Source organism: Mixophyes fleayi, chromosome 4 (genome assembly GCF_038048845.1).
Source record: "Mixophyes fleayi isolate aMixFle1 chromosome 4, aMixFle1.hap1, whole genome shotgun sequence".
Classification (NCBI taxonomy): Eukaryota; Metazoa; Chordata; class Amphibia; order Anura; family Limnodynastidae; genus Mixophyes; species Mixophyes fleayi.
Genome location: NC_134405.1, coordinates 79,800,493 through 79,872,581, shown reverse-complemented (window position 1 = coordinate 79,872,581; position 72,089 = coordinate 79,800,493). Strand labels below are relative to the sequence as shown.

Genomic DNA, 72,089 nt, shown 5'->3' with positions numbered 1-72,089 from the left:
ACTCTGAGTCCCACTAGCTCCTATTGTCTCAGCTTCTCCCTGTAAGCTCTTATAAGCAATGCCCTCATTACCCTTTGTCTGCCATATATAGTATGCTATGTTGGAATAATTAAAAATGGCCTGGTATACAGTTTAGAATAGAGCTGGCAAACTTAATTCCATCTGTGTCTTATTGGGTCCTGACTGTGTCAGCTAGGGGTTCTATAACTAGTGCAAAGATAAGTGGGGATAGCAGATACTCCTGTCAGGCTGCATTCATGATATGAGAGGGCTTTAAGACAAAACCAGATTTTGCTATAGTAGCATATGGGTAAGGTACAGCAATAATGTAGAACTAAAGAAGAAACCACAAAAGTCAACTCTATAGAGGTCCATCTTCATATATTTCCAGTGAATTCTATCAAATACCGTTTAAGCATCTAATGATAGTATAATGGTAGGATAACCTGTAGTGTTGACTTGTGAAGTTAAAATCAATGCTCTCTTGGTTTTATCGGATGCTTGGTGGCCAGGTATAAAACCAGTTTGGTCTGGTGATATTAGAGTAGGTAGTATACAGAGGTTGGAAATTATCATATGGGAGTATAGTTTTAGATCATTATAATTATGGCCTACGGTTAGTATAAGATAATTTTTCTTTAGCTAGCTTACATCCTTTTTCAATGGGTTCTTGTGATTTTTTAAGTTTAAGTCTTCAAATGGCCCTATGGGAAATTCAGGGCTTCTCCATCTGATTCTGAAAGCATCTTAAGATTAATGGGGTCTGGGGTAGATTGTACAATGTAGTTAAATAGTTCCTGCCTTAGAGTCTCATGTCACTTAGTATAAGCTTTTTTAATTTTAATTATATTAAATGCTGCCAACTCATGTATTTGACCCCTCTGGTGCGTAATGTATTGGGAGTCTTTGCTTTTTAACCTGAATCACAAAGGGCAGCTTTATACCCATACCATAGTAACCAGAACTAATATCCTCAGATATGTTCATTAAGAAGTATTCTTGTATCACTTCTATTTGTAGTTTCAGGGTAGGGAAGTTCAATATATATTCTTGTAGTCTCCACAGAACTGGAGCTTTGGCTACATGGGAAGACCAGGAGATCCAAGTCTGACCATGAAATATCAATGTAATGTACCTGTTTGTAGGAATAATTTGTTCATGAGATGCATATATTCTAGAGTAAACTTAATGACCTGCAGAGGAAAAAAAACATGGCGTATATTTGGTAAGTAAATGTTAACCAATGTGTAGGCAAATTCTTGAACAGTACAGTATCAGTATGTGATCTTTTCACTTGGGTTGCACATATTCAATAGCCATAAGCTATATACATTAGTGGATATTTTTTTGCATTTATGGGGGGGGGGAGGGGGTGGTTAGGTGCAGAGAAATTGTATCTCTTGTACTGTTACTATACTTATGTTCAGATTATAATATTACTGAAGGGCCATAGATCTTTTAATCTGTTAAGTCCCCTTAGTACTGACAAATATTAATTTAAGTGACATGTCTTAACAAGTTAGATACATTTTTATAGATCTTCTCGTAGGTAAACCTCATAACAACCTGCAACTAAGCCTGGAAGAGACAAAATAAGAGGCGTGTAGCAAGAAGAGAAGATAGAAGAGATGCAAGATAAAAGAGAGCTCTACTTTAGGTGACCATTGCCTCAATAGAAACCATAGGCGATGACCTAACCATAGCGGGGGAAGGGAACGTTCTTAATAGTGCATGCTCAGAAAGTGAAAGTATGCAGCTGCGGCTACTCAGACCTGAGACATTTTAGCACTTACAACTCCTTATGCTTGAGGAGGCATAACAGGGAAGTACGGGTTTTTTTAAACCTAGGCAATGTACAGTAAAGTTGTTTTTTGAGCAAATGAAGTGTGGAATTCCCCCTGGTTACTACCTTTTGCTGCAGTTGTTGGTATGCCATGGGTGAAGTTACTGATGAACTGATGATTTGTCTTAAAAAAAACAAAAACACCTAACATTCCATGCACCACCCTCAGTGGCAAGAAATAACTCAGACCATGGCCGCTTTTTTTAAGTAGTGGTCCTCCTGCTGCTCTTACACATACTAGATTGCCCATTGTAAGCAAGTGCTGAACACAGTCATGTAACTTCCTATGCACCACCTTCTCGCTCTAAGTGTAGATCTGTCATCTCAAAAAAACCCCAGCAAAATCAGAGCATGACAACTGACATTTCAGATTCCGACACTGTAATTATTAGAGATGCTCGGACTCAGTTTCCCGAAAACTGAGCCCACCCGAACATCGGAGATTCGAGTATAGAGCCGGCACGGCTCGGCACTTTCGCGCGCTCTCGGAACTGAAAACGAGGCAAAACATCATTCCTGCGAGGTCAGATCTCGTGAGTTTTGGAATCTATAAGTACCACCCTCCACGGAGATCCGGCGACATTCCACAGAGAGACACAGAAGGGGTAGCAGGGTTCTTGGAAGTCTCCAGTGCTCTTGGGCAGCGTCATTAATGAAAGTTAAAGAGAAGGGTTGGCAGTGTTCTTTAAAGCCTCCAGTGACATTCTACAGAGTTATAGCTCACACAGAAACAGGAGAGGTGGCAGTTATCAGTTCTGAAACAGAAATAATAGGGCTGGCAGTGTTCTTAAAAGTCTCCAGTCACATTTTACTGTGCTATAACTCGCCCAGAAACAGGAGAGATAGATAGTGTTCAGTGCTGAAAGATAAATAATAGGTCTGGCAGTGCCATAGCTAGCGCAGAAACAGTAGAGGTGCCAGTGTTCTTGCCAGTCTACAGTCTACGTGCCATTGCTCATTATCAGTGCTGAAAGAGAAATAATAGAGCTGGCAGTGTTCTAAAAAATCTCCACTCACATTGTACTGTGGTATTATAGCTCACAGAAACAGGGGAGGTGCCAGTGTTCTTGCCAGTCTACATTCATCGTGCCATTGCTCATTGTCAGTGCTGAAACAGAAAAAAAGAGGGCTGGCAGTGTTCTTAAAAATCTACAGTCACATTGTACTGTGTCATCAAAATGGATTCACAGCAGTACACAGAAGACCAGGAGCACCAAGCAGCTGCTAGCACCAGTCATGATGATAGTAATCATCTGTTAAAGCCTATGTTGAAGTGCATAGTGTTTTTAAGTCAGGGAAACAAAGATGTAAAAAAACACCTTTTACCTTGGTAAAGAAAAAAAACCACCTGTAATCAAGGAAAAGTTAACTGCATAAATAAATAAAATTGCCAACGTGCCATTCTACACATGCAGTGGCAAGGAAAGAATCAGGCCTTCGCCTTTCTCTATGAGTGCTATTTCTGCAACTGTCAGTGAGGCATCTTCTTGTAAGGTCAGTCGTGACGATGCAAGACCTTGTCATTCTGACTCAAAAAGTGGTGCCCAAATACTTTTACGCGTAAAGGCCGAGCTGTAAGAAAACAGTAAGGCATTAGAAGAAGCTGTATGTTCAGATTCAGAAATGACAAAAATTCCTGAGAAGAGTCTATCCACAAGTGCTATGTGCAAACCTGACTTTTCTGATACTGTAATCATAAAGAGGCCTTGTTTCAACATTTCTGCAGATGTGTGCAAGAGCAGCCCATGTGTAGTGATACACAAATTGAGGATGCCACTTTGGTATTGCAACAGAATATTTGTGTAGCTGACGAGGGCGCTAATAAGCATGTTGATGACGATGATGCTGTTTGTGTAAGTCCTGCACCAGTGGAAGCAGTTCTCGCATGTGATAAGAAGAAGGCCATTGTCATGCCTGGACATAAGATCAAAAAATCCACCTCTTATGTGTGGAATCATTTTTACCCAAATCCTGACAACAGTTGTCTAGCCATTTGTAGCATTTGTAAAGCCACAGTCAGTAGAGGTAGGGACCTTAACCATCTAGGAACCTCATCCATGTTATGCCATTTGAAGCGAGTTCATGGCAAGCTGTTGAGAAAATCTTAAAATGATGCTAAAAATATAACAACATGCAGTTCAGCATCAGCTAGGTCCCTTATCTCACTTAGATCCCGGCGCCTGCACTCTACACCCACAACACCTTCCTCATTAATGTCCTCAGTAGCAGTTGGAGATAGTCCTGCATCCATGTCGCTAAGGCTAGATGACTCCTCCACTATCCAGGATTCCTCACAAGAATTCTTGAGCGTTAGGCCCACTGCTGCTGCTGCTGGGGGTGGATCTTCATCCCAGAGGCAGACCAAGAAGAAGACTACTAGTAGTTTACAACAATTGACTGTTAAACAATCCTTTGCAAAAGGAAGCAAGTATGAAAGCGGTCATCCAGTCGCAAAGCGGATCACAGACACCATGGCGACTATGCTAGTATTAGATCTACGTCCAATATCCACTATTAATGCAGCTGGTTTTAGACAGTTAATTAAGGTCTTGTGCACCTGTTATCAAATTCCATCACAACACCATTTTACTATAAAAGCTATTCCTCACCTGTACAAGAAGGTTCGTAAAAATGTAATTATTGGGCTACAAAATGCCATTCTACCCACTGTACACTTAACCACAGATATGTGGACAAGCGGAATTGGGGAAACTAAAGATTTTATGACTGTGACAGCCCATTGGGTTGGTGATTCGCCTGCAAGAGCAGCAGCATCATGTACCCAAGTACGAAACATTTTTCAGGCTATTCTGTGTATCACCGGCTTCACTAAGAGACATACAGCTGACAATCTACAAAAACTAAGGGATGTCATTGCAACATGGCTTATTCCATTTGGACTCAGGATATGTCCTTTCTGATAGCGCCACCAATATTGTGAGAGCATTACAGCTGGGTGAATTCCATCACTAAACTCAGTGGTGCAGAGCTTTTTAAAAAATGACAGGGACATGCAGGAGATGTGGCCCGTAAAATATCTGGACATTTCCAGCATTCTGCAACAGCATGTATGAGATTGCAGCAGCTACAAGAAAAATGTAATTTGCCCTGCCACCAACTGAAGCAAGAGGTGGAAACAAGGTGGAATTCCACCCACCCTGTATATGCTTCTGAGGATGGAGGAACAGCAAAAAGCCATCTACGCTTACTCCACAAGCCATGACATTAGGAAAGGAGGGGGAATGTATTTTACTCAAGTGCAGTGGAGAATACTTTCCGTGTTGTGCAAGAAGCTGAAACCATTCGAAGTAGTCACCTGTGAAGTGAGTTCAGACACTGCTAGCTTGAGCCAAGTGATTCCCTTAAGCAGACTTTTGGAAAAGCAGCTGGAAAAACTGAAGGAGGAGATGAAACAAAGCAATTACGCTAAGTATATCGGACTTGTAGATCAAGTACTTTATTCGCTTCACCAGGATTCAAGAGATGCAAGGAGCTCCTGGTGAGCAAGATGACAGCTCAAGTGTTACTGGACAGGACGGTGTCTCCTCCTTCAGTTTCTCAGTCAACTGCTGCTAGGAAAAAACTTAGCTTTCCCAAGAGACCCAGGGATGATGCAGATGACTCAGCACAACATTTTGACATCTAGTCTGGTCTAAAAGACCCTGAAACCTCTGCCGTAAGTGCACCTGATCCTGCTATCAACTCTCAAATGATGGTGGAGGATTATTATAATGGCAGCTTAGAAATAGACGTCAGACAGTCCCTTTACATACTGGGAGGAAAAAAAAGGCATTTTGGAGACCCATGTACCAACTCAAAATATCGAAAAGATGATGTTTATCAAAATGAACTACAATTTCCAAGAGTTAGCCTTTTACCGCCAATTACATCAAAGTACAGAGACTTCTGTAATGGTGGATTCCAGCAGTGATGAATCGATGTGTGAGGATGATGTACACACTGATGAGGGTGATGCTGATGACAACAATATCTTGCCACAGTAGAGTTCATTAACAGCACTGTTAGCTTAGGTGCCTTAAGCCCATTGTTAGCTTGCTTTGTGGCGGCCCAAACTAACAAAGCACTTCAGCCACAAAAGTGGCACTCCTTGTCGCTGAAGTGCTTGGCTTGTTAAAGTCTGCAGGTGTCCTTTTTAAGTTCCAACATAAGGGTGGGTGGGAGGACCCAAGGACAATTTCATCTTGCACTACTTATTCTTTCAGCTACCACTGTATGCCAATGTTACCTACATGTGCTATATACTGCTGTGTGCTTTGCAAAACTTAGCTTTCGCCAAGACACCCATTGATGATGCAGATGACTCAGGACAACATTTTGACATCTGGTCTGGTCTACTGTAAAAAGATTTACCTCTGCCGTAACTCCACCTGATCCTACTATCAACATCCAAAGAATGGTGGAGAATTATTATTTCCTTTTTTTTTTAACGGTATAAAGACAACAGTTCTATTAACAAAGAACAACATTGCTTGCAGAAGTAATGTAAGCATGGATATCTAAATAGACGTGTATATCTATTACTCACACCTTCCACTTTGCTGCTGTTTCATCAGTATTGCACAAAGTGTAATCTGCACTTTACGTCAAAGGTACCTAGCTATATTTTATTTTTTGGGGGATTGGGGCCGATTCGATGACCTTGCTTTTTGCTGTGAATGTCAATGGCTTTTTTGAGTGCATTATCTGGAACATGATCTGATATACTCATGTCAGAGTAATCACAGCCAATTTTTGGACACCTAACAGATTTACCCTTCTAAAGTTTGTTTTCAATCATCCTTTCAATTGCCTCTCTCTTGTACGTGTGACCACATACTTTGTTTTTCACTGGGTTCACCATCTCTATCTGTGTTACAGGAGTGCTCTGGGTGATGGCAATCTCATCGTCTTAATCTTCCAAAGCTTCATCTGCAGGGGCCGATGACACACCCATTTGTTTTCTCAGGTCTCTTAGCTGTTCTTTAAACTGGACATATTTATCATCCTGCCTCAGGGCCTCCTCTGTATTATTCTTCTGAAGCGTAGTGTATCTCTCATGTACTAGCTCTCCTAAATCCGGGATTTCAACCGGTGGGTAACGTTTTAGCTTAAGTACGGTCTCCTCAACTGCATCTATATATCTATTTAAATCTGTTTAATGCAGCGTATTCCAACATGACAGATTCCATGCTGCCCACATGTTCCGTGTCACAGTCTGTCTGAAGCAGATCTAATGCCACTCCAGTTGTAATATCCATTCCTGTGTCTACATAAGTTTGGTAGATCTTCAGCGATGAGAGGGAGGTATCCACAGTGGAGATTAAAAATGCAGCACGAGCAGACATGGTTTAATAATATAGAGTTCATTGACAGCACTGTTGAGCTGAAGGCAGCTAAGCTATTGGTAGCTTATTTTGTGGGGGCCCAAACAAACCAACCACTTCAGCCACAAAAATGGCACTCCTTGTTGCTGGAGTGCTTGGTTTATTAAACTGTACATGTCCTTTTCAATATCTTACATAAAAGTGGGTGGGAGGGCTTAAGGACAATTCCATCTTGTACAACTTTTCTTTTCTGCCACTGCTGTGTGGAAATGTTTGCTAGATGTGCTATGAACTGCCGTGTGTTTGTGGCGTTGCTCTATCGCTTAGCACCCAGCCAGCCCGCTGCAGTCTTTGTCCGAAAGTGTATGAAAATAATATTGAGACCTGTGAAGTGGTCAAAACTGACTGGAAATTAGTGTCATTGAGGTTGATAATAATGTAGGAATGAATAAAGAAAAAATGATGTGATTTTAGTATATTTTAGCAATTGTTCTAAAAAATACAGATCCAAAACCAAAACCCGCGAGGGCGGTTTTCCAAAACTAAAACACAAACTTAATCCAGATCCAAAACCAAAACACAGGGGTCAGTACACATCTCTAGTATAGAGCAGTCTCTTTCTAAAATGTCTTAACCATTTGAAAATGTGAGGATGAGTAGTAATGATGATGATTTAGGCAGACCGTGTTTTTTATCCACAAAATCATTCAGATGTCAGTGATACTGGTAATTTACATAAAATCTGTATAAGCAGACTTATTCAATTCAGGTGGATATTGAGAGTAATTTCGTTATTAAAAAGGGGTTGTCCACATTTTGACAATTAATGAATTATGCAGAACCCCCCACCAAATGCATCTTTTTGGTGGGAGTTTGCAATACCCTTAGCATTACACAGTTCTAAATAGCTGCTCTGCACCATCGACATTGATACAGGATAGATAACAATCCAGACAGCTTTTTTTCCAGTGAAAAGCCACATATATTATAAAAATCATGAATGGAAGATCGAATGTCACAATCAGTATTCAGTTCCAGCTGTGCCATTTCTCTTCACTGTCAGTGCTGAAGAACAAGTAAATATTGATGCAGAATAGGCAGCTCTTGCAAAGCATGTGTATAGCTTTTTTTCACTGCTTACATTTCTACTGTCAGTAACATGTCACTTTGCTTTTACCTTCAGAGGAGCACACAAGAGGGGTATCCTCTGTTTTCAGTGCTGTTTACCCCCATGCTACAGCCCTTGGTGCTTATCATATGTTCCTTAGAATTCTTAGGGGCATATTCAATTGACGGCGGATTCGCCGAAAATCCCGCGCTCGAAAGATATTACCGTTAATACGGTAATATCTCCCTGGATTTCAGCTCGCGGCTCGCTGAGCTGCGAACTGAAATCCAGCGAGTAAATTACCGTATTAACGGTATTTACGCGCAGGATTACCGTATTAATGGTAATATTTTTCGAGTGCGGTATTTTCGGCGATCCTGCCCTCAATTGAATACCCCCCTTAGTGTCTGCGTCAAGACTGGAAGAGAGGGCACCACTTCAAGCTCATGATATGCTACTCTATTTAGATAATGCAGACCCATCCCATTTTGGAATTAATCAAAAAATTTAGCCAATTTAAATGCCTCCACATAAACTAGGACAAATCTATCCTTAAACCCCTAGGATGCAAATTCTAGAGGCTTGACCAAATTTCAGTGTGGGTGGAAGTGTTTTGCTACTTGGGAATGATGGTTCACAAAAATCTACAGCAACTCCTGTGCAATATGGTGTTCACTTCTGCTAACTACAAAGGGAACATGTAAAACCCCTAAAAATGAAAATTCTGTGTAAATTTAATAGTGTATTCTAGCAGTCACCTCACAGCATAAATGCTTAAATAAAACAATACTACATTTCCTATGGACAGAAGGCGTAGTTAGCTTACCCCTGCCTACTGAATGTGATGTATTGACCCTCACAATCTTCTTTGTTTACTATTTAGCTACAATTTTGGTGTATACAAAGTGCCAAGGGTGGCCTCCTGTAAGACCCTATGAGTTTAGCTTCTCCCACGTGACATTATCAAGAAGTGGACAGATCACCTGCACCCAGATTTTGCATATCTCTTCTGGCCGACACTATGTGAAAAATGTGAATTATCTTACCCTTGTTTCCTTTAAAATGGGTGTATTTCAGTTGTATTTAACTAGAGACAGAGAAACAAAGACGTCCTCTCGGAGAGTATATAATCCGGGTCCTTCCCTTCCTCCATGTCTTTGAGTAATTCACAAGCATATAAAAACATATAAAACAACCTGGATGGGAATATTGAGTTGCCAGGTAGTGCTTTGAGGAACAGGTGTAAACTGCAAGATAATTCACATTTTTCCCCTCTTCACTCCTCCATGCCAGCCTTTACAGCAGGATGACCAAAGCAATACACAAGGGCAACATTTAAAAGAACCAAATATCCAGATATGTTACATAAAGATGAATTTACTGGCTGACTGAAGAACATGTCTGCCAAATTGAGAATTAGCCAATGATAGAATAATCCAAGTGATAATGACTACAGAAGGTATGGAAGGATGTCCACCCTACTGCTTTGCACTACTCTATCACAGAGGCCTTAGTCTTCTTTGCCCAAGATGTAGATACCACTCGCGTTGAATGGGCTTTAGGAACTTCTGCCCACTCCTCTGGCCTGTACGATCTCTTCTCTGATCTATTTAAACATAACTTGTTTAGAGGGACCATATGGCCTGGAGGTATCAAACAGTTGTTCTGTTTTTCTGAACCCTTGTATCCTAGACAACAGTATAGAAATGGCTCTGACCAGACTATCTTCTCTCTCTTTAGGTTCTGGGAAGAAAGCTGGAAGCACTACTTCTTCATTGATGTGGAATGTAGATACTACTTTTAGCAGAAAAGCAGGATTGGTTCTCAACACCACTCTCTGAATAAATATTCAACAAAGTTCCTTTTTAGAATTCCAAGTGTACGTGCAATTCCCCAACTCTCCTGGCTGAAAGTGACTGACACTAGTAATACAACTTCTAAAGGCATCCAATTCACCGACACTTCTTGCAGCGATTCAAAAGTGTCATTCATCAGTGGATTGATGACTTCATTGAGGTCCCACAGAGCCACAAAAGATCTGAGGGAAGGATTTTTACTGCTTGGAAAGACGATTCTATTGATTGTTTACCGTCTCACCTCCTTTCTCACTTCTTAAACTATTCCAATCCGGTTTTCGCCTCCTCTACTCCACCAAAACTGCCCTCACTAAGGTCACTAATGACCTTCTCTTCACTAAATCCAAAGGACACTTCTCCCTTCTTGACCTCACTGCTGCCTTCAATACTGTTGACAATCCTTTTGCAAACTCTCAATTCTATAGGCCTCTGTGACACTGTCCTCTCCTGGTTTTCTTTTTACCTCATCAACAGCTCCTTTTCAGTGTCTACACGTGACTCCGCATCCCCCCTCTTCCCTTATCTGTTGGAGTTCCCCAAGATTCCGATTGTTGGCCCCCTGCTCTTCTCCCTCTATACCTCCTCCCTTGGTGTCCTCATCCGCTCCTTTGGCTTCCAGTACCACCTCTATAATGATGATATCCAAATCTATCATTCATCCCCTCCCCTTATGTCTCGTCTCCTGCTGTCTCTCAGTCATTTCATCTTGAATGTCCCAGCACTTTCTTAAATTTAATATTTCCAAGACTGAACTAATCATGTTCTTCCCTTTCAGGGCTCTCCCACCTCCCTATTTCTGTTAATAACACTACCCTCCCCTCCTTTCTGTCCCTCAAGTCTGTTGCCTTGGGGTCATCCTCCACACCTCACATTCTGTACCCTTCAAAATTCTGCTACTTCCAACCCCAGAATATATCCAAGATATGGTCCTTTCTCACCACGAAAGCCACCAAAACTCTTATTTAATCTCTCACCTTGACTAATGTAAGCTCCTTTCTTCTGGCCCCTCTTAAGTCTATCATCAATGCTGCTGCCTGCCTCATTTTTCTCTCCCGCGCTCTATCTCTGCTGTCCCCTTCCATCAGCCCCTACATTGGCTCCCCATGGTTTCACGTGCAGGGCCCTCTTTCCTTGTGTTCTCCTTCTAATATTCCATCACCCTTGTGTACCTCTTGGCCTGTTTCCCTAGCCCTGTTTTCTAGAGCTTAGGCCTACTTCTCACTGGTTACTACCATTACTCTGACTCATTGTCCCACAAATAATTTGATCTACATTACCATGTTACCTGTATTGTTATTCATTCAGTATGCCTGGTCTTTGTATTTTGTTCTTCATGAATCATGTTATGGATTCCTGATTTCTGTATGTGTCTTGCACAGCACTGCGGACCCTTTGTGGTGCCTTATAAAAAAAAGATAATAATAATAATTTGAAGTTTGTTATCCTCTTCTATAAAATAATATACGCTGGTAGGAATCGCCTCAAGTTTATTGAAGGTCTAAGGCCATTGGATAAATTCATATAGCACCACTAATTCTGCAGCACTGTACAGAGAACACACTCACATCATTATGTTCAAAGATAATGTTTGAACATAACGGGCCTCATTCATCAAGGCATGCATCTGTCGATTTTGAACGCATCATCCACAAAACCACTCTGTGTATGCCCAGAACCTGACGATACGCCTGTGAACGCAGCCCTGTCTGCTACGTGTTCATACGCAAAGGACACTTACTACAGCCTATGATTTCTGGGAGTGAATGGGACAGGAATGGGGTGTTTTGCCATAGTCAATGTACAGTAGGAGCGTTCCAAACTTAAGTGCTTGTACCCACGTCCAAATCCAGCTTTGAGCGTCTCAGAGTTACTTGTTTTTCTGCAGTATCTCTTGCTCCAGCTAAGGCGCTAGTCTAAGTCCTGATCAGTAGTGAGGACAGTCTCGTATGCATGCTATAACATGTATTTGCAATCACGAGCATCTGTAAAAATTTAATTTATGTTCAGTAGACATTAACAACATTCTAATAAATGTATTTCATGATGGGAAAAAAAAACACTTTTTTTTAAAATTGTTTTTATCATTAATGCCTTTATATTACAACAGGTGACATTAATTTAATATTTTTCTTCATTTCCTGTGCGTTCTTTTGCGAATTTCTAATTCACATAGGTATTGGACGCATCCTGCTGCGTCCTGTGTAGCAGAGCACAGCAGACCTGCCCCCTTCAGACTGTTAAGAATTGTGAGGAATTGTTTGTATTGTTAATAATCAAAGAGCGTTATTTTCTAAAAAGTGGTAGTTCCAGAAGGTGAGGAACATCACAAAGGGGTAAATGTCTGAGGGTATCCTTAAATAGTAGGAGCTGTTCAAAAGGTGACAATCCCTTTAGCTTTTTATTTTTTAACAAAAATGTGATCTATCACAACCGTGCACATGCTAACATTGTCAATACTATATTTGTAGATTTAATTGTGCCGTGGCACAAGGAATAATACTGAGCTGCTGCTGGAGAGATTCCCTCTGGCTCTCCAGGTCACAGAATCCCAGCTGTGAGTGGGCAGTAATGGACAGATGCAATGCACAGAGACCAGTTACCATAGCAACCCAGCATCGGGGTCATGTGTAGCGTTCTGCACACAGGGTGGGAGAACTGGATAATAAATAGCATGCACTGAATCTGTTACTACATAGCACACCCCGGCGTGGGCCAGTCTTTCTCTCTATACAACAGTACATTTTTGGAGGTCATTATATATATATTTTAATATGCTTACAATATAAGTACCTTTTATCCGCAAATACCTTTACATCTACATGTCCAGTGGTAGACTGTCTGGGCTATATATACTAAATGACCATATTGAAAAGCACTTAAAATATTCAAATGATGCAGCCTTAGTTCACAAATTGAAAAGGATAGGTAGTATCTTGTATTTACTAAGAAATCTTCTGCCTGCAAATTTAATAGTATAATCCTTTAAATGTTTAGCCATGACAATGGTGGCTTATGGAGCACACGCCTCTTCTATGGAATGTCTTGTACTTTGCTAACCTCCCATTTATACTGTGCTGCACCTACACTTATTATTCACCACTTTATGTCATAAGGAGGGATAAATGATCCCAAGTGAGCAAGCAGGACAATTGTGCACTGAATCACTCTTTAGGATGGTTGTAACATTTTACAATTGTGCAGCCGCCCACTATTAGTTACAGTTCAATCATGTCACATCTATGCTCTGCACAAATCTCTCAATGGCACAAATATTCCTGGAGATACAAATAGCAGTTTGAAACATGTGAAAGATAGTAAAATCTTCATTTATATGTGTTTTAATTTAATTGATGCAACAGATATGTACAAAAATGAAAGAGTATGTAAAATATGAAATTAGGAGCAAACTATCATGACCATATTCAAAGAGGACCCTGTCCTGATGCTCTTACAATATAAGTCATAGTTCAGAAAAGAAAAAAGTATAACAGCTATGACTCTTGCAGGTGTTGTGATGTATTAGCATTTTATGCTGGTGCGCCTCTTCCTATTCGTCACTGGGTATGTAATACCACTGCACTGGCTTCCTATTACACTTTGGTCATCAACCCAAGTCCCAGACACCGTATCGTAATAACTGCAGCTAGCCACATTGATCGTACCTGCACATGTGAACAGTTGTTACTGAAGAACCCTCAACACCTGATCTGAGTAAGATGGGCTGTCCTTGGAAATTGGACCTGGACTCCCCTCTGATGTCTTCTAATATAGCCATCATAACTTTCGCTTTTGAGGAGGACATGTGTTCATCATTACTCCACACTTGGTGAAGATGCTTAAGTCATTCATAAATACATTTTGTATAGTCCTTGCTAGCATATATCTCTATAGCTCCAAAACCAGAGAAAGGTGTGCTTCATGAGTCTCAAGTCCTTGCAACTAGGGGGTAAATGTATCAAGCTAAGAGTTTTCCGGCGGGTTTGAAAAACCAATCAGATTCTAATTATCATTTAGTACATTCTACAAAATGACAGCTAGAATCTGATTTGTTGCTATAGGCAACATCTCCACATTTCAAACCCGCTGGAACACTCTCAGCTTGATACATTTACCCCTAGGGCTAACAAAGTTCTAGAGACCCTTATAAATTAAAAATAGATGTGGTTTGCTCCTCTATGCCAGGCATGGGACATTGTCCATAGTTGTCATCTAAGCAACCTTTGTAGTGTCATAGACATGACCACAGGAGGCTATATTCAGTGCCACTGACTGGAGACTCTTTCTAGCAGGTCAAGTGATCACAAGGGCAAATAAAACATTGTATGCTAGTACATACTTGCCTACATTTTCGATTTGGCTTCCGGGAGCTGCTGTGGGGAGGTGGGCGTGCAGGGGACTGGGCTCCAAAAATCGCGTCATTTTGGCCCCGCCCCCGTGACCTAATGACGTAAACCACAGCATTTTACAGCGGGTGAATCGCTGCGTTTGAACAGATTTCTGCCCACTTGAAGTGGGCAGATCAGGGAGATTGCCACACTCTCCCAGGAGTCCGGGAGACTCACACGAAATGCGTGGCAAATGTTGGCAAGTATGTGCTAGTAGCTTTAGCATTACAGGATGTTCTCTGATCACACTGTTCAGATCATATTGTTTATATAGGTCTGGTTACAAAGATAGAGTCTAATATATGATGACTGGACAGAAAATAATGGCATTGTGGAGTTAGAAAATATAAATCACACAAGATTAAAGAAAGCTTGAAACTGTGAAAATATACTCATCAGTCACACACTGACTTCCACTTACAAGGAATCAGTTAAGAGGTGTAACCACAAGTATAAAAAAAATAATTCACAACTAGAATCACTTCATATTCTGTCAGGGTCTCATTCTTCTTAACCATTTATGTCCCAGGAACCCCTCCTTGGATGACAAACATGTAAAATTCTTAAAGTTATGACAACCTTGGCTCATCTGTGTCCTGCGTCCTGCTTCTCTCCATACACAACTTACCTTACTCCTGAAATATGGTTTTCTTGGTAAGGGCCACTGCCCAACCCTTTTTCTGTTTTTATTCAAGATTGCCAGAGAATCCTAAAACAACCCGTAGAGGGTGCAGCCTTTGTCCTTTATCCCTTAATTACATTTCTGCTGTTTATTTTATTCATACATGTTCCTTAAATTCTTTGTGATTTAAAGCATACGGTAGCCTTCTTTATGTAACAGAAAAGAAAGTAATGTTTGAAAGCAATGCAATATTTTACATTCATATAAATAAAAATTGTTTAATTTAGCTATGTGTTAAAATTATTGTATATTCTGCTTGCAGCCTTTTGGTCATATTAACTAAATGCCACCTATTGTGCATTTTGAACATCAGGTTTTATCTGCAGAGTAAATAGGTACTAAATAATTATCTTGTTTTCTGTAACTTTTGCCCATGAATGTGAAAACACTGGAGGTCACACATCCAATGCACACCACAAACCACCTTTTATTTGATGTTGCTAGATGATCCACCAAAGGCACATCTAGAGGCACAATGTAAAAAAACATCACATCAAAGTCCAAACACCTACCAATTTAGGACTTCCCCTTTCAAAAAATAAAACTTCAGTATTTAAAATATATAAATTTATGGTTTAAATTACTCATGAAAGAGGATGCCTCAACTAATTATTTTTGTGTTTAATAAAGGCAAATCTTTCCTTTAAACACATTGCTGTTTTAAATTTAGCTAAGTCACCAAATATTGGTGATTTGCAAAAATCGCTCCTTAATACATTTACACCCAGATCTAACATGCTGCAAAATTGAAGCCCTTTGTAGAGTAGAAATGGATGTGCTCCACTCCACACAGCAAGTACTTGCCGTACGTAGACAAAAAACAAGACTGCAGTATATGTAAGTTGTTCCATTTGAACTTATTACAGGACATTATAGGGGTGTAATTTATCAGACTTGGTACCCTGACTGGGACAGCTAGACGATTCTTGGTAGGATGTCAACTTTTAGTATAATAATTTTGCCTATCCAGAATATGCATTTTTTTACAGTGCTCAAAGTTCTGACCAACTTTGTCAAGTGGTGCAGAGTAGTTAGCCACAGCATTTAATAATCTTGACTAGAAGGGGAGGGCTTACGATTTATGATTGCTCAAATTATATCCAGAAATGGGACCAGTCAGAGAATTATTTAAATAGCACAGGCAAGGAGGTGAAGGGCTTGGTTAGGCTTAACAGGACATCATCTGCAAAAAGAGCCATTACCGATCCTTATGCATCGTTATGTCAGAAATTTCTGCAATCGACCGAATTCTTTAGGGTGATGGTTCGATGGCCAGGGCAAATATAAGGGATGGGGGTGCTAAGAGGGGCATCTCACCCAGTTTAGATAATCCTGATGTAATGCCATTTGTGAGATCTGTGGTGAAGGAGTTATGGGATAAATCTTTGATCGCCTGGAGAAAATAATCTTTAAAGCATTTGTTAGGGCTTGGTTCATACATTGCCAGGCAACCCTAGCCAGACGAAGTGTCAGGAATGGGGTTTTATTTTTATTGAAATACATCTGCTGTCTTTCTGTATTACCTAGTGCTTGACAGGAAAAAGCTCACCTGGTCAGGGTGTATCAAGCTGGGTACTAACGGATTAAATCTATGTGTCAGGAAAATGTGGACATCAGTATTTAATAAGGCAACTGGGCAATAGTTACTACAATCGGAGATGTCTTTGCCTGGCTTCGGGATAACTGTGAATATTTTTACTGTAGTTATGTCAGGGTAAAAGTATTCACCCTCCATGATACTGCTGAATGTCTTCTTCATATGAGGTATAAAACATGGTGCAAACGTTTTACAATAAGATATGGTCTATCCACAGTTTTGGATTTTTTAGATTTTGTCTCTTATCTACTTTGTACTAAAGTCCTTACTGAGATTTTGGTCAGTTCACTAGATGAAATATACTCATGAATTTTATGTGAGGATTTATCATTTGCAGCATATGTGTACAGTATGTTATATTATGTTTCACATTACCATTTAAAGATCTCATTTATTTTGCTTGGGGAATATTGTGGACTGCTGCTTGTGTCTTTTAACTGTATTGCATAGGAAGCTATTTGGGATTTAGGTCTGTTTGTTGCCTTTCTTTGTGCTTTAATTTTTTTTTATATAAAGTACTAATTTCCAGAGGATAGATTTTTCACTATTTTTATATAGTATATTATTAAGTTCTCCTCAGGCTGAGGGGTTTTGTTTGTGAGATTGCTCAAAAGATTGTACTTCAGTTGCGAGGTCAACACGTTTTGTGTTATGGAGAGTTGAGTATCCTCCCTCTAACCACCACCTTATGTGCTTCCCACACTGATGAAATGTGGGTATCGCCTTGTAGGTTCCCATGACGCTTTTTATGCGCTATGCTCTATACCGGATAGGCTCCTCCAGACCAGGGCCGGATTAGCCCAAGGGGCTTTCTGGGCTACAGCCCAGGGGCCTTGGGTAGCTGAGGGGCCCTAATGAGGATTTTTATGATTTCCTTTATTTTTATTATGCCAGCTTCTTCATCAGGTTGGAGGTGGCCCCCGACTGTCACTGTATGCGGCTTCTGTTAGGTAGGCAGCGCTTCTGTTAGGTAGGCAGCCATCAGCAAATCTGATGCTGTTAGCTGCCCTGCTGTCAATAGTGCGGGCGCAGTTCGCAACTTACTCTCATGAGAATTCCTCAATGAGACTATGATACCTCTATGTCAGTCTCACGAGAGCTGCTCACCCAGTAGCACACTTGTGCCCGCACTAGTGACAGCAGGGCAAGAAGAATAGAGGCGCCACCTAGAGAGGAGAGTGGACCAGAAGAAATAATCAGTAGGTAAGTGCTCATGGGGGTGCTCTGCTGCATGTCCATGTTAATCAACACAAACTTGACATTATCAGTTGATGTTACCCCTAAATGTATTACAGGTTTTTCACTGACTTCCCATTATAGGTTTAGCCATTTTTATAGATGGTATTATATTGATTTTCAAATGATTTCTTCTGGTACAAATAAAGCTAGCTTGTCTCGGACGGTAAAAGAATGGTGTCAAGATTAAGTATCTTTCTTCTTTTATTTTTTGTTAAGATACATAATATTCTTCTATGACCCTGATCATATTCAGATACAAAATTTTATTTTACAATATGTTCACTAATATCTGGAATATGGGCAGACTGGTTATTTTATTATATGCTGTCCACCAATGTTATCCACCACTAACTTGATAGACTTAAGAAAACTGACTATCCATTTGCTAAAAAAAACCTAAAAAAACAAAACAAAACGTGCTTGTTTATTGTAATTGTCTGAACTAGTACATGTGAGCAGAGCTCTCCTATCAATGTGGCTTGAGTCAACATAAACAACAACAACAAAAAAAAAACGACCACACACCAAAAACACAAGCTGGATACATATGTTGTGTGTCATATAAAAGTACATTTGACTTTCCAATATTCCCTCACCATATCCCCAGGTGAATCTTACTTCTATTTTGGTAAACAATTCAGTGTTTTGTTTGAAACTACCAGTAAATATAAAAAAAAAGAATATTATTAATAAAAACAATTGGACACAGATCTACTCCCAGCAGGTCAAAATGAACAACATCTGGTGATAAGGCAAATATGCAATACATAGGAGCAGATACAATTTGGTGCAAGGCAACGCGATGTGTCCACGGAGACAAATCACAACATATTTTCCACCACGTCCCATAGTAATGCAAGGGAAAATGAGTAGGGATTACTGTGCCGTACTATCTGATAAGGTGCGCAGCCGCAGCACCGTGCAACTAATTGAATCTTGCCAGTTATTAGATTACCTTTAAGAGCTTTCTTGGCAGGTTAATTTCTGCCATTTTGTAGTTTATGCAAATTTCTACCTAACCTAGAATGTGAATAATCTTCACATATTCCAGTGGGCCAGAGCCATACATTCCTGTTTATTAACATTTATATTGGGCCAAGATACTCTGCAGCACTTTACAAGTGGAAACAAACTCACTTATAAAACAAGACTGGGTATTAATAAATTGACACAGAGGGATGAGGCCCATGCTTGAAAGTTTAACATACTGTTTAATGATCTTTTTTTTAATGCAAAAATGCCAAAATAAGCAAAAATATTTAATAATGTGCATGAAAAGAATAAACCAGACAGCACAATACTGCTTTTACTGACAGGCAAGTCCCCATAAGCAGTCCTCACAGTGCAGCCTATGACTAGTGGGACATGTCACCATAAGGACAGACCATCCAGAGATTTCAGCAATGTATTACGATTTCCAAACACACATAAAAGTAATCAACAGCACCAGATATCAGAGGGAGGCTTAGGGCATGTAGCAAATTATCCCATACCTAGTACTATAAACTTTATTTCTACCCCTGCCTAAGTGTAACACACTGCCACAGCATCCTACCTGACATCTTACACACTGTACAGCATGCTCAGCACCTCCACTTCCCAATTCAGCTACAATTGCACTTACTTGGACTGAATTAACAGACATAGAAACAGCCTTTGCAGAAAATGATTTCAGCCCAGGTAACTACAATAGTTTGTGAAGTGGAAAGTTCCAGGGAAAAGAGCATTTCGTACCTTCAGTGAAGTGGTCGCATTGGAGTAGAAGCACTGCCGTCGTCTCAGACCTACACGTACGGCATGGATACTAAGGAGACATAAAGCACATGAATACATATAAGAGATTAGAAGACAACTGTACTGTGCAGGCACCTAGTAGGAGAATGTCACGTGACACCACAGACCTGGATCAAGCTAACAAGGGAATGGATGATTCTGGCGCTTTCTATGCACGACATGACAGTCTAATACAGCAGAAGGGGAAGAGGGTGCGGACGGGGAGCAGGCGAGCTGTTCGCCACACCGACCAGCGATCCCCTGTTACCGGGACCAACACACGCCTCCCCCTCCACCACGTGACCAGCCCTCACATTGGCGCCTTTATTCAAACACGACGTGCTTACATCACAGACGTGTCGGAGCCACGTCGCGGCGGGTTCATTACGCCTGCGCGCAGAGCGGCAAGATGGCGGACAGTGCGGAACTGAAGGTAAAGCGCAGCTGGAATTGCGGGACCGGGATCCCGCCCTGCCTTCGGTGCGGGGGAGTCTTCGATACCGGTCGGGGTGGGCAGATGGATCGGTGTGCTGGGAAAGGCCGGGTGTAGAGGCGCGGAGGAGCCGGGCGGTCTGTGTGTGCAGGAGCGGGGTCGCCGCTGTTATTGTTACCCAGGGGGAGGGGGCTGGGGTGGGTGACCGCAGGGAGAGGAGTGGGCAGTGCTATCTCCGAGCAGCACGGGCGGTGTGGTGGGAGGATGGGTGAGGGAGATAGAGCGGTGCTGATGCCCGGCGCTGTGTGGTTACATGAGAGGTGAGCATCCTCTGTCTGTCACCGGGGGGGTACTGCCCATGTGCCCCCTGCCTGCCCATCTGCCCCCAGCTCCTGCCCCCTCACCTGCCGTACCCTGTGTGTACCGCCGGTCACACATACACCGCTCTGCAGCAGTGTACACGGCTTACACTTGTCTAGGTCCCCGGTGGTGTTTCTGTATTGGGAAGATCGTTGTTGATATTACTTAATTGGGAAGATACTGAGGTTTAGTATTAGTTGCATTAGATAATGATGTGATGTGCAGGGCTGTTCTTATCCCATGTTTTGTTTTTTAATAAGTATTTACTGTTTCTATACTGGTATATAACCCTTCGATGTTCTCCTGTAAAACGTGTTTAATGCCTAATATCGTGTTGTGATTAGAACATATAATCTTGCTTAGCTGTGCCCTCTTGTTAAATAGATGTTTAAAGTAGACTAGGGCTTGACATGGTACAGTAAATTATGTGCACTTGGATACTTATAGACAGAATGACAAATGGGGAAATAAATGGTCATCACATTTATCTTTCACAAATTGCATTTTCATTCTTGATATTACTTGGTATGTTAGTCTACTGTCCTACATGTCTCAAGTAAATAACTGTTATATAAATAGTCCAGTTTCTTTAAATGCTGGTTTTGCTATAATGTGCCTTTAGATTATTGGCAATTTGCCAAATGCTATTATCTCTGTAAGTGGTAAGAACATGGCTGATTATAATATTGGAAGTGTACAGATTATTTGTGGTGCAAATGTCCTGTTTTGTAGCCAGTTGTCAAGTATCAATGTGTTTTGGAAAGAGGTTCTAATGTGGTTGAATGTGTTTGCATTGATTTGACAGATGTATCTTATAGCAGAGCCAGTCCAAAACTTTGCACACACAACTTACACAAAAAATAGGTGAACATTTTTGCATGTAAAGAGTTTTTTTGTTCTCCCCCATTATTAAAGTTTGTAACAAAACAGGGCAGCATGTGGCACTCCAGCTGCTGTTGTAAATACCAGCATGCCGGAGACTTGCTTAGCCTTGTAGTTGTATAACAGCTTGTTGGCCATAATTTGCCAAAGCCTTGTGTGGGATGTTGTTGCACTAAGAAATTGTTTATTTTATTAATATGTGCATGATACATTTTGTCAATACATTTGCACTTATTGTGCAATTGTAGTTGTATATGTCTTGTTTTAATACATGCCATTTGAATAGTGCCATCTAGTGGTCAAATTATCGTGACTAAATAAGACTTATGGGAATTGTGAAACAATATTTGAACAAAATGTTATAGGCAGTTTTACAGGTAAATTGTGTAGATTTTCTTTTTAAAATTAGAAGCCTAGACTGTTCCATTGCAAACTGACACAATGGCCTGATATTAATTTAGTGTTAAGTGCATTTTCTACAGTTTGATTTGAAATGGCAGAATCGTCATTGCCTGTTTTGTTCCACCAGCCCGTTACTTTGTGTTAAGGATGTTTATTAGTAATTGTGACTGCTCACAAATCTTCACCTATTTATTTTAATGCTGGTTAGACATGTAGGTTCATTGGCCAATTTTCATTCAGAATGGCCTATTATATCTCTCTGACAGTCCTGGTCAGTGAACTCAGACAAACGGTCATTCGGGTTGTTAGATAATGTCTTCAACCAATCGCAATATATGGGACCATTGCAGTTTGGTTCAAATTACCAGCGATGTTTATACTCTGCTGCTGTGCTCTAAGAAAATACATTGTTACCTGTTTTGCACAGGAAAAAAAAATGGCACAACGTTCTGTCCATTTTTTACTATTGATGGAGCCTACAGCTCCTGTCATTTTCTAGACTACAGACCATTGGTTTCTGTGGCATGTTACTTTTGTGCAAACAATAGATAACTACATGACTGCTCATTAGCTGATGGTGTGGTTTATTCCCTAGGTAGTCGGGCTGATTGAATGTATCAAGCCTTTGTAAGAACTGACTGCTCTGCAAGGCTCTTGTAGGTGGACTCCCACAATGTAGCCTAAATCTGACTCATTATGTAATTGGCTGAAGTTTCTGTTCAATTTGGACCCCTGTTTACTGTATACATGCAGATCATGAGTTAAAACGTTCAGCCTATTGTTCATTGACCATTCTCTTCTTTCCTTATGGTCAGTGCAGATTTTCCAAGGCTGAAGTCTGTAACTGTGGGATCCTAGGGAGACAGGGGAGCTCCAGCCAAAGGACTCCATGGAGGAGTGAACCTAAATATATGGGGTTCTCAAATGATAAATAAGCTTAAAATTGATATTTTAGTTTTAGAATATTGTCTACAGGACACAATCTTTTTAAAACTATGAAACATTTTTCATTTTAATTTTGGTGGGGAAAAGAAAAGCCCCAAAATGGCCTCCAAACACTCACATCACGCATCCCAAAATGACCATACATGTACTTTAGACTTCCCTTTGCCATAAAATGCCCCTGCATGCCCTCAATCCACAACAAGCCCTCAGATCCTACATGTAGTCCAAAATTCCCCTCATGCTCCTCATTTGGTGCTTAAATCTACTTGCATGCCCCACTCACTGGCTAGTCTAGTAACTTTTTGTAAAATGACTTGGAGGGAGTCCACATTGTGCAGAATACAGTTTCCCTTCCTCCTGAATGCAGGGCGTATGTACATCCATTAACATCAGCAAAAAATGACTTACAAATGTTAGGTGGTTGCAGTTACTTTTTAGTCGGCTCCTGTAAACTTCCAGCAATGGTTTACTTGCTTTGAGAGATCTGTCATTGCATGTTTTATTAAGGGAACACTTGACTTTATGCTGCAAATGATAGCCATGAAAACATTTTCATGTTTTTCGCTCTTAAAAGCCCGTTCTCTTCCCGATATAGCAGCCCCAACTACCTGTACACAATGGGGCAGATTAAAATGGGCTCGAGGTAACGCGATGTGTCTCCGGTACAGTCAGCAGAGACACTTCGCATTGGAGTGTTTACTCGTTTTGCCTCACATTGCATAGCGGTACGAAGGAAAACGAACAGAGATTTTTGCACTGTATTAGCCAGCACAGTGCACAGCTGGACATCGAGGCGATGTTGGGCGGCACTTCACAAGTAATTAAATCTTCCCCCAATATGTATGAGTGATAGCTTGTAGAGTTGGTTTATGTGCACACAGCATAGACTTTTCTTTGATTTGGAGAGGTTATTTAACTTATGTTAAGTAAAACTATACGCCATCAGCTACAAGAAGATTGTTTGAGCTCTGTTATCCATCTGTGCAGTTGGTTAGAAAACATTTAAGCAGTGTCCAAAATGGATTATTGGCTTACTGACATGAAGGAAAATTAAACTTGCATTGTAATAACTGCTATAGCAAGCAGATTTGTAATTAGGTGTAATTATTAGACTCCCTTTTTATTCTGTTCAAGCCTACTCTCTGCTACAAAGGTATTGGAACTTGTATGGCCAGCAATGCATAATCTTCATATTTTGTGTAGTTAGACTAGTGATGCTTGCGTGGGAAAAAGTTTTCCCTATGCACACCAGACTTTCTGCTTTTAAAGGCATACTAACCTGTTTTTTGCTTCCTTTTGTAGTAATTTAAGAAATTAATGTATTCTATTACTGTTCTATTCTACACTGTACTTTTCATTGCAAGTCATAGAAGTGGCCAAGAGTTGCAGTTTCGGATGGGAGAGGGCCACATGAAGTCTCCAAAACACCAGTTTGACACCCCGCTTTTAAGCCAATTGAATGACAAAATGTGGAGCCTGAACTGGTTCAGAACTGAGAACATGGCTGTTTTAGAGTAAGGGCTTTGTATATATTCTGACTACTACAAAATGTTTGTTTGTGTTGGATTAACTTGTATTTTATGTTTATTAACTTTGTAATATGTGTGGCTAGCACATAAATTGTATATCAATTATCAAACGCTCGCTCATTGAAATATTGGTGGTATAGTTGGAAGCAGTGGTCGAAGTGGTGGTATGGTAAATGTAACTGAATGGCTGCGGTCGTCTAGCCGCTGAACCTTTAGGAAATTTGATAGGTTTAAATTAACTTGAGTCCTAATATTAGATGGGGTTTTTTAACACTATTTATAAAAACAAAAACATATTCCTGCCCGGGTCTTGAGCAACATGTTGAGAATGGCGTTGAATAATAAACTGCTGGTTCGTTCTTTCTGCTGAGGGGAAGTTCCTAGATAAAGTTTTGCCAGAACATCAGGTGAATTAACTTCTCTTTTACTGTCCCTCTCCATGACTGACTAATATACAAGCGGTAGCCATTTTTGTGGAGACCAAAATACACTGAAGCCTAAGTAAATGGCTCAACCACTGTCTTCTGCATTGGAGACAAATTTGTGGCAATTGATCACCAAGAGTTAGCCTGAGAAGTGCCGCTGTATACCTGCACAGTTTGATTTCTAATTGATGGTTGGTTTAGAATTCTGTATCCAAAAAGTATACTACTTTACTCAGTAGAGAATTTGTGTTTTTATATAGCTGAAATAATCCATCAGACATTTAGCACCTTCTCTGAATGCAACACAGAGCTCTCTTGTTATTGGCTAGCTGTAGCCCCAGTCCAATGAGCTATGGCTAGCACTGTGGTTAGCCACTGGTACGTTGCATTCATTTTGTGGTGTGCCTCTCCAGTTTGAAATTCTATCTCTCCCATAGCTGTGGAGCTGTTCATGAGTTGGCAGGGTTGTCATTTTGTGTGTCAAGTGGGAAGACCTATTTGTTAACTTTGCATGTGCCAAATCGCACCATTTAGCATTAATTGCAGTCATTGGGCTTGTTATCCAGAAATGATTAAAACTATGAAGAGAACAGGTAATGAGGTGGTGGACGCAACTCCACGTTTGACTATAACCTGTCTTCACAGAGCAATGGCCTAAAACTATTTATAGTGTATATATTCCCTGTGCTATATCTAATTAAGCAACCAAAAGAAAATGCCTTTGCAGTTTCAGTTCCTTGAACTAAAATATAAGCTGCAAGAAGTTTGGCAATAGGGGCTTTTTGTTTTCTTTTTTTTTTTTCCTGTTTTGTTTTTTTGTTTTGTTTTTCTGTTTGTCTTGATTGACATTTGATCAATCCCATCCCTGGATTTGCAGTTGAATAAAACCATCCAATTGGACATCAATACATCTCCGTATATGGAGATATTGTCATTCAGTTGTTGAAGGAATTATGTAAACTTAGATAAATGAAAGAGCTGAAGACACCTATAGGAATATGCATTACTGAATCCCTGAGTTTTGTTCCATTTGCATGAAGTTTGCATATGGTTCCTCCTATAGTCAGGAGACATACTTGTACATTAATTGGTTTCTGACTAATTTGGCACTCCTATGTTTAGTTGTGGCATGGAAATTAGATTGTAAAATCAACTGAATAATCTGGTTGTATAGTGACTCGTAATATGTAAGGAGTATGACTTTGTAAGTAAAAGGTGAATGAATAAGAACAACTTACAAAACCCTGTTTGGAGGTTCCTCACACTTTATCACTGGTTTGTGGGGAAAAATAAACCAGTATTCTTCTTTTTTTTTTTTTTTTTTTTTTTTTTCCCCCTGCAATTTTGGTTAATTGGGCTCTATGGTACCCTTTTCTCACTTAGTCTAATTATTCAGATGCATATGGTTTTATACCTAGAATAACTTGGGTTTATATTTATTGAAGATTTTTTGACAAAGTAAACCATTTATGTAATAATATAAACCACAAAGGCTTTGGTTTATTTTTATTTGGAGCTGCTATGTTAATAGGTGTGCTTAAAAACCTGTAATAACCTGTAAAACAATTAGTATTTTCTGGTACTTACTACTGTACATCATAAATTACCTGACTATCTTGATGGACAAGTGTTTGCCCCTAGTATACGTATTGTATACATGCATTGTGCATTTCTATATTTTAAGCTGTCTCTTTAGCAACAGTGCCCTTCCAGGTTTATGCCCCATGTTTTTAATTAACGTATTAACTGTAGTTGTCCCCTTCTGCATTATTCCACTGACCTTCTATTGCAGTAATCTATTGGCTGTGTTGGAAGTTTGAAGCATTTGATGTTGGGATACTAATGGAAAAATGCCAGACAAACACCAAGGGCTAGATTTACTAAGCTGCGGGTTTGAAAAAGTGGGGATGTTGCCTATAGCAACCAATCAGATTCTAGCTTTCATTTATATAGTACTTGCTACAAAATGACAGCTAGAATCTGATTGGTTGCTATAGGCAACATCCCCACTTTTTAAAACACGCAGCTTAGTAAATATAGCCCCAAGTCTCCAATAATTTTGCTAGTTACCAGGAGAACCCCATAAAAAATAATTGCCTAAATAGTGTCCCCAAGGGATATATCTTTATGCAAAGGCCACGTAAATACCCCGTCCTACTTGAAAATGTTTGTGGGACTCGGGGTTTTGAATTTTCACTTACTGTGAAATTGATGTGCACTTTAAGTCTATTGAATATCACATCTCCCAGCCTCTGAGAGTGTTAAATGGCTGATAACCAAGAGCAAAAGCATAAACTCAAATACACATATATTATATAATGCACCTCAACTTGATTTATTTATTATTATTTGTATAATACATCAGGAATTGCTGCTTCTGGTCACATGACTTACTGTGTAGCTGCATTTGGGTCTGCACAGGTCAGTGAGGTGCTGAAATGAGATAATGAGCATCTTATTTGCTACCTGTTCTGTACGGAGCAAGTCCCGGTTCCAGTAGCAACAGCTATCGATGTATAGTAAGTGAAACTGTGGATGTCAATAAAAAGAAATAAACAATGTATGCCTCTGTGCCTGTTTCAGTGATACGCCTATATCTGTGTAATATGTGTGTTGCTTCTGTGAAAGCACTGGGGCCGTGTGCCTTTTATATGGAGCTATTGTTACAACTAATGGTGTGTGTGTGTGTGTGTGTATAGATATATATATATTCTGATAGTTGTTTGTAGATCTTTTCTATACAGTGATTTACTTTTGTTTTAGTGATGGTTCTTAAACACAACGAACCAAATTGACTATAAATTGCAAGCTTCGCAGCTTGACTTTTGATATAGATATATACACAATATATTTAGACATGTCGTGCTTAAGACGATGGCTAACTAGTTCCTATCCATGCTACTGTTCCTGTCAGCCTAAAAGCCTGGTCGTCAGACCAGGAGCTACTGCTTTTGTCGTCTTTTCTACTAATCATACAATGAACAAATGTTCAGTTTTGAACGTCACTTGCAATAAGTGCCAGCATTTGTAAAGGGAAGTCCCTGATTCATAACCATGTGATTAGGTATTCCCGCTCAGAAGGACTGACTATTCTAGTTGCAGTGGACCTAAATCAGAGCTCTCATGTGAGGCATTACTATCAGATAAAATTCAGTCTGGATCTATTTGCTAATTTTGTAATGATATAAAAAACATATTTAAATAAATTACAATCCTCTAGTCCTAACTTGTGATAAAGTAAAATTTGTTATGGGTTATTCTTCACAGGATGATATTGATCTAATTTATTTAACAAATGTAAGCCAACGTGAGAAGCAGCCATGTGTGAAAAGGTACACCCCATGATTGAATACCTTGCAGAACCACCTTTAGCAGCAATAACTTGAAGTAATCCTTCTTTATCAGTCTCTAACTTTGGACTTGAGTAATTGTGTCCCGTTCATTACAACAAGTCTTCAGTTCATTAAAGTTTTGAGGGAATATGCTCATGTACAGGCATCTTAAGGTCTCACCACAGCATCTAAATGGGGGTTTTAGCTCTGGCTCTTCAATTGGCCGTTCTAAAACATTGAGTTGTAGATTTGGTAATATGTTTAGGATGATTGTCCTGTTGCATGATCCATTTTCAGTCAAACTTCAGTTGTTGGATGGAGGCTCCACATATTTATGTCAAATAGTCTGGAAGAATAACGAGTTCAGTTTACCCGATGAGTGCGAGACATCCAGGTGTTTTTACACAAAGCGACCCAAAATAATCTGCATCAGTTTTTGATAATTTGTATGACTTTCTTGACTTAATGCACTGTTTGTTTTTGGTTTTATTTGTTTAAAAATAGCCTTATGCATGAAGACTAAACAACTCACTATTTGTCTTGTATGCCCAGGTGACATTATTCTAGCAGTCTTGTGTTTCGTTTTCTTTCCAGTGATGGAGTTAGTTTTGTTTTTATTATACTGTATTTTATTTATTAACTTTCGGATAGTTGACTTGTGAGAATTTACCATGTTGATAGAAGCCTGTAGATCTTTGGATGCAGACTTGAATTGCGATCTCTTGAAGCATCATATGGTCTTACCTTTGGGTTAATCTGCTGAGACACCCACTCCTGGAGAGATTGTGTACTGTCTTCAGTGTTCTCTATTTGTAAATAAGCTTTCACACTGTAGAATGATGGACTTCAAATGGTTTGGAAATGGGCCTTAAAATTTGTTCCAGATTGTTGATCAGAAACCATTGCTTCTCTGAGATCATTGCAGATGTCTCTTCTCATTAGCATTGTGTTAACCTAAACCTGAAAGCTACAGATTGGACTACTGCTTCATTTATATATATATATATATATATATATAATCTTCTTTATGGAAGCAGTACACATGGCTTATTTTAATTGAATAAAATGTAAAGTCTGTTTATCAACATTTAGGACTTTGTGAAGGCTAGATGTTTTTAAGTGATGTATTTTTATGTAAAACGGATACAAGAGCTGGTGGCACTATTTAACATGACTGTGTGTGTTAAATTGCAGATTCCCGACCAGTCTATTGGTAACTATAGCTAAGCTTTTGCTACACAAATAAAATAGTAGGTATACACAAGTGCTTATACCAGGGGTAGGCAACCTGCGGCTCTCCATGTGTTGTGAAACTACAAATCCCAGAATGCTTTGCCAGTAGATAACCAGCTGATTGGTGGCAAGGCATGCTGGGATTTGTAGTTTCACAACACCTGGAGAGCCACAGGTTGCCTACCCCTGGCTTATACCTTGTGCAAAATCATGACCCCCCCCCATATGAGTGATTTTATTATAAAATGTATCATTTACATTGGGCACCATAGAGACATTGTAATGACTGTTTCCACTGTGTGAGTTCTAGAAAATTTAAGCCAGAAACTGGCTAATTATAGATGTTTTTTGTTTTCGTGTTTCGTGCTTTGTTTTTTTTTGTTTGTTTTCTTTTAAATCTTTGGCTCTAGTCCACAATCTCTTTTTCAGTCCACAGAGATGCGGTTAGTGCCAATTGTCCTGTTGCTTCCCCCGGAAGAGCACTGACAAAAGTCTGTCCAAGTGAATGGGACCGGTTTCATTGGTATATCTTCCATAGAATGATAAGGTCTTGAGCACATATCCAACAGTTTTGTTTAAGGTTTTGGCATGTTGGTTCAGGTTAGTTGGATAGGAATTAAAAGTTGTTGATGATTATGAACTTTATACCCCCAGAAAGCAATTTCAGTATAATGACAGATCTTCTAGACTTGTACTGTAAGTGTAGATCCTTTTCAAGCTTCAAATGCCATAATGACTTTGGCAAAGGTCCAATGGGGACTTTGTGTGCTCTGGGAAATATACAGCCTACTTCTTAAAAAATACAGAAGGATGACATTTTCTTTTTTTTTTTTTACCAATATGCCTTAAGAGAAAGGGTTCCAAACACTAGAACGGACAGGTTAAACCTTGGGTTAGTGTCGACTTGTGCAAGAACAGGATTCTTGCATGGGTACAGTGCAGTTTTCTTGCACTCCAATGCATGGAACCAAGTATTGGTGACCCAAACCTTAGTGCTTTTGGTTATGTTTCAGGGGGGGGGGGTCTCATGGCTAGGGCATAACCACCAGTTAATAAAATAAAATCCGAATGCTTGCCGCCAAGGTAAAAACTGTGAACTATTGTGCACACAAGGAGTTAATTCACATTTATTTGTCTGGCTTCATCTAATTTGGTTTTATTTGAAGGTGTCGGTCCTGTCACTTAGCAGGGAAGTGTCGGCTGTAATTTGGTGGGTGCAATATGAGATAGCTGCATGTTTTGGGATGAAGTCAGCCTAGTCCTTTCTTTGCTCTTCCTCAAACTTTTTTTTTTTAAAACATATTCTATTAAGGAGATTTTTCAATTTTCAAAACAGTGTAAAGGTTAAGTTACATTGATCAAACAACAAGTACCTTGCAAATGAGAAGAACGATGTGAACTTTGTCAATCAAAGTAAAAACATAGAAAGGTAAAGAAAAGAGAGAAAGCAGGGAACAGGGGGGGGGGGGGGGGGTGGAAGGAAGAAATGTTAGTGTGGTAAGAGGGGGAAGGAAAAGGGGCACCTGACCTGGCATCTAGATGTATTACATGTATATACCATATATTGAACGTCTTCTAACGCTATATAATCAATAGTTTCCATTATAATCAGGCCTTTGTTGTTCTGAACCATAGGAGGCGAGCCAAGGATCCCAAATCGCACGAAATTTATTGGGACGATCATTGAGAATGCTTGTAATGTGTTCACAGCTATATGTCTGCCATGTTCTATTGATGATTTCAGCTAGCGATGGGGATTCTGGATGTTTCCAATTTGCTGCTATTGCGCATTTAGCCACATTAAGTATATGGCCTATGAGCACCATTGTATATTTGTTAACATCCGGTATAGGCCTATGTAATAGTGAGTATGAGGGGCAGGGGGGGAGTTTTACTGCGGTGACTCTATCAATTAAATTGTGAATTTTCCGCCAGAATTCCACAAGTCTCGGACAGGACCACCAAACATGTTGGAATGAGCCTTCCTGCCCACATAGTCTCCAGCATTGACTAGAGGAGTCAGGATATATGGCTTTCAAGCAGGTTGGGACCAAATACCATCTATATAAGAGCTTATACGAGTTCTCCTCGGTACGGACACAGAGCTCTTAGAGACTCGTGACCTGATCTTAGCCCATTCCTCTATCTCTAGCTCGACGCCAAGGTCTTCTTCCCACTTCAGCTCATAACGATCATCTTTGGCAGGTTGACGAAATGCCACCATAATACTGTAAAAAGTAGAGATTAACCCAGCAGGAAGGGATTTACGTCTGCAAAAAGTTTCTAACGGTGTATGTTGGTATATAAGCTTAAGCGTTGGGAACGATTGATATAAGTGTCTCAACTGAAGGTATTGATAGAAACGGTAATGGGGAATGCCATATCGTCGTTGTAAGTCAGCAAATTCGGGGAATATCCGCATGGGCGCTATGTCAGTAATAAATCTTAGACCTTGTCGGGACCAGAGGGGAAAAGAGGAGTGTTGTTGCCCTGGTGGAAAAGCTGGATTGTGCCACAGTGGGGTGGGAACATAGCATCCGAATTTTTTATTAGCTGAAACGTGCGGCTACTGTAGTCCCACATCTGGAGGGAAAAACGGGTGGTGGATAAGAGTAACGGGAGTGGTGGTCTATGTTTGATTGATATCCAAAGTAGTGTATAGGGCCAGAGTAATTGCAAAAAGGTAGCCTCAATGTCTACCCAGAGCCTAGTGGAAGATGGAGAGTGAAATAAGACTAGCTGGGTCAAGTGTGCAGCATTATAGTATTTGGAGATGTTTGGGAGGCCGACTCCTTCTTCTGAATTTCGTCGGAAGAGCGTGCAGGCCCTTACTCGGGGTCGCTTGCCTGCCCAAACAAATCTAGTAATTTGCTTCTGGAGGGTCTGTAGTGCAAGAGAGGGTAGTCAAACAGGTAGTGTTTGAAACAAATAAAGAATTTGTGGCAAGAGGTTCATTTTTACCGCCGCCATGCGGCCGAGCCAAGAGTTATATAGTTTATCCCATTTTTCAAGATCACGCTTAAGTGAGCCTAAAAGCCTAGGGAAGTTAGCTGCATATATCTGATTATAATGGGTCGTTAAGTAAATTCCCAAGTATTTAAGTTTATCTCGCTGCCATCGGAAATTTGTTTGGTTCTTCAGGGTATCTAATAGGTGGGGAGGTAGATTAAGAGGGAGAATTTCTGATTTGTCCATGTTGATCTTGAAGTTAGACACTGCGCCATACTCATTGAGTTCTTTTTGAAGAGAGGGGATTGGTAACTGTAAGAAGAATATCATCTGCGTACATGGATATCTTATAATCAGTCGTCCCCATTTGAATCCCAGAAATTGTCGGGTTCCTGCGTATACGCGACGCCAGTGGTTCCATTGTGAGAGCGAACAGCAAGGGGGAGAGTGGGCAGCCCTGTCGAGTACCATTTGTAATGTGAAACGGAGACGATGCGGCGCCATTGGCTATAACCGTAGCTGAGGGATTGTGATAGAGGGACGCTAGTCCGCATAGGAAATGTCCCCTGAACTCCATTGCGCCCAAGGTGGCTCTCATGAAGGGCCATGAGACCCTGTCGAACGCCTTTTCTGCATCAAGAGACACCACCAGAGCAGGGACCCGGGCCCGGTTTGCTATTTCAATTAGATCAATAGCCCTTCTAGTATTGTCAGCTCCTTGTCGACTAGGGATAAAACCGACCTGATCTGGGTGGACCAGGGCGGGAATCACTCTGGCTAGTCTGTTTGCTTGTAGTTTGGCGAATAGCTTTAGGTCCACATTTAATAGCGAAATTGGGCGATAACTTTCACAGCGACTAGGGTCGCGTCCCTCTTTAGCTATAACAATAACGCCTGCTCTGGTGGTGTCCCTTTCAAAGTACCCACCATTCAAAATTGTTTCAAAAAGCGATAGAAGCATAGGTGCCAGATCAGAGGCAAATTTTTTTATAATAGATTGCCGTGAAGCCATCTGGGCCTGGAGCTGCCGAGTTTCTAAGGGTCTTAATGGTTGTTTTGATCTCTTTTATCGTGATGTCAGCGTTTAGAATTAAGAGCTCTGCTGCAGTGAGGCGGGGGAGGGAGCAAGTCTGAAGAAAGTCTCATATCTGGGTATGAAGAATATCTGGGGAGTCTGTTGTCAAGGGGAGATTATATAGTAAAGTGTAGTAGGTGCTGAATCTATCAGCTATAGATTGTGGGTCGTATAGCGATTACTGTGCTTGATCCTTAATGGATATTATGTGGTTACAGGTCCGTTCTTCCTCAAACTTATAGAGTGAAGGGTCCTCTCGGGCAGATCCTTAACCAGAGTCCTTAGGTTGACAGGAGTCCAGGTGGCATGCACAATTTGTGTCTATCTGATACCTTTGTTTGACCACAAGCTTGTAAGTGACTTTGCCAATAGGACTCTCATTTACAGAATTCCGAATACTCTTCTGTGTGGAGATCTAATATATGTTCAGTGTATAGAGTGTCTCTGTGCGTGGTGTAGTTAACAATAGTATACTATTGTGAAGAGGTGAGAGACTTTGTCTAGATCACTTCCTTTCTTTTCTTCAATTACTTCTTAAATTGTGATTGAGAGAAGTCTAACGGGCTGATTGAATTCTAAGTGATGTGCCTTCTGAATGGTCGCAAAGGCACTCCATGGCGATGCAACATCGCAGTTTTTACCTTGCACTCGTTAGGGGTGGCAGGAGAATACGTGATGGGGTACTAGAGTACCTGGAAGAATTCAATCTGCCCATAAACAATTCATTTTCACTGTTTGGGTTTTTATGTAGCTTTATGGTAACAATAGTTTTCTGCTGTATAACTATTATTGTTTAATGTGAAGCTGTGTATTAACTGCTGTTACAAATAAAGAGATTAATAAAACTTCCATTGAGCATATGATCATTGAGTATTTATTTTTAATTTGCCCAAATCATAGTACCTTTCAGAGGAAACTGTAAAATGTGTCCCCTCTTGTTTAACTAGTTCCAGTGTTCTAAATACTTGTAGATATCTGAACCATGCAGGTTACAAATGTGAGTATGGTGTCTGATGGCAGACGTTTAGTATTACTTGTTGCCATCTTATAACTTCTTCGTTCACACAAAATTTTAAAAATATTTTTAATAAAAATACATACAAAAAAAGAAATTGCTGCAGTTCTCACTGAAGAGACAAAGGATATATCGATTCCACTTTTATGGTAACCAATAGGAAAGTGTAATGAAAAAAAAAATACAGAAGACCTTGGACGAGTGCCATGGGCATTGCAGAACTCATGGTCTTTGGCCCAGGGGACTATGTATATTTTTGTGATCAGTTTGTTTTCAGCGTCTGGGCCTTACCCACCAGCTTTGTATAATTTCAAGTATACTCAAATCACTCAGGTTATTGAAATAGGAAAAACATTTTTCAAGAAGGGTGAATGTACTTCTCACTCCTGAGTTTTCTTAGAAGTGGGAAGTTTCACTTAGAACATTCCGTAACTTTTCTCAGTTAATACAATCTTTCAATTCCAACTACCTCTTCTGTTTTTCATAGTAACCCTATCCTGTATAACAACAATATTCAATGTTCTATTAGGTCGACATCTAATTGTAAAATGTCAAATAGGATTTTTAAGCTGTCCCTTCACTCTGGTGGCAGCAGAACTGTGTGCAGAAATGGTCCACACTCCTTATCCCACTTTTAACAACACATATTTATGAAAGCAGTCAAGATCTGTGGGCATCTATAAAGTGAGAATGGCCAGAGTGTAGTTTATGTAGACATCCGTTATGTACCTGGAGAGTATTAAGCTATCAAGTGTTCACCATGTTCGTTACAGAACACTCTGTTCAGATAGGGATACACTGGTATTTATAGCATTGAACTAAAAAGAAAAAAATTAAACTGTGTAGATGCGCAATACACTAATGTTTTACTGAGAGAATGTAGACTTCTCTGTATTCCTTTATTTTTGCTTACTACACAAGTCTCTTCTGAGGAGTTGGAACTTTGCCATTTTAATATTGATTCCCATCTACACATAAGATCACAAAAGTGTGCACAATATCTGATACTTTGTTTCTATAATAAATCATGTTATTACCTTTATCACACTTGCACGTTCCTTTTCTTTACCTCCAGTTTTTTCTTCTTCTAGGACACTTCTGTCATATTCATTAATTCCTTTAACTTGTAATGGTCTGATTATTAAGTCCTACTTACTCTATTATATACACGTTGTGTGCATATTATATGCTCATGTGTACACAGAAGGACATGAAAATATATTCAATGTGTTTTGCAGTCACTTAGCTCTTTCTCAATATAATGTAAAGACGCGACTGCATAAGGTATTTAAAACAGTCTTGACATTATTGTTCAAGAACTTTGTCTAGGTTTGCAATGCTAAATATATCTGTTGCTTGATCTAGGCATCCAGCACACGGCCTCTCATAATATGCATGATGTATAGCTGAAATGGTACAGTCCAAATGATTGCATGTGTTACAAGTGGTTTCTGTAAAGTGGATGTATGCAATGTAAACTTGAATAATGTCCAAGTGAATGACCTAACTACGGTTCACCAAATTACCAGGGGGATGGAGAAATTATAAACGCTCATAAGGAAAGAATATATGCTGCCAACTCAATAATTTAGTTATAGCAATAAATAAGAGCAGTTTGTGCACATAGTAATAACAATCCGATGATCCATCCATGGATTTATATATACAAATTATTCATGACCTACAGGGTGGTTTAATGTGATGAACTATATCGGTAGCAACCTTATCGGTAAAGTCCAACAGGAATTTTTTCTCCCACAAAAATCAAGAACAGTTTAATTAACCTGTCTGCTTATAATTAGGACATGCATGTTTGCTAAGGACATTGTTGGGGCACATATTAGTGTCCCAGACTGCTCAACTTTCTAATGTTTCAGGAGCAGCAGTATCTAAGATGTAACAGCAGCAGCAGAGAGACAGTGTTTGGAAGTGTATACTCCAAGATTGCAATATCCATGCATTACTTGGAAGACAAGGCAAAACAGGCTAGCAGCTGCAGATCAGTTGACTGTAAGTTTCAACCCATGGCAGCCAGTTTCATAAAATGATCTGACGAGAACCCCACAAAGCAGTATATTAGTTGGTTTGCAGTGCCCCTACCAAGGCACATTCCAGTCAGTGGTGCAGTGAACACAAGTAATAGACTACTGAGCAGTGGAGGAAAGTGATATGGTCAGATGCTTACAGCCCTAAGTTCTTGTTTCCAACTTTGGATGGTTCTGGTGGTTCCATATTGTTGTGGGACATGTTTTTCTGGCATAGTTTTGGTGCAATCACCCCCTTAGAAAGCAAGGTCAATGCTATTCACTTGTTGCAGCATTTCTTTCCTGACGGCAGTTGTGTGCCCATGATTACCCACAAAGCATATGTGGTAGCCCAATGGTTTGTTAATCATGATACTTATGTTAACCTTATGTCATGGCCTTCTCAGTCATCGGGTCTGAACCCAAGCAGTTATTTATGGGATGTTAGGAATGAGGTCTAAAGTGGTCTCTTTCACCAGCATCAATGAGTTGTGTCCAACCTGCATGTTCCAAACCTTAAAAAAGAAAGAAACAGAAAACAGTTGGATTGGACAAGACATTAAAACGTTCTTTCTGGTGACTGTAAGTAACACTGTCTGAACATGTGGGTCAATGATGTTTCCACCCATCTGCCTAACCGTGAACCGCCGCAAATTTGGGATGGAGAGAGGGTTGGTCACTTCTTGGCACCAGTATTTTTGGCTTTAATAGGCTTATCTTTATAACTGATTAAAAACAAGTTTGTACATGGGAAATTCTTGCCTATGATCATGCTACCACTGTCCTATTAAATGTTAAATTGCTCCTTGGCACTAAAGTGTTACTAAGACTTATTTCCCACACTGTCCTACAGACGATTGTGTGATAAGTAGACCTGCACATCCAGTACATGCTAGTCATAAGTCTAGTTTTACATTTGGTCTGATAAACCACCTGTGATGTAATCTAAGGGGCAAAAAGTAAATGAATATATTGTTTTATATTATCAGTCTATATTCTTAATACTAAAATCTCATTCTATGCTAAATATAAATTGGTCAAGCATGGACCTACAGTGATCTATGTATCCTATTAAAATGGGTTGTTGGCATTTGTCTGCAAACAAGGGTAATGGCTTTCAGAAATGCACTTTTAAAATATCCCAGTGTTCTTTCTTGAAGGGGCATAGTATGATTCTGTATTATTGTAAGCATAAGGTGCTGTACTGTAATTGAAAATAATTCCCAGGCTTATTGGTGGTGTTTTGGGTCTTTTTTTTTTTTTTTATTTTTTTTTTTTATGTGTTTAATTCATTTGGAATTAAGGAGTCATACCGGTTTTTATTTTTGCACTCTTTTTTTTTTTTTTTTTTCTTTTTTTTTCTTTTTTAATTAAAGCAAACGCAAGTTGTCAGGACGCAATGCATAATCCTAGGATTGAAGATAAATACATGCTTGTTATCTGGTTTTACTACAATATTCCACTGAGAACTACATGTTTAGCTTTGAGTGGGATTATTCTATTTAAGTATATGACCGGATAGCAGTAAGTGTAGAAGGTGCTTGGTTACATAATAAGCTTACATAACTTAGGTGCGTTTTGCCAAACACTTTCTGTGGGTCATATATCATTTCACATCTCATTAACTGCTTTATCCTGTCTTTGTGTTTTTAGCAAATGGTTATGAGCCTTCGTGTTTCTGAGCTGCAAGTACTTCTAGGATACGCTGGACGCAACAAACACGGTCGCAAACACGAACTCTTGACCAAAGCCCTGCACTTGTTAAAGGCAGGCTGCAGTCCAGCTGTACAAATGAAAATCAAGGAATTATACCGGCGGAGATTTCCCTTAAAAATTCTCACACCCGCAGACTTTTCTCTACCTAGTGTGCACTCCAGCACCATGCCAGCCAACCTTTCGCCATCCTCCATTCCTCAGCTTCCATATGACAGTCACCCCGCCGCATCCCCAATGCTTCCAGTCTCCCTTCTTGGGCCCAAACATGAACTGGATCTCCCACACCTCACATCTAACCTCCACCCTGTTCATCCAGACATCAAACTGCAAAAACTACCCTTCTATGACCTGCTGGATGAACTCATCAAGCCCACAAGTTTAGGTAAGTGTTAATCCACTCATTTTCAGACTGCTAGGGATCCTGTTATTCCCAGATGACCTTTATGGCCATCTTGGCAATGGCATGAGTAACTAATTGCCTATGAACAGTACATCTATATCATCAATATTTTGCTGGCCATCATTTACTGGTTCAATCAACTGCGCATATTGGTACGGAGTGGTTAAGTAATATAGAGGTAGTAAATTTGGTTTCTACTGAACTCCTAATCTTGTATTATTTACCATTGTTGAAAAGCATGTCTGCCTGCAGTTGTTTTGGGTTTTTTTGTTTTTAAATGATAGAATATAAATTTGTTTGGGTTTATCATCATCAACATTTCTTTACATAGTGCCATCGGATTCAGTAGCGCATTACAATTGTAATGAGCCTAGCTACAGCAATAATAAATGATAAATACATACAATTTGTATGCAAGACTTTGTGATAAGCCATAGGTTCTTATAGAAGTCCCAAAATTTAAAATTCCAAATGTGAGCCATGAAGTTAAGTAAGTTATTCAGTAGCTACTACTTAACAGAGTTGCTATTGAATTTGAAGTTCAATATTTCCTCCCGAATCTTTTGCAGCGACATATAATAAATAAATTGTACTAATGGAATCCGATACAGGTTAGAAAGGTGAGATTAAAGTAACTTGACTTACTTGTGGCTGGCCCTTCCACTGTATATGAATCAACCAGTCTACACAGTGCATTTCTGCAAAGCAAATTTGCAAAGTTGACAGTCGCTGTGTATCTGCCGTGTTAGAGAAACATGTCCCGTTAAAATGGAAAGCCGCTGTTAAAATGGAAAGCCGCTGTATTTAGTGAGGGTTGATCAGTCCAGATGTTTAGTTCTATTCTGCTCCGTAATAAATAGCCTTTGCTGCTAAGCCGTTTATAATGGTCTCATACATTTATATTATACATTGTATTATAATATACATTGTGCATTGCCAATCAATGCACTATTTGTAATTGCATGTTATTATTTTCTACAAGATCCCCAATCAAACCCTCCCCCCCCCCCCCCCCCCCCCCCCCCCCCCCATTTTACTTATACATACTTATGGATTTAAAGTAATTATTTTACTAATATGCTAAACAGTCTTCTGCAAATCTTTTGAAAGTCTTGGTTAAATGATAAATTGAAGAAAGGTTGTTGGTCCTGGCTTCCATTTAATTATTCTAACCAGGCTTATGTCTTACCTGGAATCCCACTATCTAAAAAGTTGGGAGAACCAGAAAGGAGAACTTAAATTATTCCTGTTGTTCGTCGTTGGTGATTATGTCTGTGTGTGACCATGTTTCTTCCTACATTTATTATGAGGTTCTGTGCTAAACCAATTAATATGAAGAGGAGTGTGTGTGTGTGTCAATATGTGCTAATTTATTATAGGCACAGTGCTCCAAATTAGGGGGAAAACCCTTATCCACATAAACTCAAGCATTCCAGATAATGGATAATTGCTCCTAAGTCCAGTTGCTTTCTCCTGGCTGAATACCTCATATAACACTGCTGGTTCTAGCAGGCCAGAGGAGCTGTGACCTATGGGGAAACTGCCCAGGAGAGAGCATAGTGCTGTATGCTGCTCAAATTCTTTAATAATATCCAGATTACACACCGCTTCTTTTATTCATTAATACAAAATGCATGACTCTTGTTCTTAAATTATATCCTTCATTCATTTATTTTTTTGCACTAAGAATGTATGTATGAGTAATATTGCTTTAAATATAAACTAAAATATTGAAGATGCAAATGTAATTTTAGTGGTTTATTGAATTGTGACCAAGGAGTGCAGTTTGGTTTCTATACAAGCTACTGTGGTAGGCATACTAGTTGAGCTATGGACATATGCATTTTACATAAAGGAGACATAGCTGGAGTTTGGTGTTGCTTCTTAACAACTTAAAGTAATCAGCAACATGACTACTTGGGTGTAGAAAGATGGCCTCTCAGTAGGTAACTTTGGCTCACAGTCCTATACGAACAATAGACTGATAATTGCTTTAAAAGCTGTGTGTGCCTTACTTTCTATGTGGTTTATTATGGATTTTTGTACATTTACCATAGAGTTGTACTGCACTGAAGAAAGTTTTTACAAATAAAATGCCATGAAGAAAACCATTCACTGTTCTTGGATTTTTCTTTTCATCTTCGGGGATATCTGCAGTCCACTTTGTGGCGGTACTAATGTTAATGAATATTTAAGAGGTAGAGCCCACTTTCCTCTTCTCAATTCTATTGTGCAAAGACAGAAGCTTCAGGATTATACACAATGATTATTTTCCCACAGCACCAATAGTGCAACACCCCTGTGGACATGGCAAAGATAGAACATTCCAACACAGATAATGTGACAGCTGAGCTTATCCAGGGCTCCTGCTAGTTGTGGGGGGAGGTGTATTCCCTGTATCCAAGACAACAGCTTAAGCAAATCTGAGTGCTGTGACTGCAAGATCCACACAGGAGGCTACTCTGAAATAGAACTGAATTGGTTCTTGTGGTGTATCTTATAACCTTTATCTTGTTCTAGTGTGTGTTAAAATGTCACATTCTTGTGTTTTTTTTGTATGTTTTTTTAGTACTATGACGTATGGTTTTTTTTTTTGTTTTTTTGCATTGTGTTTAAATGCCCGATTATTATTAACAATTATTTGTATGGCGTCACAGATTCCCTAGCGCCTGCCATAGTAGTAGAGAGATGGCATGCATGACAATATGCACATAGGAACAGAGCAGAATAATATTATTGCATGGGTGCAATTAACAAAACCAGTCACAGGCATACAGAAACCATTCCGCATAAGACATGACTGGGACAGACATGAGACATACAGTATAGGACACTGCCCCTGGGAGCTTATGTTCTAGAGAATGTATCCTTTTAATATGCATTACACCCTGTCTATAACACCATCTTAAAACACACACAGAGAAATATTTAAATAACTGGCTTTAAACTGCCAAACAAGACAGATGTACAGGTAGATCATTATACATCTGTACATGATATCCTCCATAAAGAATGATTAAACAAAAATTCTAAACCAAACAATTGCACTCTCTTGTAATGTTTATAAATATCAGTGTTAGCGGAGGAGGAAACAGTGCTTGTCTGCGTTGGGGGGAGGGGGATTCTTGGGGGAAATCCTGATTGCTCCTTGTAGTGGGGTTTCCCAAATGCAGGATGGTGTGTTTCTGATCCTTATTGGAGAACAGTGGTTGTGTGACCTTGAGTCCTAGAAGGAAGCACATGCCATTTTTAGCTCTGCCCTGGTATTGATTATTTTCTGGAGAGAACTTCTTTGCTCAGTTACCTTTCTCCCATTTATTTAGTCTTCAATATAGGTTTATAGATTGGTTTATTTATTTTTTAATTGCTGCTTTCGAATTAGTTTTCTCTGTGCCACTGTAATTCAGATGAAAACCCTGATCCAAATCCTCAGATGTCGATGAGAACTGTAATTATATTAAAGCGTTATGGCGTACAATTTTTTTTAAAAGACTCAATAAGAGAACTGGGGAAAAAGGTTATAAATAAAAAGTTGTGTATATATACTTTATTTGACATTTTTGTGTTGAAAAAAAGGATTGAAAGTTAGAAAATGCCAACATGGAGAATTCCATCCATTGAGCTCTGCTGAAGAGACCTGGATGTAATATTTGGCTTGTGCTGCAGCATCACCGCAGTGACAATGATCTGCCTACCAAGTAACGGCTGATCCTGGGGGAGGGGGGTTTTGACAAAAATAAATTAAATACCTTATTTTTCTTTCCTCTTATTTTTTTAAAAGTTGAATCGTTTCTTGTCTTCCATCACACAATGCTGTAAACATGGCAGTTAAGGAAGGTAATTAGGGGAAATACCTGGTGATTTCACTTAGCCAACCATGCTTTTCTTACACAGAAACCAACTCTGCAACAACAATGTCAACAGCATCAATATAGGTAAAGTACAATAATTTATTGAATATTACACTATTGTCTTTACAAGTGACGGGTTTAAATGTATATTTCTCCATTCTAAGCTAGAACGCTTATTTTTTCATTATTCAATTAACAATGTTGTTGCACAGCCTGTTACTGTGTAAAACGCCATATATTACAGCTGTCTCCGGATTTGTTTTTTTAAAATATTATGATTCATTTATTTTTCCTCTTTAATCATTCTATGGGGCTTTGGTTTGTTTCCCTCCCCCATAGTGCTTCCATAAACAGAGTACACCACCTTATATTACAGCTATGCTGTATATGCCCTGATCTCCATAAAGTACTACAATAGGTAGCTGGGCAGAATTTAACTTTACAACTGTGGTTGTGGTACAATTACAAATTTGATCTGCCAGCCACCAGATCCATTCCTAACAAGTGACTGCAAATCTACATGAGCAGTTCTTTGTATCTGGTATATTCTCCTGTTTAAAATTTATACTTATCTGCCCTCGACAGCTATTCCCTGTTGATGGTGGATGGGGGTGGGGGCTTAATGATGTCGTCATGATGCAGTCACTAAGCCCCACCTCCTTATCCACTGCCTATAGGAAAATAATGAATGGGTAGAGGGCACTAAACGTTCTCTATCTCACACATCCTGGCACATAGAAGCTCAGGGGCACCCTTGTTTGAAAATATTGCGTTCCCTCTTTCAAATGAGGGGTACCCTCTTAGTAGTTATGTGGTAATCAACAGACGATAAGACCCTGCAGTACAGAAATAATTAAAACCACGAGGCATGGGGAGGAGGGCACAGATCTTCCCCATCCTGGCTTCAAAAAATAATAATCAGGTACACCCTTGTTTGAAAGAGGGCAGCGTATATGACTCCTTATTAGTTATTGTTTGGTGATCACCAGGCAATAACACTTTACACTGCAGAAAATATTAAGAAGACCAGGATGTGTGGGGGCGGTTGTAATGCACAGATCTCCCCCATCTTGGAACCTAGAGACCCAGGGACACCCTTGTTTGAAAGAGGGGTGTCCCCTCTTTCAAATCCGGTACCCTCGTAGTAGTCATTTTCTGGTGATCACCAAACATTAATATCCTACACTACATAAAGCAATAAGAATTTCAGATTGGGGGGGGGGGGATTTTCATGAACACATTTTCCCCATCCTGGTTTCAATACACTCCGGGGTACCCTCCTTTTGATGTGTTAGGTTGTCTAGTATTCCTACGTGTTTTATGCATTTCATTCAAGGTTCTGCAAATCTAGCAAAATAAACAATGCATTATACTTGTCAAGTGTAGAATACTGTGTTTTCCGGTTTTGGAAAAGTACATTGATGCCAAGTGAAGTATGCTTTTGCGCTAACAAAAAATAATACACACATTTAGTTTTAGGTCACTTTCTTGCAATTTCGATAAAAAGCACCTTTTATTTTTGTCCATTTGGACTAGTTTTTTGCGGTTACAGTAGGTTTAAATGGTATTTTCTGAGCATAAGCAGGTAGAATTTGTGTGATAAAATTCATAAATATACAGTATGCAATACTGCTATAGAATTGAGATGGTTGACATTGTAATTACGTTTGCTGTACAGCTGTGGTGTTGATACCAGGCAGGTTACACAATTCTTTACCGTTCCTGCCAGCACGGTGCTGCATGGATGTATATCAATAATACTGCACCCTGCTGGCGGTTTCCTCTCTTTGGTTTCCATTTAGAATACAGTGAGAGAGTACTTATCTAGACAGTAGGGGATGATTGCCTTGTACCTTTACTGTTGCCTCTGCACATCCAGATCAGTGCCTCACTTCCTTGGTTTAACAGAGCAGGGAAGGTAGCAGTGACCAGCCATGCAGTGTTGTCGTGCATAGGTTCCATTAGTGTATTTTATACTTTAAAGTTTGTGTGTCATTTATTGCTGTGCTTTTCTCTCTCTCGTTTGTACTCAAAATAGGCTGTGTGTGGAGTCTGTGTAAAATGGTATGATCATGGCTGATGCCACAGGGAATATGATTGGCGAAAGCCCTAAGACTGGTACTGCCATCTGATTTTAATTCTGCTCCTATTATACCGGTTTAAAGGGGTTTTCCACTTTAAAATCCAATTTTACTAAATCCTTTCCATTTCCAAGGATATTATTTTGGTGTGATCCCTACCATTTGCTGTATGTAGCAGGGACCCAGCACTCATATACCCAGTACCTCTACTGTATGTCTTGGCCCTCTGAGAGAAGCTTTATTTTTTCTGTCCTGCTACCCAGAGTGCAAAGTGGCACAAACATGAACTCCACATGTAAGGTACTGTAATTGGGAGTCATTTGGAAAATTGTTTTGTTAAGAGGAGGAACTCTAGTCTTTCCCCTCCTACAAATAGTAAATGGTCAGGGTCCCAAGGTACTCCTCCCCAACACAGCTCTGCTCTATTATCTGTTCTGTCTGGAGAAGTGTTTCTCAACACTGTGATTGGGTCAAAATAATAATTATGAGTTAATGTTGTGTCCCCCTCTTACTATCAAATGTGAATAAAATTGAAATGGAGGCAAAGCTCAAAAACTTGTCTTCTGTGAGGGATACTGTGGAGAAGGCAAAGCATAAAAGTATACTATAGACTTGCTAATAGTATCAAAGAAACCTAGGGGTATATTTACTAATCTGCAGGTGTGAACCCAACCAATGGCAACCAATCGGAATCTAGTTATCTATTTAGTACATTCTACAAAACAACAGCTAGAATCTGGTTGCTATAGATACATCTTTAAATCGTGTCATAATGTAGTTGACCTTGTCCTGAATGATGCTTTACCCTGATCAGTTTGTGTGTATATGTATTTGTGTGTATAATTAATATATAGAAGAGTGTGTGCCGGTCAGTGTAGTTTTGAATTTATTCATACCAAATGTCCCTAGTTTGCTACATGAATAATTGTTACAGATGGAATTACAATTGCATTTTTCATTTCAGTTGACTATTAATCATTCCTAATTCTGGACAATAAATGGGGTACAATTATGCATGAAAATTTCAACATGGATATGATTTACTTGAATGGACACTTCCCACATTTGAGGGTGTGTACACCGTCCAGTCTTTAAATACCAAGCCCTGTTTTTGTCAGGAATCTGCAACACTGGATTCATGCTTATTGCCGTAGAGGATAGTATATGATTAATTGTGAGTCACTCGCAACAAAACATATCCCATGTTTCTGCAGAATTATACATCGTTTACAGAAAGCAAGTGTGTACAGCACTTCTGAGAAGCCAGATGAGATATTCATAGAATTATTCTCTGACATACTGATGGCTCCAGAATTGTTGGCAGAAATAAAATTATAAACAGGATTGATTCATGTCATAGCCAAATAAAATGGACTGCAGACTTTTATCAATAATAACAAATACCTTTTACGTAAGTAATATTTTCTACCTCCATCCTCCCCACTAAAAACAGATTTTCAAATTATTGAACCCCTTGTTTTTAGCCCTTATACAAACTCCTCTTGCAGGAATAACTGCACAAAACCTTTTCACCGTTTCTAGGAAAAGGTTAACACACTGAAAGATCTTGGCCCATTCCTCCATGCAGAATTTTTCCAGATTCAGAGTTGCCAGAAGAAAGCCCTTGCTGACAACCAGAAATAACTTGTGGCAACTGCAGTTAGCCATTCGAAATCCTGATGAGAGCAACGTTCTCTGTGGTCACTTAGGCCTGTTTGTTTTGGAATCTGAAAAGGGAAGCATTCCAAATAAAATGTATATCTATTATAGCAAGATGATTGCTAGGGTTGTTTTCTGCCACTGGCCCTGGACACGTTGAGCTCCATGGCATTATATACTTGGGATATTCTGTGAGAGAACCTGGTTGCCAGTGTCAGAAAGCTATTACTAGGACTCAGGTGGAACTTCAAGCATGAAACATAAATATTACTTGAAAGCAACAATAATTGCTTTGGAATAAAAGCCTGTTTGTTTTTGTTGCCATTTTTAACGAATAACTGTAGCTCTTCTCTCATGTCTTCACCTTCTTTGTCTACTTTGAATGTATGCGTTATGTCTTTGTTCATTTTCAATTCATATGATTATGATTCTCCATTTAACTTGTTTATTTGTTCTGGTACGATTTGAATTTTTACTTCCACCCCTGTGCTTTATCGTGTTTCATTCATGTTTATTCGTATCCCTATGTATGCTGACTATTTGGTGCTGTGGAATTTGTAGCGCCTTACAAATAAATGATCTGTATAACTGCTACAAGGCTGATTTTCAATGGGCAGTGCTGGCTGAAAAGCTGTTTGGAACTAGGTGATATTCTGTAAATGGCGCGGTAGACAACAGTGTTATCTGACTGAAGCTAGATGTATACCCTAGTAATAATGTGATGCCATAATGCCAGTAAGTTGGATGAACCTAATGGAACCTTTAACTTCTGATGTAAAGCAACAAATTACTTGAAAAAGTACATTAGGTAAATTGACAGTCACAGTATAAATAATTGATATTGCAAAACATCATTAAAAATGTAAATGACCTTTAATGGAAGTCATATTAATACTGTAAACGCTGCTACTTTGTAGTCTGACACAGGCAACAAAGATTTTTTACTTTTGGTGGAAGTTCACTTTAATATGTTTTGTGTTTTTTTAATTGTTTTATTGTTTTTCTTTTATGTTTAAAGTAGTGCTGAAACATCTTATCACTTTTTTTTTTTTTTTTTTTTTGGTGTGTAACCGTGGTTTTGTTGTTCATGTAATGATGTAATATTTAGACCAGGAAAGTGATGTCTTACTTGCTACGTACTAAAATCTCTAGCTATTCATGTTATCAACTATTATTGTTTTGAAGAGGTTAAGGGAAATTTAACCCATCTTTTAATAGGTAACAGTTTCTTTTTTGTAAAGTTTTGTTTGGTCAGTGTGTGAATGCTGGAACTGAAGAAGCTGCTGTAGTGAATGTATTCCATAGAATTCCATCTTTATTTTTATGCTGTTGGTACCCAACTATGCTATTGTAGTCTCTGCTTTCTTTTATGCATTCACTTACTTGGTCACATAGTAAATTATGAATATTTTCATGCATGTTTATATTCAGTTTGTTGACCATTTAAATAAAGAACTAAACACCTAGCTTATTAATTTATTATGGTGTATAAATGTAAACCTTTGGTGGGTCTTCATGTCCTACCTGAAGAAAGGGCGCGTGACACAGTGAAACATGTTTATACACCACAATAAATGAATGACCACAATAATATTGACTTTATTTAGGTGTATTACAGTATTCCTGCTTCTCATCCAGCCAGTATTTATGATGCATGCATGTGCCAGATGCAGTCCTATTCTGTGACCTAATATCCACAAAAGAGTCCCTACATGATGAATATAATATATTTGCGTGGGGTGATGGGATAGGATTCATGTTGCTAATACTGGCCACTGCTGGGTTAGGTAATGCTAGTGTAAAGTGTGTTGTACTGCTGGCCAGGGGAGGGCTGGCAACAGGGCCTTCCCTTCTCACCACTTTGTCTGTTTACCTAGTTTGTTTGTTAGTTTACTGTGTTTGTCCCCAATTGTAAAGCGCTACAGAATATGTTGGCGCTACATAAATAAATGATGATTCAACTCAACAGCCTAATATGAACATTTTAAAGGGAAAAAAAATACAGGTGACTCAGCCCAAGGTAGCCCACTGTAAGACCGTCCCGGGGGGCAGATGCCGCTCAGCCCAGCCTGCCCCTGTTGGCTGTAATAAAAGTAGTTTCTTTTTATGAAAGAAACTTACACAAATTTCAGGAATTTTTCAGAAATATTTCAGGCAGTGTTATACACTGAATGGTTTAAATAGGATTTATTTTGTTGGTCTACTGTGCAATGTGTGAATGGAAACTCTGATACACATAATGTAACTTACACTAAATATTATGCACAGCGCCACCTATAAAAATTCTTTCTCTTACAAAACTGCTGACTTCTATGGTTTTGCTCAGTTTTGATGAAACATTGTCCAGCCATGCCTCAAGAATTTATATTGTAAGTAACATGCCGTGTTTCACTAAAAGCAAGTGATTGCACACCTGTACTGGTGAGTGGAGTGTAGGTAGCGGGTACCTTTCTTTGCAAAATATGTTCCTATCTGTTTGGAGAGGGAGGGGGGGGGGGCTGGGATGTACCTTTTGGGATAATGGCATTTCTCCTTTGAAATAAAACCATTAAGCACACAAGAACATGAAGACTAAAGCTGGGTACACACTACAGAAATTTCGACCAACTTTTTATGCAGAGCGATTTTACATGCGATCGATGGTCCGATCGCTCGGTCCATGGACTGCATACACACTAGCCTTGTTTAGGACGATAAAGGGAAGAGTGGACGTCCCTTTAGCGACTTTTTACAGCCATGTTGTCGTGAGCAATGACTGTAATTTCGTACTCGCTGTTGTGGATCAGTCAGAAGTTTATACACACTACACAACGGAAACGAGATTGGAACGAAAATATTAAACGGTAGGACCAACCAAATGAGGCGATAATCGTCCATTTGGGCAGACTTTTAAACGAGCGGTCGTATGTCGGCTGTTCGAGCCGATTATTGGACGAAAACAGTGTAGTGTGTACCCAGCTTAACCTTTTTATTTGAATCTCCAAAGTATCACTTTCCCCAAATGTGCAAGCCCAGTTCAGGCTCTGCTGCCCTTTTATATAGAATTTTATACACACACACACACACACACACACACACACACACACACACACACACGTTAGGTCTCAAGGCATTATCTAAAACTGAATTTGAGCACAATTTGCAGCAATCTGTGACCTAACACATAAATACATGCTGCATCACTGACACATTTCCACAGGAAGCTCTAAAACAGACACCGGATGCAAAGGGATGACGAACCCTCAGTTCCCCCTACCTGGCTGAGACCAGATGCTTAATTAGTTTGTGATTTCCTGTTTAGTGGTAAAATACCTGTAAAATAAATACACGCTGCATTTAAATGATTATACCAGGCGCTCTTGTAAGTTCATACAAGATGTTATTTCTGAGTGATCCAGCCACAGCGCTTATTTTTGTGCAATGCACCCAATTTTATACCCACGTGTATATTGCATGTGAAATGATTAGTTTACCTGGGACACTGCCCAAAGCTATAATGTGGGTGAATAGCTATGACTGTGCAGGGAGGCAAATAGGGGGCACTTGCACAGGATGAAAAGTTCTGTACAGTATGCTTTGTGTTTTGGTGAATGTCCTTTGCTAAATGTTATTTTGTTTCTTATCATTTGTTTATGAACTGAGGAGCCTCTGTTATTCTCGGTAAATGAAATGTAAACATGTCTGATGTGGGAGATGTTAGATGTACTTTGTGTGCTTAATGGACAAAGCTCTCTTTTCATAACCTGCACTAAACAGTGTTCTTTATATGAAAAGACTGTTACACAAACATATAGCAACATTTTCAGGAATTTGTTACAAATAATAATAAATGAGGGAAAGCTATGATAGGTGAGACACTGTATGCACATAAAGACAAGTGTAGATCTAGAAATGTTGTAAAAACTGTTAGAGACCACAATGGCTGATAATAGGTCCACAGAAATGGAATTTGAGGGCCAAAGCATTTTTTAAATTGTATTGTAAAATTGAATTTCCCTTAGATCTGCTACACTCTAGGTGCAGTGCATGTCCTCTTGTTCTGACACTTTTGAAGAATGCTTCCCTTCTCTACCGTATTAAAGTCCCCCCTCCCCCTCCCTGCTTTGCTCTAAGCCATGTATATTTGGATTCTGTAGTCTTGCCTGGTAGGTTTTGGGATTTAGACCATATACCATTTTTGTTGTCCTCCTTGGTAAATATCTATTTATTTACCCACCCTCCCCCTGGAGGTATGGTTTCAGAACTGAAGACTGTATTCTAGATGAGGTCTCGTCCGTTACATGACAAGCATATATAAGGTGAAGTGCCCAAAACTAAGTATATATTCGAGGTACAAGATGTGAGGCTTTTTTTTTTTTTTTTTTATTAGATTTATTTTTTTCTGCCCTTTTCAGCATTGAACTTCTACACAGACCAAATATAGTAATTTGGTAACATTATGGATGAATTAAACATGTCACGTTTAAATGGTGATAGTTAAATCTTATGATCCTATTAATATCCATGTTCTGATGTACTGTCCTTATGTCTCTGCAGCCTCTGATAACAGCCAGCGATTTCAAGAAACATGCTTCGCGTTTGCATTAACACCACAACAAGTCCAGCAAATCAGCAGCTCAATGTAAGTCCCCCCAACCCCCCCCCCCCCCCCCCCCCTTCTCTCCCAGGCAGTTTTCCCCTCCCCCACCTCACGCCTCTCACTTGGCATCTGTGCTCTGCCTATTGAAATCAGTGTGCCGGATGGGAGCTAGAGTTACATCTGTGGCTGATAGTGAATTGAGTGTTGAATTGGCAAAAAGTTTGAAGTGGGTGATTCTGGACTTGCAGCAGCCATATCTTTTGTCCGTTAACTGTTGTGTGACAATAGATCCAATTTCCTTATTGCATTCAGTTTTCTAAATCATTGCTTGTTTTCTCCATGAATCAAGCAGGCAGGAAATTTGCATGAAAGTAAGAACTATTAGAAGCAAACTATTTTGAAATGCAGTTTAAAAAATAAAAAAAAATCTTTGACACTTCACACTGGGGTACAATTAAGTGTGTGTGTGTGTGTGTGTGTGTGTGTGTGTGTGTGTGTGTGTGTATGTATACATATATAGCTATGTGTATATGTAGCTTTTAAAGTCCAAAGTGAAGCTGTTCCATTATACCATCCATAGCAGCAAGTCAAAAAAGACAGAAAAGCAGCATAATCGCAACGTACTCCTCTTAAGTTGATGATGGAACAAAGCTCATAATAGTGTATGTCCTAAAGTACCCAATGGCCATTTCTTATGGCACCCTTTCTTAGCTAAGTAGAACTTGATTGTCATTCAAGGCTATTTATTTACTTTATTTTATCTTTGTTAGGTAGGCTTGTAAGCATGCAAATTTGCTTGTTTAGGCAGAAAAAATACATTTTATAAGGTATAAAAATGTTATGCCAGTGCTTTAGGATGACGTTTTCTTGGGTTGTTAAAACAACTTATGCTCTCACCACCCTGTGTCCTCTTTCTAGGGATATCTCTGGAACAAAATGTGACTTCACAGTTCAAGTGCAGCTCAGGTAATGCTCCCCCATTTCTATTCTGGTCTTCCAGTAGTATGTCTTGTGCTTTGCGAGTCAGTCCCAATGTGGATGTTATCTGTTCTTCTCTCAGGTTCTGCCTTTCTGAGACAAGCTGCCCTCAAGAAGACCATTTTCCACCAAACCTGTGTGTTAAAGTAAATGGAAAACCCTGTAACCTGCCAGTAAGTGGTTCTTCTGCTCAAGTAATGTCTCTTGCCTCCTATCTGCTCCAAAGGGATTTAAAATATATATTTTCTTATAGGGATATCTTCCACCAACCAAAAATGGGGTTGAACCAAAGCGACCAAGCCGACCAATCAACATTACCTCACTCGTCCGTCTGTCTACTACAGTCCCTAACACGATTGTTGTGTCATGGACAGCGGAAATTGGACGTGTAAGTTTGCTCTTAAGCTTGCTGAGAGGATCAGATTCACCTTTCATACCTCTTGTAACTTGGGCATTGCTCTGCAGATATCCATCTGAAATAAGTGCTGGAACTCCATTTGATTGAGTTAGCAGCCACTTTTTATAGTGTTGCCATTCATCCAATGCATGAACGAAGTATGAATCGCCAGTACACAACCAGTTCCTCCTTGCCAAGATTGCTGTAGCTCTATTGAGATCATTGCTGTAATTAGGCAATTGACCAGTAATTACAACATGCATGTCCCCAAATGGACAGCAATGCCAGATAAGGATCCTATTGAAATAGATAAGTTTAAATTGAGGCAGCGGCTCACGTGTACATGGTGTAACCCCTTCATTTTATTACTTTCTTGCCTCCACAGCGTGGTCATATTTAAGGTTTTTGAGTAGACATCTCGTTTTCAGGTATTTTAGTGTGTGGTCTGGTGATTTGAAACGTCCCTTGTAGCCCTTGGTCTCACAATGGGTCTGATATGGCAAAACCAAGTTGCACAGGGAAGCAAATATAAAATGTGCAGATAGCTTTAGAGTTGGGTTTGGGGGTGCATCTCGCCACCTCCAGATCATTGGGCAGCATTTGTGCTGCACCCCTTGCATCGCAGCATTGTATGTCCAGGTGCAAACTTGCACCCGTTAGTTGGATTTGCTCCTAACTTAAATGAGGCCCAGTATGAGCAACTCCCAGTGCTCCCCCTGCTGGCTCACATTGTAAAAGTAATTAGAAGAAATAGGAATATGGGTTTTCATTCTAGATTTGCCATATTGCTGATGATGAGTACCTACATGTGTCTCCAATCTTTTAACAGAGTTTTTCACTGGCCGTTTACCTGGTTAAGCAGTTATCGTCAGCCATCCTATTACAAAGACTACGAGGGAAAGGAATCCGCAACCCAGACCATTCGAGAGCGCTCAGTAAGATATCTGTAATTAGTATGGGATCCAGGGAGTTTGTCCCATCTGTTTGTACTCAAAAGATACACCAACATCTACAATTACATGATTATATTATTAGTAAGGCTGAAAAAATAAACTAGTATATCAATTTCAACCCTTAAATGAGTATTAAATATGTACATATGGCATACATTTGTATGTTTAACGTGTGAAAGCCAACTTTGGAATCTTATGTAGTGGAAGAGAATTGTAAGATGATTTCGTATTTCTTTCTTTCTAGTTAAAGAGAAACTCACGGCCGATCCAGACAGTGAAATTGCTACAACAAGTTTACGGGTTTCACTCTTGTGTCCGGTAAATAAATCCCTATACAGAGTATTGTGTTTCAAGTAACGGTTTCCCTGCTCTGTAGTTTTTTTTTTCTTGTCTAAATATCTTGTACATTCCCCCTTCTTATGTTTCTCAATATGGGCCCGTCGCTATTTATTTATTCATTCATATACAACACAAATTTTGGCATGTCACTTGTTCAAGGGAAGCGGCTACTTTGATGGGGGTAATATACTTTACTACTAAATCTGTTCTAAGTTTGAAACGTACCTCTTTATAAAAACAGATCCGTATTTGTTAGGCTTGACCGGTCCCTGAAATCACGCTGACACTTACCAAATTATTTTCTCCAATATGTTTTACAGTTTCATCACTCAGAATCCCTATAAATATACCCATGATTTTTTTTTCTTTGTATAAGATTGGTGGAAAATAGATGCGGCTCAGACCCAGTTATGAAAGAGTTGATAAATATGGGAAACAGTGGTCTATCAATTACTGCACTTGGTACTTTCAGCAAACGTGGGTAGATGCCATCTGGACTGGTTGCTTTATCTGTCTAAATCTACTGTATCATACATGTTGCACAAATAACATTTAATGGTGCGTAGGCCACTTAATTTTCCTCATTTATGATGCAGATAACAACAAAAAAATCAGCTTTTTATCATCTACGCTTATTCTCCTTTATCATTTAGTTGTCGAATATTTAAAGTTTTGTTTTTTTCTAGCTATATATGCTACCGGTCAAATGTTTTAGAACACCCTAATTTTTCCAGCTTTTATTGAAATTTACGCAGTTTAATATCTCAATGTACTCTGAAATCAAAGAAAAATAAACTGGAGACAAAAATTAAATCCTAGAGTATTTTTGTTTAACAAAATTGAATCTAAATTTTTGAATCTTCAAAGCAAACTTTTGCAGCTATAACCGGCGAGCACCCGCATGTGGCAGTCTTCTACAATGGCCAGCAAATACTGTTGTGGAAGTTGTTGCCAACACTGTTGCAGAAGTTGCCACAAATGTGTTGCACTTATAGCTTGCTTTGCTTTAACCCTTCTGTCATCCCAAACCATCTTGACTGTGCTTGACCATCCCATGACCTGAAGCCTACCGTCGTGTTCTTTTTCTCAAAGGTACTACTGACAAAGCCTGGAGGTATGTTTTGGGTCTTTATCTTTTTATGATGAACCCCTGACCAACCGGGTGTAAAAGAGGGTACAGCATGGCGCTGCATAATGCTGTGGGTAGCCCTTTTGGTTCAGGAGTGACTCTGGATCCAGCTAAAGAGCCCCAGACTATCAAGCTTACTCCATGTTTGACAGTTGGTATCGCAAATTGATGAACCGTTCTTTCGCCTACTCAACGGCTTACAAAAATCCTCTGTGATGAACCGAAGATTCATTACTCCTCCTTCCAGCCTTCAGTACTCCACTGGCTGTGCTTCATGGCCCAGGCAAGCCTCTGTTTCTTATTTTTTCTATCTTGACAAGGGCTTTCTTAATGCCACTCGACCTATCAAAGGTACAGCTCAAGGTCTTCCCCTTCACAGTTCAAACTGAGACTAGCTTACTTCCACCGCTGTTAAGCCGTTGTAGTGTGAGCCTTCTTGGTTCACTTTCAGACACTTGTCTTCTGATTCTGTTGTGGTTCTGAGTCTACCAGACCTCTTCCTGTCCGTTTCCTCCAGTTTACAATATTGTCCAAATAATGCTTCAGAGGGTGTAATAAGTCTGTTCCAGCACTGGTTTTGTACAGGCAGGGGGTTTGCAATCAAAAAAGTTGGGACCCCGGTAGGAATTATTTGCACCAACTATCAAGGCTTCATTTACTTCCAGTGATGCAGAACAGCTGTAAGTTAACCCATTACTTGTTCTCAGAAGAGGCTTTTTTTTTTTTTTTTCTTTTTTTTTTGCACGTTTTTCCGTTTTTTGCTAACCTAAAGGTTTGTTTGTATTTATTTATTTATATTTTTTTACGTAAATCTTGCTACATTAACCCCTTTAGTGCTGTGGAAATTCTTGGTACACAAGATGTTCAAAGAGGTGAAAATTAAATTATACTTTCATATCCCCAACAGCATCACTGTGTCACATGTTGTCATTAAGCCCCGCCACCTCACAACAAGTGCTGTGTATCACCATTCCATCACCTAGAGACACAGGGGCACCAGACAATAAGCCCCCTACACTGCAGATATAATTAAGAAGTCCAGGGGTTCCCAGATCTCCCCATCCTGTCACTCAGAGATACATACACAGCCTTGTTTGGAAAAGGGAGTCCCCAGATCTCCCCCAAGGTGACAGTAAACTCAGGGGTACTATTATGTGGGGGGTGGAGCAGAATTTTTAAATGCAGATTTTATTCTGAAAACATATGAGCATTTTGCCCCTGTTGGACAGGTGGATTGATGCCACAGCATATTTCATGGTACATTTTTTGCCACTTTGGGCACATTTGGTCTCTGTTTTACTTAAGTGTACAGTTTCAGTTTACATATCTGGAAAATTGTAAGTTTCTGGTTTAGCGGTCCTTTAACACTGTATAGTTTGTGTGTGTGTCGTGCAGAGTTTGCAAGCAAACAATCTTTTACAACTATTTTCAGAACAACCTCTGGGGCAGTTATGTAAAAGTGACTGTATGGCAATCCAGTGGGACACCTGCTTCTAATGGTGATTTGTAATGATTGTCCCATGTGAGTAATCGGTAGAGATGTTCAGGTATTTGCCACCCAAAGTAATACTGCTGGTAATAGAAAGTGACAGGCGATATATCTAAAATTCTAATACCATGCGTCACTGCCCCAACCACCAAAAATAAATTAAATAAAACTGAAAATATCCTTCTGCTTCCTGATCTGCAGAATTGGATAGCTGTGGGCAGATATATTGAGGTTAGGGTTTATTCCTTCTGTGTAGGCACTGATTTTTGTGGGGGGGCTTTTCTCATGCAAAGGTGTTTAGTTCTAGTGTTTAAGTTGAGATTGCAGGAGATCAATGATCTGAGGATAACTTCATCTTCTATCTAGAGACTCCATCACAAGACCACCAATACCTGGGTATGAGGTTGTTGTTCTCAGGCGTGATCTTGGTTTGACTGTAACTTGTGTATAGTGATCAGTGTGTGTGTTGTGTGATATCCGTGCAGGGATAGACAATATGTGTGTCTGTGTGTCTTTTGTCCCAGTTGGGTATATATCATTTATATATCATTATACTGGTGGAATTTGTTATTGTTCAACCTTAATCCACTGATTCGTTAATAACTTGTGATAAACTAGAGAATTAATACATGGTGACAAATCTGTGTGAACATCGCTAAGTTTTTCTCTCTAAGATGTTGGTTTAAGGGAATAATCGTAACAGACTTTTTATTTCAAATTTCAGCTGGGAAAGATGCGTCTCACCATCCCTTGCCGATCCCTCACCTGCTCTCACCTGCAGTGCTTTGATGCTACACTCTACATCCAGATGAATGAGAAGAAACCCACATGGGTGTGTCCTGTATGTGACAAGAAGGCCCCATATGAACATCTAATCATTGATGGGTGAGTGTATTACAGGTGTTTAGACGTCTCGTATATCTGTACTCCACTTCTTCCTTACCCACCATAACGAGTATCTGAAGTGTCTGTCACAGGAAATTCACACTCGCCATGACATACACTGTTATGCAAATGTATCTGCATCCCTTTAAAAACTTGAACTGGATGTTTCACTTGTCAACGCACCACCTGTAACCTTATAGTGCACAGGAAGTGGCCACATGTAATATTACACCACACCTGTAATCCCACAGAGAGTTGCTGTGTGTAATTCCACACCATATGGCCAGCATTGTGCTGTGTAACATGGCACTTCTCCGAGCTAGCAGGTAAAAGTGGTATCTATGCAAATAAAATTGTCTGATATTGCCTGCACTACTTTACAGGTGTGTAGCCAATAGACAATGTTCTTGTTTTTAAAATGTTTCTTTATTAGTGACTTATATTCTGATGGATATAATTTAAGTGGGGGGGGGGGGGCATTTTAACAAAACTGTTTCTTGACACGTTAAGTCTGCAGTTGTTCTGAGAATCCACGCTGAGTTGAGCCCTCCTCTGGGCTCGCCAGCTACTTGTATTTGCAGATTCAAAATGAATCTTTCAGATGTGCAAAAAATATGATATATTAAGTCTAATTCTGGCATGGCTTTAAAGGAGTTCAGCGTGTCACCTACGCTCTATCACCTATGTAGGTAATATTTAAAAGGAATAACCATATGTCAGCTGTCAATCTAGGAACACCTGTAGCTTATATAAGAAAGTCTTTGCCTTTTAGTTTTGTGCAGTTGAAATACTGTGACCAGCGACTTCCCTGTGCAGGTGATATCTGGACATGTTTTGCCCTGCTCTCCCGATACTTATAGCTCTACGGCTTGCTTGACAGATGGTAAATTACCGCTGTATAGAGGTTTAACCAGTATGGGATTAGTTTTCCCTGAGGCCTTACGGTTTGTCATTTTTGGAACTGGCCTTTTGCTAGTGACCCATACACCCTATGCAAGCACTATTAAAAGTATTGTGGGGACAGCTTTCTGTATAATTGAGTTGAAATGAAGACTTCTTTTCTTACACATGATAAAGACTTGATTGTGTTTGTGTGCTAGTCTCTTCATGGAGATCCTAAAGTGCTGCACAGACTGTGATGAGATCCAGTTCAAAGAGGATGGCTCCTGGTCACCGATGCGGTCAAAGAAGGAAGTGCAGGAAGTCCCAGCCTCGTATAATGGAGTGGACAGTGAGTATTGAGATCCTTGTATAATGCTGCCTCTATATAGTGCCAGCTGGTGACATAATGCAATGAATCGTTTTAATGTACAATTTTACGCAGCATTTACCTATTTGTAAACTGAGGTGGTGTGTTGGAGAGTTGAGCATTGTTATTTTTACTGTTACATGAGACCATTCATCACTGTTACGGGATAACTGGTGACATTGTACCGTGTACTTGAGAATTCTCTGAAATTCCCCCTATTGTTATAACAGTGACTGTTATCTGATTGTCCCTTTACTATATACCTTTTTATCAATGATCATGCATTATATTACTTGCTCTTGTCTAGATTCTCAGTAATTGTCTCTAGAGAGATTAGTCATCACTTTTAAGCACTTTATGTTGCGATAGACCTTGCTTTGTCTGTCTCGCTGCTGTGTTCTTCTTTTTGATGTGTATCTGCTGTTGTAGGTGGGTGTATCAGCAGTACAATTGAGCACCAGGTGTCCTCTCACCAACTATCCAGTAAACACAAGAAGGTGGAGGTGATTGACCTGACGATAGACAGCTCTTCAGATGAGGAGGAGGAAGAGCCATGTGCGAAGAGGAGCTGCCCATCTATAACCCCTGCCTCCCCACTCAGCAACAAGGGGTGAGAGACAGTGTACACACACAGGACTCTGCGTGCATGCAAGCATACTTAAGCACAGTAAATGAATGTTGTCTTAAGCAGGACATTCAGATTGGGAGTAGTAAAAATCAATAAATACAATATTTATTTTAAATTCAGTGCAATTTGGGAAACAGTGCCTGTGAACTAATCTCAAGCTAACATTTATAAAGAACACACAATAAATGGTCAAAAATATACCATTGAAATATAAATAATTTAATGCAGGAATTTTGTGTTTATATCATTAATTGGTATATTGTAGATGACTATCTGGTGTGCACACATTTAGGTGTCCTTCTGCAATGTACAGCAAGGGTTTATGTATTCTGGTTATCTTACTGTTTGTGTCTTTGTTTCCATTTCTTCCAGTATGTTGACTCTTCCGCACCAAGCTTCTCCAATATCTCGAACACCCAGTTTGCCAGCTGTGGACTCCACATATATAAACACACCTCTAATGCAGGACTACAGGCATCCCTTCCATATGACACCCATGCCGTACGACCTGCAAGGTATAACTTCCCTCCTTGGCCACGTTCTTCTAAATGTTAGAAGGGCACATGTTGTATCATCAAATCTCCATGTTTTTAATATTTAAGGAAAAAAGTCTTTGCAGAGATGAGAGAACACAGAAGTGAAGCGTCCATTTTCCTGTATGGTTTAGCAACTGGAGAAAAAAAATGTTGCAGTATTTCTTGTATCTATCATGCTACAAACCCAAGAAAAACTAGAAGGTATACGTATCAAGCTGCGACTTTTTCCGGCGGGTTTAAAAGTTGAGATGTTGCCTATAGGCAACTAGTCATATTCTAGTTATCATTTAGTACAGTCAATACAATTATAACTAGAATCTGATTGGTTGCTATAGGCAACATCTCCACTTTCAAACCCGCCGGAAACTCGCAGCTTGATAAATTTACTCTGAGGTGTCTTAGGCTTTCTCGTGAGTTTTGTCCTTGGAGTAGCAAATGAGCTATAAAATATATTTTGAAATCCTCTGGCCCATACCCTCTGTTCCTGGGTATGTTAAGAGCCTAAACCTTCTGTTTGGGCTCTGCTTCAGTGGGCAAAGTTACATCTTATATGCTGATATATTTGATTTGTAAAATGGACAGCATTCAAGTGATTTAATCCCACCCACTCATGGATTTGGATAGACAGGTTAAAAATCTTTACCTTACCACCTCCTCAATGTTGTGATGTTCCTGTCCATCGATCAGAAATTCCTCCTTTTTTAACTTGGGACTTTGAAGCGCTTACCTGACCTACCCTCTACAGAGGGTCTCCGTTGTGAGTGGCCAGTGGGTGGTGGTATCATGGGACCGATTTCAGAGCTCTAGCTTGTTCAGCTTCCCTATTAGGAAAGCTGCTCTTGCAAGGTGTAAATGAGCTCACCCGGAAGCCGCTACTGATAGTCTTACAGTAGCCAAGAAGTCTCAAGAGTGCAGACTCCTGCTTCCTGCACTGTCCCATGTTATCTGGCAAGATTGTGAGTAGGGGCTGATGAAATCCGAGAGAAAGGTGAGGTCTCAGAGCCAGTGACTGTGTATTGAAATCGAGTTAAGACCAACTACTCTTTCCGACACAGTCAAGACAGCAATCAACCTGGGAATGTTATGTTTCTTCAAAGTCTTGACTGTATGGATTCCATTCCAAGGTGACTATCTGGACTAGAGTTAGAATTTTAGATAAAGCCTCCGATAACAAGTTGAGGAATCCTTCCAAGAACAAAAAAATATATTTTGTAGGCGAGAAAAGGTAAGATCGACAACCCCCCCCCTTTCCCCCTCAGATAAAGGTAGAAAGTGGCCCTTTAATCAAATCCGGCTGTGTGACAAGTCTAATATAAGCCCAATTACTGTATTATTTAGTCAGTGATGCCAGCAGCAGAGAAGGTGTGACCATTTAATTCTGTTCCAAGATAAATCTATGACAATAGAGCCTCTCAAGCGTCCTTAGTGGGATGGAGTGGGCTGCCAGTTGTAGAATGGTAGAACTGTGTAATGAAGCTCTTGCAAAGGGCAAGGCTCATCCGACCAGATCTGTTTAGGCTCCACGGGCAAAGAACGCTGGAACCACAGTGGAGAAAATTTGCCTAGCTGCTACCTGGGCCATTATGTATACCTTCAACCGTGTTAATGTGTAGTTCAAGCAAGACCGTGTCTGACCTGGATTCACAAAAGTATCTCCTTCACAAGGAATCCTCCAGGATATCACCACAGCTCTCCCCCATTCTCCCCCTTCCCCCTTATTTGATTACAGAGGAATGTTTAACCTATATCTCCATAGGCAGGTGGGACCTAATATCTTGATGGGTGTTATCTTAGAGTTAGACTCACCGGTAACTTATTCCATAAATCCTGTCTTATACAACACCCAGCCCCAATGTGCCACCTTATTACGTCTCAAGTTATAGGTGACTATGGGTAACTGGTTTTACCATGATTTCCAGTGACCATAAGAGAACCCACCACCCCGTCATTCGCCTGACAGGCAAACTGAGATTCAAGCGGACTGCTTGAGTTTCCATTTCCTGACCATCGGGTTTCGTGCTGAAGGGGGGGTAGCACTTGTGTATCTCACTGTTAAATGGGTGTTGATGGTTGTAGAAAAGTTCAACATTTCCTTTAATTTTAAAAAAAAAATTAGTCTTTCAGGAATAACATCGTAAATAAATAGCAATATTATATTTTGCAAGAATTTTACATTGTGTTCTGTCTTCTAGACACTAATTCTAAATGAACATTCTATTCTTTCACCAGGATTGGATTTCTTTCCATTTCTGTCTGGAGACAACCAGGTGAGTGTGTTACTGTAACTTCCCCCTGACTGTTCTGTCCTGTTTTTCCACGTCATCAGATTCTCATCTTAAACCTCTGTTTTTCTCTGTTTAGCATTACAACACCTCTCTCCTGGCAGCTGCGGCCGCTGCCGCCTCTGAAGAGCCGGATCTCCTTCATTCTTCACGCTTCTTCCCATACACCACCTCGCAAATCTTCCTGGACCAGCTAAGTGCAGGGGCAAGTGCCAGCCTCCCGGCAACAAATGGAAGCAACAGCGGCAGTAACAGCAGTTTAGTGTCCTCGAACAGCCTCCGTGAGAGCCACAGTGCAGCCAGCCGAGGGCCAGCAGACAGCTCTTCTCTTTACGGAATAATCCCGGATGTTATCTCTTTGGACTGATCCACAGATGAGCACTCGGTCACCTGATTTCTCTATTTTATTCTATTTTTTTTTTTTCTTTTTTAAAGGAAATGTTTAACAAAAGAAAAAGACATGTACAGAGAACAGAACTATATTTTCAGTTTTACTTTTGTATATAAACCGAAAACTTTACTCATCCCCCAACAGAAACTGAGGCATGGACCCACCTCTTCTCCTGTACTTTCCTTTTCGTTTCGAATGGGATCCTGGAGACTGACTCTTGTTCTGGAGACCTCCTGCCCCATAATCTGTTCCTCCCTTTTTGTTTTCTGGCTTCAAAGCATTGCCCATTTCTGACCCCTTTAGATCAGACACAGTATTGGTTTTATTGTCCCTGTACCTGTCAGGTGCTTGCATCAATCATTCTCAAGCAATCTCCATTCCTGAACCTAAGCTGTAGTGATTACTCGTTTAGTTCCATTTCTGCACTTTTACCATTGTATTTATTGGACTCTGTGGAAGTCTTGAGCAGTACAAATGAGCATCCTAACATGGCCCTTCTTCTAGGCAGTGTTGTAAGGGGCTTCAGGTGGGCTAAATGCATCATATTGGTGTTTGCTGCCAAATTACCATTTCATAACAAAGCACTTCTGTCCCCATCAGCACTGGAAGATATTCATAGGGTATATTTGTTTTTGTCTAATCTGAGCTATACACATGTAAAGAAACTGTGTTTGTGGTAACAGATCAAAGCCTCTTCCTCTGCAAGATCTGGCGTCATTTACTAGTAGTGAGTTATTAGCCACACAGGCTTAGAAGTCGTGCACAGACGTAGAGAACTACTATAATCTCACAAATAGTTTGAATACATTTATCCTGTATTTATTCCATGGTTACAGTTTAGTTAGCGGTTGATCCTTTAAGGCAGGAGTAAGCGATCACTGCCAACAACAAAGCGGCTGGGAAGAAACTGTTCCTGGTGATGCGGGATCCAATTCTCAACCGTGGCCAAAAAAAAGACTTTTGGCCTCTCTCCCTGTTTTGTATGATGCAGATGGCTATTATCATTGTTATTGCTATAATGCGAGCCACATGGAGCCTGTATTTTTAGACACCACCTTTATTTCTACTGCATTTGGGGGGGTTTTTTGTTTTTTGTTTTTTTTTAAATATCTTTCAGTCTGTCACATACATGGGATGACTGGACCATGATGATTTTAAAACATGTTGCCTCCCCCGGTCACCGTTTGTTGTGTGCTAGTCAAGATTCTTATTTCTAGGAATGGGTGAAATGTTAAAGAGCAAACTTATCCATTATTGGACATTAAATATGGCAATCCATGCGTTACCAAGATTAATGGTGGACAGATTTTGTTAAGTACATTCATTTTAGTTCTCTGTCATTTGTTGAAGGTAGACACTAGGTATGTACATAGGAGGTTGGTACTTCTCTATTGTTTGTCCCTGTGTGTCCATCTGACCTGTCTACTAGACCAGAGCGTCTCACTTCCAGTCCCAGCATGTTCATTTATTTAGAGCTTCTCTGTGTGGGATAATTACAGACCCAGTCAAGTTAGGCGATTTCCCCTGTGCATATGTAGAGGAATCTGAGGCCTGAAGGTGAGAGGCACACTGTATTGTACAAATGGTTGTTATTGTTGTCACAGTTCTTCACACTGTAGGACTATGAATTGTTACAAAATTTTGTTTGCAATATAGGAGAAAATGCTCCCCCACAGTTTCATCAACCTCATCATTTATTTATATATAGCGCCAGCAAATTCCATAGCGCGTTACACTTTACTTTTTAACAGAGCTGCAGTGGAAAGTCAGAATAAGATTGAATAATGCATTTTACTTACATGAGGCATGTAAGTAAATGTTATATATTATATATAAAATGTATTTTTATTTATTTCAGTTGTCCTTTTGAGCCTTATTATGATTTTCTGTGAATGGAGTAAAAATACATTTAGTATCGCTATACAGGGAGAAAGTGTGAAATTGATTTTTGCCCACTGTTGTTTCAAGTGGGAGAAGAAAGAGAAACCACCATTCCAAACATGTCACGGTAAACAGTGATAAAGGCGGGAGGCAGACGCAGAACAGTACAATAGAGAGCACCGCATATGAAAACAGTGATGTTTTTCATAACAGTGGTATATGTGGCTTTGTGGGGTCATTTTAATCTTCACCTGACTCCATGAGGCCGTGCCCTCCAGCTATTCATTTTTTTATTATTTTTTTGGCAGGTATAGAACCTTTTTGTTCAAAGTAATTTATTGTAGCTGTGTACCATTACAGCAGTCACAGTTTGGAAATCATGGAAGAATTGTGTCTGCATTTTTTAAGTACTGAAGTTAGATCAAAATCTATTGGGACATCTCACTTATTTATATGTAGAATATCGGTTGGCAGTTGATCTAATGTTATATAAAGGGTCATGCCTGCAGGATTAATTTGATTTGAATCAACATAGCCATAATGAAAATGAATCATTCCACCTTTGCCATTAAAAAAAGTGGTATGCTACACGTCATCATTTATATAGTGCCACCCATTCCGCAGTGCTATACAGAGGATGTGTCCTTCATGTCAGTCCCTGCCCCATTGGAGCTTACAGTCTAAGGCAGTGATGGCTAACCTGTGACACTCTAGGTGTTGTGAAACTACAAGCCCCAGCATGCTTTGCCAGTTATCAGCTAGTTATCTACTGGCAAAGCATGCTGGGGCTTGTAGTTTCACAACACCTGGAGTGTCACAGGTTAGCCATCACTGGTCTAAGGGGCCTATTTATATATGCCCCCCTCTTTACTATCATCAGTTATTGTAATGATACAAGATGATATTTTGCAACCATTCATTAAAAAAAAAAAAAAAAAACCTCTGGAAAGTGCATCCAATAGGAGGCTGTCGCAGTGTTAACTCTCCTTGGCAAACAACTCCGGATTCTGACCCAGAGTCTTTACTGCGCGTGTGACCTTAGGTAGCGCATGTGCAGAGCCATTGTCATCATAATCATCTATTTACAGCAGCGCTGTATAGAAAACTCACATCAATCTCTGTCCCATTGGAGCTTACAATCTAAATTCCCTAACACACACACCCAACGAGACTAAGGTCAATTTAATAGCAGCCAATTAACCTACCAGTATTTAAATGGAGTGTGGGATGAAACCCACGCAAACATGAGGAGAACATACAAACTCCACTCGGATAAGGAGATGGTCAGGAATCTAACTCCTGATCCCCAGTGCTGTAAGGCAGAAGTGCTAACCACTAAGCCACTGTGCTGCCCCATACCAGAGGGCAGAGTGGGAAGGCTGTGGAGAGCGATCGGAGGATCCTGCTCCTGCGATGCTCTCCCCATAGTTAGATGGTGGATCAAGCTCGGAAAAGCTAGGCTTTTTGGAGCTTGTTCAATTGGCCCACACTGCAGTCACCATTGAAAATTCTGGGGACTGTGGTTTAATGCAATATCGCCTGCGTTAGGTTTTTCTTAGAGGTCATATTTAAAAATGCTTAAACCATGTGGAAAAGCTGTTTGTGCATAGTTTATGGCTTAATAAATATTCCCTAACACACAGAAAAGGGTTAATTATTTTTTAAGTGTGATTACCAACAACTTCAGTGTGTTAAGATCACATTATAGAGAATGTGTCTTGTAGTACAGATCACAAACAGAATACAGCCCTTGGCTGATGAGACCCATTGTTCAGGCTTCTACTGCTTCCCTCTAGTGGCAGATTGAAGGATATATAAAACATTTCTGGTGATTTCTAAAGCCCAATACAGATTATAAGCTTTACATCCATATTACCATGTGCATAATTTCATATAGTCAACTGATCATGCAGAAAGGCAGGAAGTGTGGAGATAAAACTGGAGCTCAGACCAGACTAAACGTTCAGTTATGGAAATGTTATACATTTCAGTTTAGATACAGTCAGGAGTTTTGTCCTTTTATGTGACCTGCTATTCATTATAATTTCCCAGAGGTAAATAATTATTGTTGACTTCCAGCCAAAGGAAGGTCTTTGTTGGGAACATTCAGTGCTTTGTAGCTGATCTAGAAGAAAATGTGCTCTGTTGGTGAATTTCTTTTTAATGTCTAAGCAAGTTTTGCTAGCATTGGGGATTTCGTCCAGCTCATCGATACATTGAGGTGGTTTAAGCAGAAGAGTGTGCCGGAGCTGATATAACACCAGAACGTGTCGCTGGTTTCCATGACCTGAACCTGTAACTCATTGCCTTAAAAGTGTGTTCATATGGCATGCCAGACCAGCTGAAAGGCTTTTAAACATGTATAATAGGCCAATGTCAGTTTGTATAAAGTACCAAGTGAAAATATTTATTACTTGCATTGGAAAAATTGTTTACTTATTGAATGTTATCTGTTTCTGTAGAAGTCTTTAGATGTAATAAAAAGCATTCTGATGTCTTCTTGTTGGATGTTGCTACGATGCTAGAGAAAATAAGACTGATTGTAATTGTATTTATTCCCAGTTCTACAGCTCACTTCTGTCATCAGGCTGGTCACGATTTTCACAAAGATCACCTTTGCTACCATATGAACTATAGTTAGAGCACATACATCTTTTCCTGGCAGAGAAGCCACTACTACATACTCGAAGGGGTAGATTTCTCAAACCTTCTAAATAAAAGGAAAAGTGAAGGTGTTGCCCATAGCAACCAATCAGATTATAGTTAGAATGTACTAGATAAATGATAGCTAGAATCTGGTTGCTAGGGGCAACACCTCTACTTTACTTTTCCTTTTTAGAAGGCTTGAATTCTACCCCTAAGGCTGTATTTTCTGTTTCAGGTGGATGTTAAACACAAAACCCTCTCTTCATGAATTCCATGCAAAGCACAGCAGGGATGTTTATTAGAAACCTTCAGTACAATATTTGTTTTTGAAACAGGAGATGTCAATGCCAGCATTTGGTATACAACATTCTACGGGTTCTAATGAGGCTGGTAAATGACCATCAGCGTATGACCTCATAAGGTATGCCTCCATAGTAATTGGGAGAAAGGTTACTGGATTCAACAACAAAACAAAAACAAACAAATGTTGGTTCATCAACTGTATTTATGGTACTAATCTGAAATCATTTGAGTTGGGTAAATGCAGGTTTAAAGGGAAACCAGCTCGTATAACAGCAAACCTTAATGTCCATCATACTATGTAATCTTGTCTTGCAATTATTGTGGGAGCCCTGAGCAGACTTTGTATACAGGGTTTTTAAACACTAACCATTACATGATGAAATTATAACTTTCTTTTAAGCTGAATTTAGAAATATACACAGTTCAGCTTGGTTCCATATGTTTCTGATACTTAAAATACAACACATCAATTTAATCTTACTGAAGCTATTCTTCAGAGCCATGTTTCTTTTCAAATTACTAGACCACATAATCCGTCTCATACCTTTCATTGACATGCAATGGTAAATGAGGTTGTATAATTTACCCTCTCTATACTGCCTCCTTGTGACATGGGCTATTTTACCTTATGGGTAGTGTATTCTGTATTCCTAATGTGACATTATACAAATACACAGTAAAGGGATAAAAAATGGTGGAAAAAAAAACTAGAATACAACTTGCCAATTAGCTAATAAAAACAACTGGTGCCTTATCCCTGGGCTATAGAACATCAACCTTGTAATTCTTTAGTCCGTGTGGCATTGCTAAAAAGAACCAGGTATCTCAGCAGCCTGTCCTTCAGTGGGAAAGATCCCCTAGACAATGTTAGGCCATGCACAGTTCCGTGTACTATGGTACCCAACATGGGGGGGTATGAGGCAAAATCCATGATACATCAGCACAGAGTGCACGTGACACCAATCCGGCAGCACTCTATGGCACTTTGCGCTGAATTATATCTGCCCCTAAATTTCATGCTTGATAATAAGTGTTCAGCCCATAAATTGACTGCCTCCACTAACTTACTGCACAATAATAATAAAAACGACTGTGGATATAGCATCACTATTTGTGTCTCCATGTCTTGTCTTCCATGTCAACATCTAATCTTGAAATGTCCTACAGACTTCAACACGGGAACAGGGATTAGTAATCTGCCGTAGGCTGTGTGATCTTCCTCACAAATTCCTCATACTTCACCATCCCATCAGCTCCCACATCAGCATCAACAAAGAGATCATCAACTGAAATGACAAAGACTTGTTGAGTAGCTTGTCAGGAGGAAATAAAGTAATTACATCTGATCAGAGGTGATGACAACAGGTGGGTAAAATAATCTGCGTTCAATTGTGGTAGAGCAACAAAATGTGTCATCCCCTATCTGAGCTCTAATACCTTTATCACATTCAGTTTTACACTGTATTTACAAACATTTTAGGCATAATATAACGTCTCTTTTGAGTATCCATTACAAAAAAAAAAAAAAATACATGATGGCTTGAGACCCTAATTTATATCTCACTTAATGTGCTTAGGCAATGAGATACTAGGCGCTGAGATTACACCCCCTTTGATTTTATCAGGGATTGTCATGGCATCATGAGAGTGGTCACATAATGAAAATGATTAAATTGGTCATAAAGCACTATTTACTAGCCCAACCGATTTGTATAGGCTCTTCGGACTCTTTCTAGGGGGGGGGGGGTGGGAGTCACCCTAAGGATGGCAGACAACAACTCTGCTACAACAGTCATGTACACAGGAGTTTTCTTGCCTCACTTTCTGCCACATGACAGAGTAAAGCCTGGCTCCAGCTGGGTGCAATTATATGCCCACACTCATGGGACCCCCATTAATTTATTCATGTCATCCTACTATACACAGTTTTAAAAAAACAACACATTTTCAAAAACGACCTTTTCCTCTTGAAAAACCAATGCACAATATTATTAGGATACTTGCTTAATGTATTAATAGCTGCAAGGTAGGTATACCCAAAATATTACGTTTATAAAGTTGTAAAGTGCACCATTCGATAGTGATTTTCGTCTTGCGTTGCCTTGTCATGGATACTCACGTATCACAATCCCAGGCATGTTGGCAGCATGCAGAGGACAACAGAAGACCATAAGGGTAACTTTAAAATTGGAACTAAAATGATTTATTTATTTTCATTTGAATGTTTCTAAATGCTACGCTGTCACGTCTACAGAAAATGATAGCTAAGGGGGAAACCGATGCAAGTGTTGTGAAACTACAAGTCCCAGCATGCTCTCCTAGCCGATAGTTGGCATGGTATGCTGGGACTTGTAGTTTCACAACTAGAGAGCCACAGGTTGGTTGCTGTAGAAGACTACAGATAATAAAGAATGAAGGAACAGTTAAAAAGAGAAGAGGAAAGTAAAGTGCACTAACGCCTCATCTACGGTATTAAAACATATTTCTGCTCACAGAATCACAATTTAAAAAAGTTTACTAACCACTAAATGAAAACAAACAATTCTGACTTAGTGTAAGCTTCATCCAGAATATAATTTGGAGAAAGTGATATATCCCCTTTAATCACCAATGGTCATGTGTATCCTATTGCCTTAAAGTTTTGCTCCATTTATTATTCTATCGTACCTTCCTCAGGCGTCAGCTTCTCCCCCATTTGGGTAAGCTTAGATTTGAGCTCAGCCAGCGGGATGAATCCTTTCTTTTGCTTATCCGTCATTAACATGGCTACAAGAATCTCATTCTCTGGATCTTCCTGCTTCTGCTGACGGTACATAATGGTCAGAAAGGTAGAGAAATCTATCTCCCCACCTTTACCTGCAGAGAACAGACGTTACCAGTAAGATTTATATGTGAGATCTCTGGTACATACCTTCACATAATTACATTGGTATTGATATTGCATACCCTTCTGTACATTTTAGTATCCTAAATGACTTTAAAAATAAATATATGATATGTTCTCCAGAATGCTTGGGACTACCTTGATGTGCCAGAGACAAGGGTAGTAGTGCTACAGGTGGACATGGTAGTTGGGGAGGTGAGGTCACCCACAAGTGGTTTGGAGGGGCGATCAAGGGTAGCTTGGCAGCAAAGAATTAATGGAGCCCCAACGTTTGCCTGCCACTGATCAGTTTTCACTTGGGCATGTCAGTGAGGAGAGCTTGGTTCCCAGGAATAGAAGACCGGTCAAGGAGCCCTGGTTATGACCAGCAACTTAGTCAGAGGGCATGAGACGGGCTCCCGGAAACTCCAGCAAACTGGCCAACAAGACTAAGTATCCCCAGCCAATGGGTTAGGCATCTTAGGGGGGTTGGGAGTCACCCTAAGGATGGCAGACAACAACTCTGCTACCACAGTCATGTACACAGGAGTGGACAAGTTTTCTTGCCTCACTTTCTGCCACATGACAGAGTAAAGCCCGGCTCCAGCTGGGTGCAATTATATGCCCACACTCATGGGACCCCCATTAATTTAATCATGTCATCCTACTATACACAATTTAAAAAAAACAACACATTTTCAAAAACGACCTTTTCCTCTTGAAAAACCAATGCACAATATTATTAGGATTTGAGTTTATGCAATAAATCATATAATAAAATAACTGTGTGATATTCACGGTCACATTTATAGAGGATAATCCCTAATTTATCTTCTATAAGTTCATACCAATTTTCTGGACCTGCAGGTGACGAGTGACTTCAACTGGGGTGGGACAGGACCCCAGACACCGCATGACAGTCAGGAGGTCATCAGCAGGAATCTTTCCTTTTCCTTTCTTATCGTGCAGGGAAAAACATTCCTTGAATTCTGTGTGCGAGATAAAAAAAAACATTGATTTCAATGAGAAGTGTAACTAGAAAAAATAGTTTACATTTACAGCACTTGCTTTGTCTAGCAAAAGTATATAGCACTTAGCTCGCCTTTAAATCCATTGTTTTTCTCGTTCTTCTGTAATTCTGTCAGTTTAATGTTCCTCTTACAATGAAACATCTCGGGGGCATGGCCTGGTGACGAGGGCAGCCTAATATTCTTGGTGGCATAGCATAATATTGCTGCTGCAGTACTTATAGGATATCCTATCCATATTTCTTTTGCACGCCACAATCCTGATTATGAGTGGTCAAAAGGGGAGTGGCTTATTGGCTTGTGAGCATGACCACAGCTAGATGGAGTACATTGAGCCAGTTACCTATCTTTTATTTTAGATTTTTAATGGGCATAAATAGGTATTTTATCATACATCAGTTCAAATATTCTAAATCATAAGAGACTGCTAAGTAATGCAACATGATAAATAAGGACAATGCAAACTGTAACCTAAACAGTAAGTAGGCACTGCCCACAGCCCACACCAGACACATTGAGCTCACTCACTTTGTATTTCATCCTGAGATAGAAACTTGGTCTGCAGAAAACACAAAAAAATTAACATAAAAGTGCATGCCACCAGAAACACATATAAACATGCAAATAATGAATATAGAAAATAGGAACAAAAAATGTCATTTGTTTTCTATTTGAATTACAAAAGACCGCACATGTATGTCTGGTCTCCCTGATCATTTCTTAATTCATCTGAAAGGAACTTACCATCTCTTCTCCCTGACCTGTTGCTTCCTGCTTTGTGTGCTAAGTCCACACAGGAAGACATAGAACATCCTGCCATAATTATTCTATTGCCATGGAGACCCAGGGTCAGATTCCAGCATTATACACCAGATAACAGGCCCTCCCGGTTCCTGTTACCCTCATAAAACAGCTGTCACACCAGACTCATATTCTCATGAAGCATTTATAAGCTGCTGGCAGCATATAGCCCCGTTCTTGGATGATTGTCATTGTAAGTGCACCAACCTTTATTTATTCTGTCAAATGCAAGATTTGTCATTTGCAAGAAGATCTTTCCTTTGCTAATTCTGGTAGTCTGTCTATTTTGCTACTTGCACTCTTTGTTGGCTAAAAATTGATTAGACAACTTACTTTTACTGTCTTTTTTTTTTGCAACTCTGACACCTTTAGGTGGTCATTTGTTGCCCCAATACTTGTCCCAGAATGTATGGCCTTTTGGGAGAGCTGGAGTAGCCTGGAGGCGAGTTTTGTCCTTGATTCTATATCATACTTGCCAACTCTCCCGAAACGTTCGGGAGACTCCCGCATTTCGCGTGAGTCTCCCGGACTCCCAGGAGAGTGTGGCAATCTCCCTGATCTGCCCACTTTCTAGTGAAGTGGGCAGAATTCGGTTCAAACGCCGCGATTCACCG

The 72,089-nt window shown here is 39.8% G+C and overlaps 2 protein-coding genes across 9 annotated transcripts; one reads left to right on the top strand and one right to left on the bottom strand.

The window, feature by feature from the left end:
* The first annotated feature begins 20,157 nt into the window (after positions 1–20,157).
* PIAS1 (protein inhibitor of activated STAT 1) lies at positions 20,158–66,329 on the top strand. Of its 7 annotated transcripts, none has more exons than XM_075207570.1 (15): positions 20,207–20,240; positions 24,194–24,343; positions 38,065–38,509; positions 50,655–50,739; positions 51,616–51,663; positions 51,758–51,848; positions 51,929–52,063; positions 52,902–53,007; positions 53,270–53,343; positions 56,707–56,867; positions 57,968–58,098; positions 58,546–58,726; positions 59,117–59,259; positions 61,510–61,547; positions 61,642–66,329. In XM_075207570.1, the coding sequence occupies exons 3-15, from the start codon at positions 38,068–38,070 to the stop codon at positions 61,927–61,929; spliced, it is 1,923 nt and encodes a 640-aa protein (XP_075063671.1). In that variant the 5' UTR covers positions 20,207–20,240; positions 24,194–24,343; positions 38,065–38,067; the 3' UTR covers positions 61,930–66,329. The 7 variants fall into 7 exon arrangements, with proteins under 7 accessions (XP_075063670.1, XP_075063671.1, XP_075063674.1 ...); XM_075207573.1 differs by having other exon boundaries at positions 20,226–20,240; positions 24,200–24,343; XM_075207571.1 differs by lacking the exon at positions 20,207–20,240 and adding an exon at positions 20,314–20,332.
* Positions 66,330–66,690: 361 nt separating this feature from the next.
* Positions 66,691–71,595, bottom strand: CALML4 (calmodulin like 4). Of its 2 annotated transcripts, XM_075205193.1 has the most exons (5): positions 71,419–71,490; positions 71,203–71,233; positions 70,495–70,635; positions 69,451–69,639; positions 66,694–68,069 (listed from the first exon to the last, which is right to left on the bottom strand). In XM_075205193.1, exons 1-5 carry the CDS (start codon positions 71,419–71,421, stop codon positions 67,972–67,974), a joined length of 462 nt encoding a protein of 153 aa, XP_075061294.1. In that variant the 5' UTR covers positions 71,422–71,490; the 3' UTR covers positions 66,694–67,971. The 2 variants fall into 2 exon arrangements, with proteins under 2 accessions (XP_075061293.1, XP_075061294.1); XM_075205192.1 differs by lacking the exon at positions 71,203–71,233 and having other exon boundaries at positions 66,691–68,069; positions 71,419–71,595.
* Between the last annotated feature and the right edge of the window lie 494 nt (positions 71,596–72,089).

Excerpts from the sequence above, each read along its gene's own strand:
- PIAS1 (XM_075207569.1), top strand. The coding sequence starts at position 20,217 with ATGGCGGACAGTGCGGAACTGAAG. Across the intron at positions 20,241-38,064 it reads CGGACAGTGCGGAACTGAAG|CAAATGGTTATGAGCCTTCG; the intron begins GTAAAGCGCAGC and ends TTGTGTTTTTAG. Across the intron at positions 58,099-58,545 it reads CTCGTATAATGGAGTGGACA|GTGGGTGTATCAGCAGTACA; the intron begins GTGAGTATTGAG and ends CTGCTGTTGTAG.
- CALML4 (XM_075205192.1), bottom strand. The coding sequence starts at position 71,494 with ATGGCAGGATGTTCTATGTCTTCCTGTGTGGACTTAGCACACAAAGCA. Across the intron at positions 69,640-70,494 it reads CCTGCAGGTCCAGAAAATTG|GTAAAGGTGGGGAGATAGAT; the intron begins GTATGAACTTAT and ends TGTTCTCTGCAG. Across the intron at positions 68,070-69,450 it reads GAAGCTGACGCCTGAGGAAG|TTGATGATCTCTTTGTTGAT; the intron begins GTACGATAGAAT and ends TTGTCATTTCAG.